Source organism: Bubalus bubalis, chromosome 13 (genome assembly GCF_019923935.1).
Source record: "Bubalus bubalis isolate 160015118507 breed Murrah chromosome 13, NDDB_SH_1, whole genome shotgun sequence".
In the NCBI taxonomy this organism is placed as follows: Eukaryota; Metazoa; Chordata; class Mammalia; order Artiodactyla; family Bovidae; genus Bubalus; species Bubalus bubalis.
The window spans coordinates 7,961,823-8,033,911 of NC_059169.1; the positions used below are offsets into that span (position 1 = coordinate 7,961,823).

At 42.8% G+C, this 72,089-nt stretch overlaps 1 long non-coding RNA gene across 1 annotated transcript; it reads right to left on the reverse strand.

The window, feature by feature from the left end:
• Window positions 1–12,145: 12,145 nt before the first annotated feature.
• On the reverse strand, window positions 12,146–56,543 carry LOC123328949. Its single transcript, XR_006543976.2, has 3 exons — window positions 55,833–56,543; window positions 45,671–45,760; window positions 12,146–13,075 (listed from the first exon to the last, which is right to left on the reverse strand). It is a non-coding gene; the product is annotated as an uncharacterized LOC123328949 (long non-coding RNA).
• Window positions 56,544–72,089: the final 15,546 nt, after the last annotated feature.

Here is a 72,089-nt window from a genome sequence, read left to right on the forward strand (position 1 = left end):
GGAGGGGACATATGGATACCTAGGACTTATTCATGTTGATGTACGGCAGAAACCAACACAATATTGTGAAGCAATTGTCCTCCAGTTAAAAAGAAATAATCTTTTTTAAAAAAGAAAAAAAAATGCAACAAGTAGTTTTAAAAAGTCAAATAACAAGAACACTCATCTTCTGAGCATGTAGAGTGATTTCAGTTTAGGTATGCTGTGTATAAAGAGTACTTGCTTAGTAAATGATGTAATAATTTTATTACATGACAATCTTATGTCACTGCCTTAAAATGGTAATACCACATAGCAGTAGATATATTTACTTCATGGACAAAGTCTAGTACATCCCCAGAATTCAATAAATATATTTTTTAAAAGTTAAAAAAAAAAATTTAAGTGACTCAAGAAACAGCCAACGCAAGAGGGACACTTTGACGCTCCTCTCTGTCTCTCTGAAACCAGGAAATAAGGCTCCCCTGGGAAAAGCCCTCTCCCTGAATCTGGAGAGAGAAGGACACCGACCATCCAGATGGTAATTTGGGGTAGAGAAGCTTGTATAAGCAAACTTCATTTTTTCTCTAACTGGCTCCCCCAAGCCCCCAAACTCTGTTTAGAGTCTTCACTAATAAAGCAACCAAAGCCTAAGTTTCTCGGTCTTGTCAATTTTTCACAAATTTTTTGATTCTTTGTCTAAAAACTATACAAGTTGCCTGCATTGGCCACTTCTTAGGCCCCATTTCTAAGACAGCTCCATGCCCCCAAGTTAAAATGTGTTTCTTTTTCTTGTTATACTATCTTGTGTTAATTTCATTAGTGGTCTAGCCACAGGAACTCAAGAACGGTGGAGGAGGGCATGTTTTCCCCTTTCCAAACAGTGTTGTTCATTAGGCACAAACCTGTACACTTTACCCATCAAGCTGAGGGTAAAGCTGGTAGCTCTTCTGAAATCTGTGGGGCTTAGTGAGGATTCATGTTTAACGAGAAATGATCACTGCTCTCTGAGCAGAGGAGCCGAGACAGAACCAAGAGTCTCCTTCAGGGTGACTGCATCAGCAAAGTATCCACCTGCAGAGCAGGAGGCTGCCTGCAGTACAGGAGACCGAGGTTTGACCCCTGGGTTGGGAAGTTCCCCTCAAGAAGGAAATGGCACCCACTCCAGTGTTCTTGCCTGGAAAATCCCATGGACAGAGGAGCCTGGCGGACCACAGTTCATAGAGGCACAAACTGTCAGACACAACTGAGTGACTAAACTGCATGAATCACAAGAATAAATGACTGTCCCCAAACCCTCTCTTGTGCTCGCATTTCAGCCTAGAAAACTTTGAGAGCAAATGTAAATATAAGGTACCACGCACAAAGAAAAATGTCAACAGCTCACCCCTGCACCACTTTGCCCAGAGCAATGGGAAGCGGCCTCCTTCCTACACAAGTTGTACAGTGAACCCGCCAGTGTATGAAACGCTTGTTGTATTCTCTTTTGTGGACCAACTAAATGTTGGAGAACAAGTCCTCAAAAACGGTAACTTTGGTTTCAGAATATTGATCTGTGGCCCTTCTATCCTGTGATAATTAGCTTTTTAGAGTCATTATGCATCTATTTAGGGCACTGTCGGTTCAAGATAAGAAAAGCCTAACACCATGCAAGGCGTTCTGCCTTCTTAAGGAGAAGGAAAGTTAGCTAATCCACTCCAAAGTAGTATATATGCTCTTTATGAAACTCCTTGAAAAGACAACAGAAAGCAATCTTTTTTTAAGACACATTTAAAAATTGTTCATTTCCATCTGGCAGGATTTCTTAGCCTGTTTGAATTAACTATGGGTTTATATTCATGCAGATTATGTAGTTTAGTCTAAAACCTACAAAAAATCAAAACCTCAGAAAAAGTCAATAAAAGACATATATGTTTTCCTTTTCATCACTTTAAATATATCCTGCTACTCTCTTCTGGCCTGCAGAGCTTCTGCTGAAAAATCAACTGATAACCTTATGGGAATTCCCTTGTGTGTTATTTGTTGCTTTTCCCTTGCTGCGTTTAATATTTTTTCTTTGAATTTAGTTTTTCTTAGTGTGATTATTCGGAGAAGGCAATGGCACCCCACTCCAGTACTCTTGCCTGGAAAATCCCATGGATGGAGGAGCCTGGTGGACTGCTGTCCATGGGGTCGCGAAGAGTCGGACACGACTGAGCGACTTCACTTTGACTTTTCACTTTCATGCATTGGAGAAGGAAATGGCAACCCACTCCAGTGTTCTTGCCTAGAGAATCCCAGGGACGGGGGAGGCCTGGTGGGCTGCCGTCTGTGGGGTCGCACAGAGTCGGACACGACTGAAGCGACTTAGCAGCAGCAGCTGTGTGATAATTATGTCTCAGTGTGTTTCTCCTTGGGTTTATCCTGTATGGGACTCTCTGTGCTTCCTCAACTTGAGTGGCTATTTCCTTCCCCAAGTTAGGGAAATTTTCAACTATAAACTCTTCTAATATTCTCCCAGACCCTTTCTCTCCCTCATGTTCTGCTGTTGCTGCTGCTGCTGCTGCTGCCAAGTCGCTTCAGTCGTGTCCGACTCCGTGCGACCCCATAGACGGCAGCCCACCAGGCTCCCCCGTCCCTAGGATTCTCCAGGCAAGAGCGCTGGAGTGGGTTGCCATTTCCTCCTCCAATGCATGAAAGTGAAAAGTGAAAGTCAAGTCGCTCAGTCGTGTTCGACTCTTCGTGACCCCATGGACTGCAGCCTACCAGGCTCCTCCGCCCATGGGATTTTCCAGGCAAGAATACTGGAGTGGAGTGCCATTGCCTTCTCCTATGTTCTTCTGGGACCCCTATAATTCAAACACTGGTGTGATTAATGTTGTCCCAGAGGTCTCTGAGATGGTCCTCATTGCTATTCATTCTTTTTTCTTTATTCTGCTCCTCAGCAGTTATTTCCACCATTCTGTGTTCCAACTCACTTATCTGTTCTTCTGCCCTTGAAGACTTGAAGCAAAGGAACAGATATAGGAATCCAGGCCTTGCCAACGCCTCTGTCATTTCTGCATGGCAACAAAACACTCTAAGTGTTGTGGTTATCATTTAGCATGTATCAGATATATGCTGTCTCATTAATGAACAAAAACTTGTTGATCGGCATCATTTAACAGATACAGATGTTCGAGTGGAGAAATCTGTTTATCCGCACTCCATCCACAGTAAATGAGATCACTGTGGCAGAAGCATCGCCCATTACGCAGTCGCGTCATAGACTGCTGTTGTCGTCTTACCGGCATATAGTTGCTTTACAATGTTGGGTGCGTTTCTGCTGCACAGCGAAGTGTGTCAGCCACATGTATACATATATCCCCTCTTCCGTGTATTTCCTTCCCACTCAGGTCATCACAGAGCATTAAGAAGAGTTCCCTGAGCTATTCAGTGTGTTGGCATCAGTTACCTATTTTATACATAGTATCAATCCCAACCTCCCTCCTTCCTACCCACCATTTCCCCTTGGTGTCCATATATTTGTTCTCTACATCTATGTCTCTATTTCTGCTTGGCAAATGAGTTCATCTATATTATTTTTCTAGATCCCACATATATGTGTTCATAGATGATATGTGTTTTTCTCTTTCTGATTCACTTCACTCTTTTGACTCTCTGTCTGTCCTTATGCTTACATGATAGCCCAATCCCAGTAAGACACCTGAGGACAAGCTCCTTTGCTGTCCTCATTCCTCTTGCAGAGCGTGCTTCATTCCTCTTGCAGCTGACTCATCAGTTCAATGGAGAAAGTGATGATGGAGTGTCCTAGACTGAATACCAGGGAAACCAACCCAGCTCAAGACTGGATGACCAAGTGACACAGGACATCCTGGAAATCGAGTCAGCTCTAGCAAGAATATGATTTCTGGATCAAAATAATCTATCAGTTCAGTTCAGTTCAATCGCTCAGTTGTGTCTGACTCTTTGCAACCCCATGAACCACAGCACGCCAGGCCTCCCTGTCCATAGACCCCTATAAAAGAGTAAAAGTAGAGACTAGTCCTAAAAACTTTCATGTCCTAAAGAAGGTAAGAGGATCTTTTCTAACGTCTTTCTTTGGGGGGCTTCCCTGGTAGTTCAGTCAGTAAAGAATCTGCCTGCAGTGCAGGAGACCCAGGTTCAATCCCTGGGTCAGGAAGATTCTCTTGAGAAGGAAATGGTGACCCGCTTCAGTATCCTTGCCTCGAAAATCCCATGGACAGAGTATCTGGAGACAAAACAGTCTGACATGGAGAATTTGACACATGCATTTCAGCGCTTCTGCATAGTTGCATAGAAATGGACATGACAAAACATTAAAAGCACTTTTTTTGAATCAGTAATGTGGACAATAGAAATTGAACTCCACCATCACTTCATGGGAAATAGATGGGGAAACAGTGTCAGACTTTATTTTGGGGGGCTCCAAAATCACTGCAGATGGTGACTGTAGCCATGAAATTAAAAGACGCTTACTCCTTGGAAGCAAAGTTATGACCAACCTAGATAGCATATTCAAAAGCAGAGACATTACTTTGCCAACAAAGGCCCGTCTAGTCAAGGCTATGGTTTTTCCTGTGGTCATATATGGATGCGAGAGTTGGACTGTGAAGAAGACTGAGTGCCAAAGAATTAATGCTTTTGAACTGTGGTGTTGGAGAAGACTCTTGAGAGTCCCTTGGACTGCAAGGAGATCCAACCAGTCCATTCTGAAGGAGATCAGCCCTGGGATTTCTTTGGAAGGACTGATGCTTAAACTGAAACTCCAGTACTTTGGCCACCTCATGCGAAGAGTTGACTCATTGGAAAAGACTCTGATGCTGGGAGGGATTAGGGGGCAGGAGGAGAAGGGGACGACAGAGGATGAGATGGCTGGATGGCATCACTGACTCGATGGACTTGAGTCTGAGTGAACTCTGGGAGTTGGTGATGGACAGGGAGGCCTGGCATGCTGCAATTCATGGGGTCACAAAGAGTCGGACACGACTGAGCGACTGAACTGAACTGAACTGAACTGATATCCCTGAACCTGTCCCCCATCCCCACACCCAAGGACAGATGTAGTCACAGGATAAGGCTCAGCGATAGAACAATGGTATTGGCTTGCACATGACATAGAAAAAAAAAAAATTTTAAGTAGAATGCTTTTTGAGCTTTTTTTAAGGAGGCTGAAAATATCTGCAAACAGCCATGCCACAGCATTGTATAGCCAACCACAGGACACAACCAACCCACAGCCATTCTCTCAGAGACTGAATCTCAGAATCTCAGGAGGAGATAGCACATCAGCATTCACCTTGGAATCTTCTCCCAACTCCCTCCCTGGGCAACGGACAGGGCGCTTGAATTTGGTGAAAGATCCTGAATCAGCACCTAGGACAACATCATCAGAGATGGATGCTTTGTGATTGGATTAAACAGGATCGGCTGTCATAGGCTAAAAAGGCTTATCTGCACAGGCGCCTGATATTGAAAGATGATTGAGGAAATCAGCAGCACGTTAAATATTAAGCATTTCTTGGAATGTGATCGTTGTGCTGGAGGTTACCGCATCACAGGAAATGAACTTTCGAAAGACCTCAAGGTCTTTGGCTCTGAGACTCTGCTCAAGCGTAAAAATGTCAGAGTAGCTAAATGGGTTTCAGAACTGACTTGAGAAGGAAACAGGACTGTTAGGGCGTGTCACTTCTCAGATCCCCAGGTATTTTCTATTCCACCTCCAGGCTGTTGCCCTTAAACACCTACAGATCTGTGGTAAATATGGTTAAACCCATCACCTCAGGATTCCCTGGCGGCTCAGACAGTAAAGCGGTAAAGCGTCTGCCCACAATGCGGGAAACCAGGGTTCCATCCCCAGGTCAGGAAGATCCCCTGGAGAAGGAAAGGGCAACCCACTCCATTACTCTTGTGTAGAAAATTCCATGGATGGAGGAGCCTAGTGGGCTACAGTCCATGGGGTCACAAAGAGTCAGACACGACTGAGTGACTTCAATTTCATCATCTCAGCAACCTTCAAATTAAGACTCTCTTGACTCTGTGAGGCTTCCCTTGTGGCTCTGTGGTAAAGAATCCACCTGCAATGCAGGAGCCACAGGAGACTTGGGTTCAATCCCTGGGTCGAGAAGATCCCCTGGAGAAAAGCATGGCAATCCAGTCTAGTATTCTTGCCTGGAGAATCCCATGGACAGAGGAGCCTGGTGGGCTACAGTCCATGGGGTCTCAAAGAGTCAGACACAACTGAAGGAACTTAGCATGTACACACGCCCTCATTTTCATTTGAACAGTTGTATATAACTCCTATTTGAGAAGTCTTCTCTCCTTTCTCCAATATCATCAGATCTCTCTGGCTTTCCATGACACTACAACAAATTCTATGTATTCTTTATGTGTTTATGGAGTGCTTGCTATGGGCCAGGCACTGTTTTAGGTATGAGAGAGGTGAATTAGCGACTACTTGGCCATGTCGCTTCTGGTCAAACCCTAGGAACTGTGACTTTAGCCACAGTCTATTTTGCACAGCCATGCTGTGTGCCCCCCATTAACACTGGGGAACCTGTCCTTGGTCTGCTGCTGACACCGTGTGCCCTGCTGGCGGGCAGGGGCTTCCGCACCAGCCACACCTGATTGCCTCCTCAGATAATAACTGTCTAACTTCCTAGCTTCCATTTCGGGAATCTATTCTCAGCTACCAACCGGCATAGCCATCCCCAGTCCTCTGTGTGGCAATCTTCCGCTCACCTTCTCAAATGTGTTCACTCCAACTTTCCACCGCTGTGATTGCCACACAATCCATGATGAAACAATAATGTCTTTGCTTAAGACACGATTGGGGCTCATAATTATCTTATTTATAATGCACCCTGAAGACACTAATGATATGCTCATCCACCTGTGGCTCCGTATATAGAAAAGTGGTTCCTGCCCACCCTGCCTCATTCAAGCAGCTCCCCTTCCCCTCCTGCCCTGTCCCTCCCCTCCCTCTCTCTCCTTCCTTCCTCCTCCTCTTCCTCATCCTTCTCCTTCTGCTCCTTCTCCTCCTTCTCTGCTTCTTCCTCCTTCTGCTTCTCTTACAGTCCTTCCACCTCCTCTTCATTGTCCTCTTCCTTCTAAGAGAACACTCAGAAAGTCCAAATTATCTATAAAAGTTTTTATACCACCTCTAGTATTAAATACTTTAAAGGGCTTTGATATGACATCAACACACTCCCAAATACTCACATTTTGAAAATATATTTCTTGTGTTTATACCTGGGGCTTCCACGGGAGCTCAGCCGGTAAAGAATCCGCCTGCAATGCAGAAGACCCCAGTTTGATTTCTGGGTCGGGAAGATCCACTAAAGAAGGGTTAGGCTACCCATTCCAGTGTTCTTGGGCTTCTCTGGTGGCTCAGCTGGTAAAGAAGCCACCTGCAATGCAGGAGACCTAGGTTTGATCCCTGGGTTGGCAAGATCCCCTGGAGAAGGGAACAGCTAAAGAAATGTCCATGTTTATGATACTAATTTAGGTCCTTTTGTTCATTACTCCACTCTGTATTCATGTAGACAGTTTCTGATGAGTAGGGTTACTTAGTAAATGGTAATTGATATTCATGACTTGAAGTGTGGAGGCTAAGAAACAGGACATGAAGGTGAAAAGAGGACAGCTGTCTACCACATCAATGGAAGCTGATGGCTTGAAGGATAAAAGAAACTCTCCAAAAGAAAAAGAGAAGAAATTAGCAAGTGAGGGTTTCTCCTCTTGGTTTCAATTGGTATTGGATTCATAGAAAATGGCATTGGAGGGATTTTTTGAGACGTGAGGAGTTCTTTCACAAGTTTGTTTTTATTAGAAAGAACATAGGACCCAGAAAACTAGGTTTAAGTCACGGATAATCTACTAAGACTTGGAATCCTTGAGAAACCACTTGACATCTCTGCAGCTCAATTCTTTTCACGTGTAAGTGAGAGGGTTGTGCTAAGAGACTCGACTTTCCTCATAATATAACTGTTATTCATGGTTTCCTACAAACTTACAACCTGCCTATACAATGACCTAGAGGAAAAGGTGTGCCTAGTTCTTAATCTTCTCACCTCCATTTGGTATTTCCTGATATTCCAGGAGCTGAAAGATATCCTGAGGGCTTGAGAATACTCCATTGGTGATAAGCAATTACAAAAAGCAGTATGAAAAGGGGGGTTTATTCCATTGCTAAACCATGGTACACACCCTAAAAGCCACTTATTATTGGAAACTCTACTTAATGGACAATGAGTTACATTACATGCAGGTGGCTCAGTGGTAAAGAATCTGCCTGCCAATGCAGAAGCTGTAAGAAACACGGGTTTGATCCCTGGGTCAGAAAGATCCCTGGAGGAGGAAATGACAACCCACTCCAGTATTCTTGCCTGGAAAATCCCACTGAAAGAGGAGCCTGACAGGCTACAGTCCATAGGGTAGCAAAAAGTCAGGCGCAACTGAGCACAAACACACACCTCCTGGGTAACATTTACAATTAACAATACAGAGGACCAACCAACTATTCAGAATCACAGATATTTACAAAATAGCACGTTAACACCATTGAGATGAATCCACATATAAGTGGACATTGGGGAAGTCTGAGATCACTTCAAGTCTTCATCTAGTCATTATACAGGGTCAAAAAGGCAGCCAGAAAAGGAGGGGGTAGGCAGATGCTATAAATCACAACCCTTGCTTTAAACTGCACCTGGGATTTAGAGGAACAAAGGAAGAGGATCAAGTACTTGTGTGGAGGATGTATGTGTTGAGAAGATCAAATAAATGGGACCAGTTCATCAAAGTAGTAGTTTTCAATTAAGAGTTTAGCAAACACCCACAGTGTATTGGGCTCAACCTCACCCGCCCCCCCCAAGCCCAATTTAAAAATACACAAAATCCTAGTTCGTACATTCTGTGAGTTGGCTGTCAAGTTGATGAGAAAATGAATGAATGATCAATTAAGAATTAGGAAAATGATTAAATGGCAAACTCTGAGAGACGCATAAATTCAGACGGACCCAAAAACAGAGAAAATAAAAGATTCCTACAGTCTGGAATTATTGGATTTCCTAAAGAGCAGTGGGGAAAGTCAAAGCATCAGTATTGGAATTCTGACTCTGGCTGTGAGCCTGCCTTTTGAGTGCTCTGGGCTGTCTATTCAATGAGGATGGACATCATCAAGAAACCCAGAACGTTTCTATATTGCAAATGAAGTTCATGAATATACAAGTTGATCAAATGAACACTCTAAGTGCTTGGGGAAGAATAATAGAAGTCTTGGTAATGGAGATGTTGATAACTAAGGGAGAAGAGGGTAGCAATTTTGCCATGAAATCCTGGTTCGTACATTCTGTGAGCTGAATTTCGGATGGCTTTAGTCTAGCAATAACATCAGGCTCTCGCCACAGTTAAGAGACAACTCAATTAGGAATACACCCTGTGGTATTCCATGCAAGTGCCATCCTAGGGACAAACCGCACTCAATCAACACAGAAGGAACGACGGCCATGCATCAGGCTTACAGCTCAATTCACTAACCCACTAAAAGCTCCGTGAGGAGCAGCATCTAAAACACAGGCAGATTCCGTGAACGATTGGATCGGATGCATAAAATGTATTTATTTCATAGATGCTTGTACTTTGCAGAGTCTAAAAGAAGGAGAGCTGCATTGTTTTGGAACCATGCTCCAGCTATCCCCTTCCAGACCAAACCCCTGCAAGACCAGAATGGTCTTGGCCTCTGAACTGGCCCCCTCTTTCATTGTGTCCACACTCCCAACCTTCACACTTACTGTTGCCAGACTAATCCCCCTAAAAATGCAGCTGTAATTATACCTCTGCCTTGCTCAAAAGCTCTCCATGATTCCCAGCCCTGTCCAATAGTATCTAAATTCCTTCTGTTGCTAGTGAATTTGAGGTTCTTACTTTGTCGCAAAAAGAAGTTGGAGACAAAGTGATAGATAAGAAATGGGTTTATATAGTGAGAAAGACACTTCACAGGCAGAATATGGGCCATCTCAGAAGGTGAAATGGAGAAGGGGGGCAGGCCTAAAAATATGGTGTGGTTAGTTATGGATTGGGTAACTTCATAGGCCAATAAGTGGAAAGATTATTCCAACTATTTTGAGGAAGGGGCAGAGATTTCCAGAAATTAGGCCACTACCCACTTTTTGGCCTTTTATGGTTATCCTTAGAACTGTGTCCCTGGTGGGTGTATCAGTTAGATGTTAGTGTGTTACAATAGGCGTGCGATGAAACTCAAGGTCCACCGGAAGCTAATCTTCTGCCATGTGGGACCCAGTTGGTTCTCGCCCGTCTTCATCATATCTTACGGCTATATCATTCTTTTAGAGGTTGTGCCCTGCCGCCTTCCCTCCTGCTTCACTTCCCTCTATATTTCCTAATTTCACTGTATCCTCTTAGTTGAAAGCTCTCCAAAGGGGGTTATCTCCACTTTCCTGCACATAGGTCCAAGTACCAAGTATTGATCTCTGCCGTGACCTGCCCCTTCCCACGTTGGATGTATCCTCTCATCTTCCCAACTCCATGGGAAAGGTTTTAGAAATATTCCACAAGCTCTTCAGTGGTTCTCCCTCTGTGAGGTAGAACCTGATTTTCCTCCTTTTGAATGTGACGTGGACATAGTTGCTCATTTCTAACAAACAGAATGAAGCAGAAATGATCATAAGGACTCAAAAATGGGTCATAAAAACACTGCCACCACCTCTGCATTGTTCTCATTTCCACCACCCCCCTCCCTCTCTCAGATTACTGCCTCTGGGGAAGCCAAGCGCCGTGTCATGAGGACCCTCAGGCTGTCCTGTTGGACAGGCCCACTGAGAGGAACTGAGGCCTCCTGCCATGACCATCCTGCTTCTGTCAGGCCTTCAGATTGGCTACAGCCTCAGGAAGATTTGTATTTATGTATTATGTATTCATGACACTGAGCAGAACCTCCAAACTCGATCCCAATTCCTGACCCACAGGAGCTTTGGGAAATAAACAATGTTTGCTCTTTTAAGCCACTTTATTTTTAGAGTAATTTGCTATACAGATACTAGATAACTAATAACAGATAACCATTAGATAACTGACCCATTTCCAAGTGTCTCAATTCTAAATGCATTTTAAGATCCAGATTAAATGACTCTTCTACCACAAATCTCTCCTAGACTACTTGGATAGAAATAGTAACTAAAATCATACCTGGCTGGGTCTTATGAAATTTTGAAATTTCATATGAAATTTCATACCTCTATTATGACGGTTTCCCCGATGGCTCAGCAGGTAAGGAATCTGCCTGTAATGCAAGAGACACAGGAGACATGGGTTTATCCCTGATGCTATTTGGGTAGGACCGTGATCATCTCTGAGTTGATTTCCATGCCTGCAATTGCATCCTGTATGTTTTGGACAAGGACTGATGACCTGCAAAATACAGGGTTAGGAAGATCCTATGGAGGAGTAAATGGCAACCCACTCCAGTACTCTTGCCTGAAAAATCCCATGGATAGAGGAGCCTGGCAGGCTACAGTCCATGGGATCACAGAGTCAGATACAACTGAGTGACTAAGTACAGCACATTATAATGACATGTATGATTTACACAGTTTTCTCCCTTATTAGAGGTTAAGCTCCTTGAGAAAATTTCCAAACTTCCCCTCGTATCTCATCACAGGAGTCAGGGGCATAAAAGAGGATGTGGGAAATATTTGTGAATAAGTAGCCAGATTCTAAACTCAAGTCTCTTTCCTTGCTTGAAATCTATTTGTGTTTATTGTGATGTTTCATGAGGTGTTACATACAGCTGAAGAAGCAAAACACAAAAAAGAAGTACTTAATTCCCTCATAATTCTTGGAAAAGAAGAAAAGAACTCAGAGAAAAATAATCAGCATAATCAGGTTTACCTAGAAGATCAGGTAAGTGGAATGAAAACCACCATGCTGATGTTGCTGCTGCTGCTGCTAAGTCGCTTCAGTCGTGTCCGACTCTGTGTAACCTCACAAACGGCAGCCCACCAGGCTCCTCCGTCCCTGGGATTCTCCAGGCAAGAACACTGGAGTGGGTTGCCATTTCCTCCTCCAATGCATGAAAGTGAAAAGTCAAAGTGAAGTCACTCAGTGGTGTCTGACTCCTAGCAACCCCATAGACTGCAGCCCACCAGGCTCCTCCGTCCATGGGATTTTCCAGGCAAGAGTACTGGAGTGGGGTGCCATTGCCTTCTGATGTTAGTCCTTGTGCAAAACATACAGGATGCAATTGCAGGTATGGAAATCAACTGAGAGATGATCATGGTCCTACCCAAATAGCATAGTTGTCCAACTGAAGACAGAAGCTTTTCTCTTCCACATTGTTTAGGCACTGATGTCACGCCTCCCCCCCAGGCCACTTCCACCCTCCTCACTGTGGCCTTCCACTGACTTCACCCAAGATTAACTAAGCATCAACAGTAACGTATGAAACGTGAATAACCACTTCTGATTTATTTTTTGTATCTAAAACCCAGGCTTTCCATTTCCTCTGAGCAATGAGAAATGTGAAAATGGATTATGAACTGAGCATGAAGCATCCAGAGCATTTGGCTTTTAAAAACCAAAGCACAAAAATCACCCTGCTTTGGTGGAGCTCAGTGGACATAATTACATAAAGGGAAGGAGTCTTCCTGCCAGTCCTTGTCTTGCTGCTGGTAAGAGGGCGTGCTATCAGAGGCCATCTCTCTCTTTCTTCAACCTGTTTCTATAGTGTCTAGAGCTTCCCTGATGACTCAGATAGTAAAGAATCCGCCTGTAATGCAGAAGACCTGGGTTTGATCCCTGGGTCAGGAAGATCCCCTGGAGAAGGGCATGGCAACCCACTCCAGTATTCTTGCCTGGAGAATCCCATGGACAGAGGAGCCTGGCGGGCTACAGTTCATGGGGTCGCAAGGAGTCGGACACAACTGAGTGACTAACACACACACATAGTGTCTAGTATCAACCAGCATTCACCAGCCAGGGAAGCTCAGATTCAGGTGACAGTAGTCTAAGCAGGCGAACCATACCTGCCTCTTATGCAACCAGATTTGATCCTTGATCCGAAGCAGCCACAATAAACCTATGGAGACATTTTGTACAGGGATAATTGTTTTTATAGCAAACCAGCATCCATTTACAGTTTATTATATACTGTAAAACAACTGCTATCCTATTACATGCGGACTTAATTATGCATTCCTGACGTGTAAGACACCAATTCCAGCTGCTTCCCCTTTCCTAAGCAACAGTGACAACAAAAAGCAGGGCGTTCTTGAGTTTCAGTTGTTCTCGGCTTGCTCGCACATGTTAAGAGAACGGTTTTCCAGTTCAAAATTCATATGAGGTTTTTTTGTCATATTCTTTTTTAAATATTGATTTTTAATTGGAGGATAATTGCTTTACAACATTGTGTTGGTCTCTGCCTTACATCAGCATGAATCAGCCACAGGTATATCTAGGTCCCCTCCCTCCGGAGCCTCCCCCACCGCCTCCCACCCCATCCCAGCCCTCTAGGTGGTCACGGGGCACTGGATGCGCTCCCTGGGTCACACAGCTAATCTGCACCAGCTCTCTGTCTCACGTGTGGTGATGAATATTGTCTCCACGCTGCTGTCTCCATTCGTTCCACCCTCTCCTCCCCACACTGTGTCCACAAGTCTGTTCGCTAGGTCTGTGCCTCCACTGCCATCCTGCAAATAGGTTCATCAGTTCAGTTCAGCTCAGTCACTCAGTTGTGTCCGACTCTTTGCGACTCCATGGACCGCAGCACACCAGGCCTCCCTGTCCATCACCAACTTCCAGAGTTAACCCAAATTCATGTCCATTGAGTCAGTGATGCCATCCAACCATCTCATCCTCTGTCATCCCCTTCTCCTCCTGCCCCCAATCCCTCCCAGCATTGGGGTCTTTTCAAATGAGTCAGGTCTCCACATCAGGTGGCCAAAGTATTGGAGTTTCAGCTTCAACATCAGTCCTTCCAATGAATGTTCAGGACTGATTTCCTTTAGGATGGACTGGTTGGATCTCCTTGAAGTCCAAGGGACTCTCAAGAGTCTTCTCCAATAGCACAGTTCAAAAGCATCAATTCTTCGGTATTCAGCTTTCTTTATAGTCCAACTCTCACATCACATGACCACTGGAAAAACCATAGCCTTGACTAGACGGACCATCTCACTAGATTCCATATACATGAGTTAATATACAATGTTTGTTTTTCTTTTTCTGACTTACTTCACCAGGAATAATAAGCTCCAGGTTATCTACCTCTTTAGAACTAGGGAAAAAAAAGCCATACTCTGAGTTTCTAAACTGCATCCTTAGATTTTTGACTTTTACTATTCCCAGTCTCTGCTTCCAAAATGGGGGTAAAGTTTTAAGAGACTGGAAGCCCTTTGAGAAGCATTATTCACGCTACCAAGCATTAGAGAGCCCTTCTGCATTATTTTTTACATGAGATAAATGAAATAAAGATTTAGGCAATAATTCAAGGAATTTAATCAATGTTAGTCATCAATATGGGTGATTCAAGACAATATAATTTTAGTCCTTGGTAGTAAAAGTTTTCAGCCTGGATTTTCCAGATAAATAACTCCATATTTCTCTTTGTCACTCTGAACAAAGCTTTTGGAGGAAACTTTGCTTCCTTTTCATTGGCCATCCCTGCCATTCGAGTTGTTACTCTTACAGAAACAAATTCTAAGCGAACCAAACGAATGGACTCTCATGCACGATTGTTATTAATTTTCCTTAAGGTAGTGACAATAAGCTCTTCCCAAATCTGGCCTCTTGGTGGGTTTAATCAATTTCACCTCAAGCCCTCCTGAATTTTAACTAACTGAGGCAAGTCATCAACAGCACAGCCATAGATGAAAGCAATGCTCATCAACAACTTCCCGGAAACAGAAATGCAAGGAACTAGGACAACAGAAAAACAATTGTACAACTATTACTTAGAGCGGAGTCAAGATGGATAGGGAATATCCATCAAGTCACACAGGAAATATGTTAGAACTCAGTAAGGTGATTCAACATACCTGTGGGCTTAGGAAGACACTATAGGAAAGCAAGCACGTGTACCTAATGTGTAGAATAAAAGAAATCGGCCGGATGTGGTTCTAGGAGGCTATGGGGTTTTTTTCAATCAGACTTTTCCAAAAAGATAAACCTAGAATGCTTCCAGTATAAGAGAAAATTCAGGATTACAACAGCCTGTTGATTGTTGCCCATACAGATCAGTCCCTATCAGAAGGTCTCTGGATGTCCTGGCTGTGGCCCCAGACAATAGCAAGGGCACCTTTCACTCGCAAAAATGTACTAGTTTAGGGGCTTCCCTGGTGGTCTAGTGGCTAAGAAACCACCTTGCAACTTAGAGAACTAAGATCCTTCATGTCATGTTGGAACTGAGCCCTCGAGCCGCAGCTAGAGGGTCCACACAGCACGACATAATGAAGATCCCGTGTGCTGCAACTAAGGCCCGACACAGTCAAACAGATAAATATTTTTAATAAATAACACTTTAATAATGTACCAGTTTAGAAATTCAGTGACCCCTAAATTTTAGTGGATTAGTATTTCAGTTCAGTCGCTCAGTCGTGTCCGACTCCTTGTGACCCCATGGACCGCAGCACGCCAGGCTTCCCTGTCCATCACCAACTTCTGGAGCTTACTCAAACTCATGTCCATCGAGTCAGTGATGCCATCCAACCATCTCATCCTCTGACGTCCCCTTCTCCTCCCACCTTCAATCTTTCCCAGCATCAGGGTCTTTTCCAATGAGTCAGTTCTTCACATCAAGTAGCCAGAGTATTGGAGTTTCAGCTTCAGCATCAGTCCTTCCAATGAATATTCAGGACTGATTTCCTTTAGGGTGGACTGGATTAGTATTTAGAGGGAAAGAAAAATGACATAATAAATACATGGATACTCTTAAAATTATCTCATCTACCTTCTTCATTCAGATACTCCTCAGTCTCAGTGAGAGTAACCAGAAGAAACCAGCCTTCAGTCTGAACTTTCCAATCCAACTGAAACACATCACACACACACACTCAACATTTTGGTGCTGCCTTTAAGTATTCACCCAAATCTTCCCCAACAAGAATCAGCTCTTATTTGCCAACCAATGCATCACTCATCCTTGACACCAAGGTCAAGACTCACTCGCTTACTTGATCTTGCTGATCCCCGCTTCATTCTACCTGGCTGGAGGCAGATCCTGGAGGTAAAATTACATTATTTAATGCTTATTACATTGATTTGCTCAGAAACAGCTGTAACTTGGATGGAATAGAGATGAACAGTGGCAACACACACCACCCAAACCCTGGTCTGCTGGCTGCTGGCCTGTGGCTTCATTGAGCTTGGTCACGGAGGCTTATAGACAGCACCTTCATCTGGGGGACTCCAAACACCCCCACCCCTCTGCTCGAAGGACTCTATGCTAGATACTGCCAGGTTACAGAGAAGATCCCTTGGCCTCACTTTTCTCATCCATTTCTAATTTCTATTCTTTTCCTGTAAACTCCTGAAAGCCTTCTTAAATCCTTCTCCCACCACGTGGGAAACACACGAATAACCGAAGATGGTTCTTGCCTGCACAGATCTTAAAACGTAGCTCTACCATAGAAGTGCAGCACAGAATAGGATGCAGCAAGCGCCCTGAAAAAGAACAAAGTGCTACTAAGGTTCAAAAGAAGGAAGGAGGCATTTCCATGGTGAGGAGAAGGACGGATAATAAGACAAAAGAACAGGCACCGGAGAGTGGATCCTGTTAAACTGGTTATCTACTGAGATTGGATAATGGCAGAGACACAGTGGTGGAGTGGTGGGCCATCCAGGTGAGAACAGCACAGATACAGGCCGGGGGTGGCAAGTAGAGAGGAAGACTTGGGTAAAGCAGTCATCCAAATCAACAGGATGACTATTTAGGGGTTAAGACTAGTTCTCTCTAAAAATAGTGAAATTTTCACTTGTTTGTTTGGGGTTTTTTGAGGGGGTGGGGGGTGTGGCGTGGGTTGAAGACACTCACATTTATTTTTTTTCTTATACACTGAAGTTTTATCTAGGGCCAGCTCTGCATATAAATCTAGCTATTATTTTAAGAATTTGTTTCTTTTTTCTTTCATTTATTTATTTTTAACCTTTTCTTTTGCGTTGGGGTATAGCCGATTAACAAACAATGTTGTGGTAATTTCAGGTGAGGAGCAAAGGGACTCAGCCGTACATATACATGGATTCATTATCCTCCAAACTCCTCCCCATCCAGGCTGCCACATAACAGTGAGCAGAGTTCCCCGTGCTCTACAGTAGGTCTTTGTTGATTATCCATTCCAAATATGGCAGAGTGTACATGTCCATCCCAAACTCCCTAAGAGGATAGAGTTTTGATATGCCTGTTATATCTGGTGGGTTCAAATTAAGAATGGAAAATATGTGTGTTCCTAGTATGTATGTGTGTTCCTAGTATGTAACCTATATTGTTATTTAAAAGGTACTAGATGCTCAGGTCCATAGAGTCAAAGCTATGGTTTTTCCATTAGTCAGGTACAGATACGAGAGTTGGACCATAAAGAAGGCTGAGAGACAAAGAACTGATGCTTTTAAACTGCGGTGCTGGATAGGACTCTTTAGAGATCCAACCAGTCAATCCTAAAGGAAATCAACTCTGAATATTCATAGGAAGGACTGAAGCTGAAGCTGAAGCTCCAATACTTTGGCCATGTGATGCAAAGAGCCAGCTCATTAGAAAAGACCCTGATGCTGGAAAGATTGAAGGCAAGAGGAGAAGGGGACGACAGAGGATGAGATGGTTGGATGGCATCACCAACTCAATGGACATGAGTTTGAGCAAACTCTGGGAGATGGTGATGGTCAGGGAAGCCTGGCAGTCCATGGGGTCGCAGAGTCGGACACGGCTGAGTGAGTGAACAAAACACATTGACAGGAGGCAGGGATTGAAGCATCTGCTACGGTGTGTGTGCACACAATGGCTGCTGTCTGCTCAAAGCAAAAATCAGGCAGGAGCTCCACAGAGACCTAGTCTCTATCAAAGAGTCAAATTCCACGTCAGAGTCTGGGGATGGAATAGATCCTGGAGAATTTCATGTTCAAGTTTGGTAGCTCTGATCTGGGATTACACCTCCTCACTCAAATCAGGCTACATGCACAGACCAAACGCTGGTGGGAAGGGGAGAACCAGAGAAGCAATTACTGCGGCAAAGTTGGTGAAGCTGACGTACCGTGGCGTCTTCTGGATTTGGTGACGGGGTCTTGGTGACAGGTTCCCCCACTCTAAAGTCTCAATCAGTTTGATTGACACCCCAGAACTGTTCATCTCGCTCCTCTCCAGGGAGGGAGATGAGGATCACGTGCAATACTGTAGAGCACAGAGTGGTTTCAGACACGTCATCTTCATTTTCAGTGATGGAGAGAGAAGAAAAAGAGCGAGAATTCTAAGTAGCAGAGAAAGGTTCAAGGTTAATTTGATTGGCAAGGTATGAAATGCCACTTACCTCGGGCCATTTCAAATTGCCCCTCATTCTCTCCACAGTAAATGAAAAGATTCTTTCCAAAGACGGGACATCAACTGATAATGACTGCTATTACATATTCATACACCACTTGACATTCGCTGGCTTACTTGGCAGGAATTCTTACAAAAGCGCTCTACACAGATGCTGTGTCAGAAAGGTAAGATCGGGATGGAGCATCTCACAGGCACTTTATAGTGGACAGAGGAACAGAGACAAGACAGGACTTGGGGACAGAGACCACACCTGTGCTGGGCAGGTAACACTGCCCACACTGCCTGTCCCTTCAGCACATTCTTGGACTTTCCAAAGACCGTAGGGTATATGTTATCTAAGGGCCATTTGCCTAATCCACAGTTTTAACAAGGAACACAATGCTGGGAGGAAGATGGAAAGAAAAATCACTGGCATCTTAAAAAAATAACATGAGACAATTCTCTTTCTACATAGGGATGATTTCCTCATCCTAGAGAAACTGAAAAAGCAATTGGTTTTTAAAGAATTAAAGAAAAAAAGATCAGGGAAAATCATGAGTTTTCACATACAGTCGGGTTCCTGAGAGGTGATGCAATCAGCCTCTGGGGCATAGCCTCAGAGACATTAGCCTTGGGCCAATCCAACACCCATTTGCTGTCTGCTATGTTTCAGGCACAGTGCTGGCAAGTTTCACCCCCACTTAAGCCAGTTTACATCACACAACAAAGATACGGCCGCAGAGTTCCTATTAATACATGCAGCCCAGGGAGAGCTGAAAAGAATATAGATGGTTCAGTGCACACCATCCCACCTTAGAAAGAAATGGGAAGCACAGAGATGACTTATGCAGGATGATTCATTTCACATTTTTAAACCATGGTCTCTCTGTCCCTCTGTGCATCTCTCTCTGTCTCTCCCTCCCTCTCTCTCTCCTCCCTCTCCTCAGTTATTTAGTGACATGGCCAATTGCTGAATTGCTTTTCATGATTAACTCTCTTCTTTCAAGGTCAGTGACTGCCCTTCACAGAATGACAGCACTCAAGGTAACGCACGATTCAGATAAACCCTGAAATGTTGACCTTCGCTAAGTTCAGTGTAATTAAAAGGTGTGCCTATGCCTGAGCCAACTGTTTGAAACATGTTTGCTACAAACCTCATAATGTCTCCGCGCTTACCCTGAACATCTGTTCGTGAATTGCCTTCACAGGCCCGTAGTTCAGGACAATTTTCATAAAGCTCTAAAAATCTGCATGAAATTAATGACAGCAAATAAGCTTGAGCTGATTTTTTAAAATTAACTCCAAATAACAATTTCTGATTTAAAATTAGCAGGGAGAAGATGGTCTATTTATATACTGCTGGAGAATGTAAGGTGGATTCAAATACTTTAGGAGTAAACTGGCTGAACTAACCATCCTGTTGGCAGAGTCTGTGTTTTGACAAGCACTGGCATTTCTTGAGATATTGTTCCTGAGAGTTATTCTGACCATGACTGTTTACAAGGCGATTGATTTTTTTCTTTATTACTAATGGCATTGGTGCTCCCAAAGAAATAATACAGACAGAGAGAAAAGAGAGAGAGCAAGTGACATTCCCACTGAAACTATTCTAGAATAGTCTTGCCTTCCCACCTCTAAATATCATTGCAGGACACCAGAAGGCATTTTGAATGCTTTTATGTCCAGCGGGGCACCCAAGGGCGTTGCTTAAAGAACAAGAGGCAAAATTCTTACTCGATGAGAACAGTTGACTCACTCAAGTTCAACGATAAATCAGCTAAAAATGGTTAATCTTAAAGAAGGAAATATGCTAAGACATGAGAGTGTATCTCAGTAAACTAAATTCATCTTGCAAAAATAAACTAACTAGGGGTTTCTGATTTAAAATATAGAAATGTCTAAAATAATTCAGGTCACCCAGAGTGGGAAGACAATGGACAAATGTTCTGAGACAAAAACTTGCCCAGGTAGTGACCACGGTGGTCCGTTCTCCAGCCAATAGACCCCAGGGCAAGGAGGAAGCTGAATAACACTGAACAAATCACTGTAATCTCTCCATCACTCAGGATCAGCTGCAACAATAATGTTATCTTTCTGGATATTCTCCAGACTTTAAAACACTATTATTCATCTTAAAATGAAGACTAGAATGCCTACCTGCTAGGGTTGTGGGGATTACATGAATATAAAGCTTAGCACCATCCTTGCCCTGCAGTCAACTCTCTACAAATTAATGCTGTTATAATTACGGCCATGTGTAATATCTTCAGTCTTTAGTATTTAGACATGTGCTCAGTCATGTCTGATGCTTTGCAACTCCATGGACTGCAGCTCGCCAGGCTCTTCTGTCCATGGGATTTCCCAGGCAAGAATACTGGAGTGGGTTGCCATTCTCTTCTCCAATTTAGCCATGAATTGATTGTGGGGGGGGGGGGAGGAATGTCTATTTGACATTCATCCTGGGTTTGTTTGTTTGTTTTTCCATTCATCCAAAGAGTATATACAGAGTTCCTTCTGTGTTCTAGGCAGCGGGCAAGACAGAGGGGCTGAAATCCTAGGAGATCAGAGTCAGGCAGGTATATAACTAGCTATAGCTCATGGAGTTGAGATTATAGACCAGACTTGTTGTTGTTCAGTTGCTAAGTCGTGTCTGACTCTTTGTGGTCCCATGGATTGCAGCACGCCAGGCTTTCCTGCCCTTCACTATCCTAGGCAGTGCCAATTTACGCCTTCTGAGATTTTGACTGCCCAACTTCTAGACAAACATGGGTTACTGTGGCTGAAAGTAAAGAAATAAAACTTTGATTTTAGCAAACCTAAGTAAGCTCTCTTTCATTAAGTATCCAGGTATACTCCAAGTAAAGATGAGCCAAACAGGAATGTAAAAGGCCCATTTGAGAGTACCCATAAGCATCTGAAAGTCAGGAAAATAAAAATATAAATTCACTTAATGGAAAGAGAGCCTTAGGCAACACTAAGCCATTAGGACCGATGGTTATTCTCTTGCCAAGGATCTCAAAAGGTGAAAACATCATCTCTGAGCCCTGTCCTGTGTTTAATCACATCGACCCTCACCCACACACCCCGTTTCACACTCCTTCAATTTCGGGCTGTCCTGCAAAGCACATTTGGCTCCAATACACACATATCAGCAGCCTTGCCAAGGTATTCAAGCACATGCGGATGCTCTCAATGATAAGCAAGGGCTTGTATTAGCTCTAGATAACACACTAAGCTTTACAGGAAACAGACAGAGGACTCGTGTCTAGCTCTGGGGACTTCGGTGCTGACAGCGTGGTCTTCTAATTTCAAAGCGTGCTGTTTACTATCACTCCCTGAAACAGCCCAATCTTATTCACACTAACAATTTGCTGCACGCAATGCCACTGTCTCCTTATAATTATTCATAACATTTGGGGATAACTTTTGCTGCTTTAAAACAACACTAGCCTTCCCAAACTCTAATTTTTACATTTGGAACATTGGTACACATTTTAAATCTATTGACCACCCACAGCTAAGCACAGAATTGCATTAAAAATCTTGCACTTTCCTTTTACATCAATTTACAACAATTCCTCATTTTAATTATCATTTGAGCATATCCCATCCCTTTTTACATTTCATCCTTCATCTACATTTTTTGCTAATTTTCCATTTAGATTCTGCTTTTTAGGCACTCAAAAAAGAAAATCCATCTTTACACCAAAGTAGGAGCTACTTATGAAATGGAAATGGTACCAATAATGTAGATGAAGAATGAAATTTAATAGTAAATCATAGGACTTTGTAAGGGCTTCCCAGATGGTTCAGTGGTAAAGAATCCACCTGCCAAGCAGGAGATACAAATTCAATCCTTGAGTAAGAAAGATCTGCTAGAGAAAGAAATAGCAACCTGCTCCAGTATTCTTGCCTGGAGAATCCCATGGACATAGGAGCCTAGCGGGCTACAGTCCCCAGGGTCTCAAAGAGGCGGACATGGTTTATGACTAAGCAGCAGCAGCAGCAGGACTCTGTGCCAGGCAGAAAGCAAAGCACTCTATATGTACTATCTCATTTAATCTTCTTCAGGACAATCTTATAAGGTGCTGGTGTTTCATCACACCCATATTACAGATGAAAACCTGAGGCTGGACGACATTAAGCCATTTGACAGAACGTCACACAGCTAAAAGACAAAATTCCGAACCCCCATCTGCCTAACTCCAGGAACGAGATTCAAGCATTACACCATGTGCAGAACATTGTATATGCTTTTTTATGCATGTGCTTTTTGTGCAAAATACTTTTCAACATTGAAGCGGCCAAAGGAAATCCACACACAATAGAATAAAGGCTTTGGCCCTTTTAAGCCTCTTTAAACCTTTATTTATTTCCTTTTCTAATATACCCCCTTGCTACTGCATTCAGTCACAGGGAGAATGACATAAAAGAGGTAATAACACAAATGATACTGAAATAACCCGGGCAGCCGTAGCAAGAATGCACGGGCAAAACAGAACAACAGGAAAACAAAGTCTAAAGGCCCTTGCTTTGTGGCGGCGGCTGCCAGCCCAGCTTCCTGGCTTCACCGCAATCAGCCGCACGCCGCAGGACAGAAATCTCCATCTCTGAGATGTGATTAGAGGCCTCGTAGAACAATCCAAGTAAGGTCGTATTTGCATAAGTCAAGTATTCCACGGTCTGTACGGAGTCTTTACCTAATGCTGGATTCAATCACTGGTGTGGACCACAATCAACCCATCAGATGGCCCAAAATGCCAGCCAGCTTCCACTTAGACAAGAGTGGCGGGAATATGGAAGGAGTGAGGCAGGGGACTGAATTTCCAGAAGCTCTGGCTTCCTGCCCCAAAGCTGCTGTAGGAGGGAGAGGGGAAGGCCAGTTAGAGAGGCGACAGATCTTCAGTCCTTCTCTTTACCAGCGTGACTTCTCTTCTGTCTGGCAAGTATGCTCGAGTTTCATGCATGATTTGATTCAAAAGAGTATCTGATGTTTAGGTTGGAATATCATGAATATCAAGGCAACTCCTACCTTATGCTTCTATGTGGATGAGACTGGCCCAAGATTTAGTATCTTGTGGCTCAGTGGTAAAGAACTTACCTGCCAATGCAGGAGGTGTGGGTTTGATCCCTGGGTTGGGAAGATGGAAAAGCAAATAGCAACTCACTCCAGTATTCTTGGCTGGGAAATCCCATGGACAGAAGAGCCTGGTGGGCTACAGTTCACAGGGTCATAAAGAGTTGGACACCACTTAGCAAATAAACAATAACAAGCAACCAATAAGTCAAGGCTGGAAAGTGTCAAAACCTAGACTGGAACCCCAGTGATTCAATTCCTGGTCCAGTGCTTAACTCAACACAGCATGAACCTTATCCATTACTTCTGCTTCTTTCTACTCCTACTCTGGAACATCCATTGTTATTTTTTTCAAATTTTGGTAAATGCATGTGAGAGATCATTCCTTGATGGTATCTCATCATCTCTCCATCACAGGACATTCCTTCATCCTACCTTTAAAAGGTGGGTAGATCTAGGAGTCATGTAAGGCCTGTGGGCTGTGGAGCAGAGGTATGTTTGATGAACTGTGCAAGCATGAGTGCATGCGTGCTGTTGTTCAGTCACTCAGTCGTGTCTGACTCTTTGCAGACCCATGGACTTCAGCACGCCAGGCTTCCCTGTCCATCACTATCTCCTGGAGCTTGCTCAAACTCATGTCCATTGAGTCAGTGATGCCATCCAATCATCTCATCCTCTGTCATCCCCTTCTCCTCCTGCCCTCAGTCTTCTCTAGAATCAGAGTCTTTTCCAATGAGTCAGCTCTTCCCATCAGATGACCAAAGTATTGGAGTTTCAGCTTCAACATCAGTCCTTCCAGTGAGTGTTCAGAGTTGATTTCCTTTAGGCTTGACTGGTTTGATCTCCTTGCTGTCCAAGGGACTCTCAAGAGTCTTCTCCAACACCACAGTTCAAAAGCATCAATTCTTCTTCAGCGCTCAGACTTCTTCATGGTCCAACTCTCACATCTATACATGACTACTGGAAAAACCATAGTTTTGACTATACGGACCTTTATCAGCAAAGTAACATCTCTGCTTTTTAATATGGTGTCTAGATTTGTCATAGCTCTCCTTCCAAAGAGCAAGCATCTTTTAATTTCATGGCTGCAGTCACTGTCTGTGGTGATTTTGGAGCCCAAGAAAATAAAATCTGTCACTATCATTTCTGACACTTTGTGACTCCATGGACTATAGCCTGCCAGGCTCCTCTGTCCATGGGATTCTCCAGGCAAGAATACTGGAGTGGGTTGCCATTCTCTGCTCCAGGGGACCTTCCTGACCCAGGAATTGAACCTGGGTCTCCTGCACTGCAGACAGATTCTATACTGTCTGAGCCACCAGGTAAACCCAGACCAGCCATATGTATACATATAGCCCCTCTTTTTTGGATTTCGTTCCCATTCAGGTCAGCGCAGAGCAGTGAGTAGAGTTCCCTGAGCTAGACAAATATATGCTATCGATATATATGTTAGTTATGTCATGTTATCTATATCTATATATATGTATGGTTTTAAGTTAGATGTTCTGGGTATAAAATAGACAACTAATGGGAACCCACTGTAGAGTTTAAGATTATTGACTTTAAGTTTCATTACCAGCATTCTCCTGGTAACCAACAGCTTAAGAAGTGAAACTGACGGCAAAGCAGATGAGATGGAGACACTGTGACAATTCCACGTCCTCAGCTGAGGTGATGGGCCGAGGCACCGCCCCAACCCCAAAGGCACAAACACATCGAAATGAGTCAGCGCGATGTCCATGCTCATCTAACATCTGAGTCATCACAAGGAGGTAACTTGTGCTCTGTCTCCTCTGGCAACCGAGGTGACACCTAGATACACCACAGTGAGATTCCTGTCAATTCCTTCAAAATGTGTCCAACTAACCTCTTAAAGGCTAAAACCTGGGAATATCCCTCACAAATGAGAGTGACACGTGGAGATGAAGACCTGGAACATCTGACCTGAGTTAAACCACAAGTTGGAGACAAAACCAAAGCCAGAATCCAGGCTCTGTTATCTGAGTGGGATGTGAGAGGGAATGACAGAGCCTGAGCACTCTGAAACCGGAACCAGATTTTTATCACCAGCCTTGGGTCTTGCAGGTGAAACCGTTGAGCTCTAGAGAGAGAAACGACTTGCTCCAGGTCACAATTCGGGGATGCATAGCATGGCATCAAGAGCACAGGTCTCACGGATTCTAGTATTATATAGTCTTTCCATCAAGATCCCCTCTTAGCTTGATAGAACTTACATCCCACTGGCTAAACACCATCTCTCAGTCTCTATTTCATGATAGGTGTACTATCTGAAGTAGCTACTGCTCTTCTGGCCTTCATCAAAGTCACTAGAATAAGGAAATTGGCTGGACGGACTCACTTTCAACCCCTGTAGTGGATTTTTTAAGCCACTCATGCTGTATGTGTTTCAACTTGAGAGATTTAGCGAGGAGAAATGACGTCCTGCCCCAACTGGAGACAACAAGAGGAAGAAAGAAAAGGGAGAGAACACACAGACATCCTCTTTGTCAAGTTTCCAAACCTGGATTAAAAACCTACCATGTGTGCAAACTCTGCCTGCATGCCAAGCCTGCTCCGTTCTTACACATAAGTGGCTCAGAGTCTCCAAAAGGGTGACCTCAAGTCTCCTAACAGTGCCTGTGAAATTTAATCATTGGGAGGTTCATACCAAACCTCTGTTATGACTCCTTTAAATGAAATAGATCACACTTAATAAAGAGCCTGCAAATTAAAGTAACCCAGCAGTCTTAACTAGCAATTAAAATGACTTTTTTTTTTTTCCTATCCAAGGTGAAACCATATGCTGGAGCATATTTTTGTCACGTCCAAGATAAATGAGAAGTTCGGCTCAGTGGGGAATAATTCCAGTTCACATTGAAGGATCAGCCTCAGTATCAAAATCTCATTCTCTCAATGTCAGGGTCCTGCCACAGAGTACCTGAAGATACCTGAGCTCAAGAGCCTTCCTGTGAGGACACAGGGTAGGGTGTGCATCCACCTCATTCCCACCCACATCCTCAGGAAGTTGTACGCAGAGCCTGAATGCCAACAGAAGCCTAAACTGACTCTCCTCTTCCTGAGATGTATTTATGGGATCATCAGATACTACTACAGAAGTAGCCAGGGAATGGGGAACAGACTGGGAGAGAAGTGTTGTTGCTGCTGCTGTTGTTATGGTTTATTCGCCAAGTCATGTCTGACTCTTTGCTACCCTATGGACAGTAGCCTGGCAGGCTTCTCTGTCCATGGGATTTCCCAGGCAAGAATACTGGAGTGAGTTGCCATTTCCTTCTCCAGGGAATCTTCCCAACCCAGGGATCAAACCTGAGTTTCCTCTACTGGCAGGCTAATTTTTTACCACTGAGCAAGCAGGAAAGCCCAAGAAAAATGTTCATGGCAATATTTAATCCAGAATGAAGCCCATCTCAGTTGGCCAGCAGATCCCTAAGAACACACTAAAAGGAATTCCAGGCTCTGGGAAATGCCTGTCATCATCTAAGGCAAAGGAAAGTAGTAGCCCGGGAAGCAGGAGGTAACTGACACACAGTGTTAATACAATAGCCATCAATAATGTTCAAGCTCAGTTGTTTGGAACACTTCTTCCCAAGGACCTGACTTGCCTCCATGTCTTCACTTGCCATGATGGGAAAGGGAGTGGAGATGGTGGAGGTGGCACGCCAGGTGGAAAGATAGGACGTGATTACTGGCATCAGAAGACAGAAGAAAAAGAGAAGTAGAAAGAAAGGAACAAGGATACATAAACAGATAGTAGACATATGGATGGTTGGATGGGTAGATGAACAGACAGATACATTTGTATTTTGGGATGGCGTCAGAGACTCAATGGACATGAGCTTGAGCAAACTGTGGGAGGTGGTGAAAGACAGAAACCTGATCTGCTGCAGCCCATGGGTTCACAAAAGTCAGACACAACTGAGCGAGTGATCAACAACAACAATGAATTAGTGAATGACCTGTAGAAAAGAATAAGCAGTGACATATGAGTTAGATACCTACCTGGTTCTGGTCACTAAACCTCCAACTTCCTAGGCATCAGCTCATGTAATCTATCAGTGAGCACGTTGCTATTCTGCCTACTTTACACAGAAAGAAACCATAGACACGATTAATAAAATCAGCATTGGAATTAAAACCTAGTTCTGTGTAGCCACAAAACCCTTAGATTTTCCACTGTCCACCCCCGCTTCTCATTCAAGGTCATGCTAAAGTTTGGAAGACATTACATCAGAAGATGGAATACAGGCCATACAGATTTGCTCCGTGAGCGCATACTTATAAACCACACCCTCACACTACTCAACCATTTAACACATGCATCCTGCTGAACACAAACATAAAGAAAGCACAACAGACTCTTCCCAAACCCTCCAGGACTTGCCAATGGAAAGACAAGATGCACGGTTCCGTTCAATACTATCCCCACCTCTGTCCTTCACAATCCACGGTCCCCACAGCCCCACCTCCCAGATAGTTTTTTATTCCAGCAGCTCCCACCTTCTAATGTACAAACAAACTGCCTAGGATTTTGTTCAAATGCAAATTCTGATTCAGAAGATCCGGAATCTGAGAGTCAGCCATTCTAACAAGTGATGTTAGAGCCCGAGTGATGTTAACACTTCCGGTGTGAGGATCACATTTTAGGTAACTAACCTTTGCTCTATACTCCATTGTTGCAGAAATCAACATGTTATTTAGCATCATTTCCTGGGCATTAAGAGCATTTAATACACGTAACAATAAGAAATGTGATGCGGACATGGGGATTTGGGTTCTACGTATTAATATACTTAAAGGCAGAGCATCTGTAAGTCAGGGAGTGCCCCAAGCCCTTCCCAAATTACACAGATGCAGTTTTCTATGACTAAAACCAAGAGCCACACAGTAAAGAATAATAGAATAATGCCATCTTGATGCTATTTAAATATATATTTACTTCTTATTCATGATCTTTCACCCATTTAATTTTCTCTGAGAAATTATTCAGGTCACTTTTTAAATGGGTTTCAATGTTTCCAGGGCTGCAGCTCATTATAAAATTGCTCACAGCAGATAGAATCTTGCTTCAGCACAGCACTGGAGCTGGCAGACACAGAAATCGGTATGCAGATATTGTACTGTAAACATTAATTTAGTATTATGTGCAAGGTTGATTGATTAATAAATACATAAGCCAGGAAGCCTAGTTTAACTCTTAATTCACTTTTTTTTTTATTTCACAGAGAGGGAAAAATTAATCTAGAAGTGTTGATTGATTGAGAGCTTTAGTCTCATCTAGACAGCAATGGAAAATGACAATGAACCTGGGACTCTGCAAACTGCATCATTTGCAGAATAAACCCAATCAACAAATTTCATCACACAGTGATGGATGGTCAGCAAGAAAAGGCTGTAGGGATCATGGAGGAGAAGAACGTGTAATTATCCAAGGAAGCAGCTCACCAGGCAGAGTGGAGAAACCAGGAAGAACTAGCAAATATTTCCAGCTCAAGGGTGGATACAAATGAAGGGGAAAAAAAAACACTTGAAACTTTAAAAATTAATGAGCATCAGAGCACTCTGGCAGACTAGCAAATTAGAATTAGTACATTGCATTCTTAAGAACGTACAGAACATAAACATATTGTGCAGTTGTGGTCCCACTACAAAGACTCAGTATGATGTAAAGTACTGACTTACCCTAGTGCCATGATTAAAAGGTCACATTTAGAACCAAATATTCTATATCCAGATTTAAATAGCGCTGAATTTTTTTCTAAAAACAAGGGAAGCATCGTCACTGTTCTCTGCTTTGAAGAGTAGCAATTAAGCTGAGCAGGGCAATTGCTTTTAAATTAAACCTACATCTCCTTCCTGTGATTCTGTTTTTCCTTTCCAGCTCATATTTACACAATGACAATCAAGGTCAAGTTCCAAGCCCTAAGCCTCAGAAAGCTGACATCAGAATCATCAATAATTGTTTGCATTCAGTGTGTCCAGGGAAGGAAATGAAAGGAAGGAAAGAAGGTAACATTTGAGGATCTACTATAATAAGAACTGTGAAATATTCCACCAGAGATTCCAACCAAAGTTCTCACATCAACACTTTGTTTTATTAACCCAATTTTACAAAGGGGAAAATGAAAGATTAGGGATGTTAGGGAGATTGCAACAGTGTTAAGTGGCAGAACCCCATTTATGTTGGGTTTTGTGCATGTTTTAGAGAATAATCTTTCCACAACCTGCAAGAATGACTGCAGAACTTATTAAAGCACATTGTCAGACTCCCCTACTCAGAGTCTCTGACTCAGTCCATGTGTTCATTTCCTACAGCTGCTGTAACAAATCACCACAAACTGGGGCAGCTTCAGAGCACAGTGTCGTTATCTCACAGTTCTGTGGGTCAGATGTTCATATACAGCACAACTGTAGTGGGTCCTGGGCTTAGAGTCTCACGGGGCTGAAATCAAAGGTCTTGACAGGGCTGCCTCCCTTTCTGGAGCCTCTGGGGAAGAATCTGCTTCTGCTCTCATTCAGCTTGTTGACCAAACTTAGTTCCTTGTGGTTGGAGGACTCATGTCCCCTTGTCCCTTTGACTCATCAAAGGCCAAGCTTGACCTGTAGGGGCTTCCTGCACTCCTCTCACGCTTTCCCAGTGGCCCCTTCCAGCAAGGCCAGAATCTCTGAATCTCTTTAAGTTTCTCTTCTGCTGCATCTCTCTGACTCCAACCAGAGAAAGTTCTCTGGTTTTAAGGACTCATCATAATTAGACTGGTCCCTTGGTAATCTGGAAAAATCTCCCGATCTTAAAAGTCCAGAAACCTTAATTACATCTGCAAACTTCCCTTTGTATGTAGTATAGTCACAGGATCCATGGATAAGAGAACACATATCTTTTTTCAGAAGTGAGTGCATTGTACCCACTGTAGTCAACCTGGGGCCCCAGAATTTCTGATCTAACAGGTTTCTAGGTGATGCTACTGGTCAAGCAACCACACTCGGTGAACTCCTGCTCTAGCTTTTACTCCAAGTGTGGCCCATGGTGTCAGCATCACCTAGAAGCTTGTTAAAAATGCAGAATCTCAGGCTTCATCCCAGACTTAGTAAACAAGAACCTGTGGTTTAACAACATCCTTATGGAATTTCTATGCTCATAAAAGTTTGAGAAGCATTGCTCCAGGGCAATAAAAAATGGGATAAAGGAATAAAGTGTGTGGGCTTGCTGTCACTTCAGTCATGCCCAGTTCTATGCAACCCCATGGACTGTAGCCTGACAGGCTTCTCTGTCCATGGGATTCTCTGGGTAAGAATACTGGAGTGAGTTGCCATGTCCTTCTCCAGGGGATCTTCCTGTCCCAGGGATCGAAGTCATGTCTCTTATGTTTCCAGCCTTGGCAGGTGGGTTCTTTACCACTAGCACCACCTGGGAAGCCCAAAGAAATGAAGTATATGCTTTATTTATTCTCAAAACCTTTTGGAAAGATACTGCTCCTCCTTTGTCTGGATATTGCTTCTCCTTTTTTTTCCTCTTGGCAGGAATAGAGGGAGGGATCTTACCTATAAATTTGTACCTGTAAAGGATTCCTGTTCTGGCTCTCTCTCTCCAGTTTTATTTGCCCACCCCTGCTTCCCATTTTCTTTCAAAAGGAGGGAAATCCCCCCATGACTCAACCAAAGAAATGTTTAACAACCTGAACAGAAGCAGGTTGGATCTGATGATTCACTGGGCAGCCTTGCCCAGGACACCCCTCCTTTGGTCAAATCCAAGGTCTGATGGGAACAGATTTCAGATGGTGCTCAGATGGCAGCAGATTTCAGATGGTGCTCAGATGGTTCCAGGAGGAAATACAGCACTCACCACCACCCATGACCAGAGACAGGGCGAGTGCCAGCCCGTGCAGCAAAATCACCATCACCCATGACCAGAGACAGGGCGAGTGCCAGCCCGTGCAGCAAAATCTGCTTTTATTTTGACATTAATAGGATTTCCTCAGTCCTGGAAAAAGATTCAGCAGAATCTAAGGGCCCCAGAGGAGAAGAAAATGTCATTAACCCTTTTATTGAGGATGTTATTGGTTTTCTGTGAGTTCCCATTAGAGGAAAGTGGCTGCAGTTAGAATCTATGGAAGAAGACTGAAAAGTGATGCAGACAGACAGCCTGCGACCAAACACACAGCTTGCTACTCTCTCCGGCTCAACAATGCCTGAATGCAATTACTGAAACCTAATCATTAGACAGCCAGAGAAAAGTGGAATACGTTTCAAGAGGTACACATTAGCTGAGCATTAATTATCCCAAATTCTCTTGCTTTCTCTTAATTTAAGGCAAGATAAAGAGAACATATCAAAAATGGAAAGACGTTTGGTAGTGAAAATAAGAATACATGAGTACAATGAAGTTCTATTAAGCATGCTGTATTGGTAAAAGACAAACCGATAAACTAATCCTCTCTCTCCCCCCGACCTCCTTCTCTCTCTCTCTCTCTCTCTCTCTCTCACACACACACACACACACACACTCACTATGCTGTTTCTTTTTTAGTGCACTGAGTTCCAAGCAATAAAGACCCATATTGTCTGCTAAAATCAACCGATTATTCCAGAATCTACACGAGGAATCAAATAAACCAACTCTCATTCCCAGCACATTCTCTTGATTCTTGGACTTCTCCCTTAATTGCATAAGAAGACCATGAGAGCATTTGCAATACTAAACCCAGTCCTCTAAAACATTACCAAATTATCTGTGGGTACTCAATAATACAAGTGTGCGTTGGCAAAGAATGTTAGCCACTCAGAAAGGTTTAATGAGGCACCTGACAATGTATGCAAATGACACCAGCGAAGAGTCAATAGGCAATGACCAGTGAAGGCAAGATATGAGACAAAAGCCAAAGAGATGGCAAGCATTCCAGAAGTCTTGAAGGGAAAAATGACTCCTACCTCTCTGATCAATGCCATTTGCCCACCTCCATTTCTGGACACTATTTACCTTGAGAAGCATTTACAAAGAGAAAAAAAAATTTCTTGAAATCTGCAGAGTGCTTACTTTTGAAAACCACCTAGCAAAATAGCTTGGCTTTCAACCCATCACCAATGAACCAGTGCTCTCTTAGATCCGTGTTTATTGGGAGTGGAAGGAGAAATAAGAGACAGCCTAGATCAAACTTGGGATCACTCTGGGGTCACTGGGGGACACAAGACGAGCCTTCATTGGATGTTTGACCTGATGGGCAATAGTCTGGTCAAATCGCCTCCAAACTATTCATCTTTTCATATATGTAAATTTACGATATATATATATACACATACAATTATTATCAATTGAAAGTATATATAATAACCTGGGTGCCCCCCCAATATACTGTGTTTCTGTCTCTGTTCTTTCTCACATGCTATTTCATCTCCTGTTCCCGTTTCTGTGACACGAACCCACCTAGACATCTTTTAAGATCCTGTTCAGCTGTTGCAAGCCCTGCGTATCTGCTGTTGGAGGCTGCAGCTCTCCCTGACACGTGGCTGACGGCCACCACTGTCCCAGCACGCTTGCTGCTTGGCCACCAGCACTCCACTTGCTCTGGTGCTTCCCTCTCCATCTTCACAGCCATCAGTTGCTGAGTCCTACCACCTCCACAAAGCTGCTGCAGCCCCAGTGTTCTTCCCTGGGAAATCCCATGGATAGAGAAGCCTGGTGGGCTGCAGTCCATGGGGTCACTTAATGACTGAACAACAACAAAATTAAAGGAAAACTTCCCCCCGAGTGACTAAAATCATTTGAGACCTTCTGTTCCTTCTTCTAGGGTAGTTGGGGCAATAAGCTTGAAAACCCATCCAGAAAACATTTAAAGGACACCTACCTGTATCTCACTGATTTGCCAAATGTCTCCTCTGTGCGTGGCACCCAGCTGGATGCGGTGAATATGGTGGGAAGGACACTGCTCCCCAGGCACGCGTGCTGCTCTCCAGACCAGCTCAAGAAGCGCTGCGCGTGACTTCCCTGGTGGTCCAGTGGTTCAGAATCTGCCTTCCAATGCAGGGGCTGCAGGTTTGAGCCCTGGTAGAGGAACTAAAATCCCACTTGCCACTGGGCACCTAACCCCTCAGGCTGCAACTAGAGAAAGCCCACATGCTGCAATGAAGACCCAGCACAGGCAAGATTTTTTTTTTAATTTAAAAAAAGAAAAAAGAAGTCCCATGGTGACAGAGCAGAAAGGTGGTTACAGGAATTAAAAGAACAGCACACAACGGGGGACACAGATTTTAGTGCCAGGAGACTACATTGCTGGAGTCTTTCTCATTTCTACACATCTTTTGCATAAAAGTGCTGACCTCCTTTTCTTCTTTCAAGAATGGTTTGTACAGCACACAGCCTTGGAAGATAGAAATGGTGTCTCCTCCCAGAGCACGGGGAAGAAACTTTTATTGTGCAGTACAAGAAAAATCTCATCTCCTTCCTGGGCAAAAATCAGGCAAGTTTCCTTGCAGCCCATTGTTAAAAAAAGATTGAGGTTTCCTAAGCTTGGGGCTCCTCAGCTGTGAAGAAAACCCAGTCCAGGTGCAGCATCCAGGACACTCTTTGCCGCCCACGTGACTTTGCGGACAAAAGAAGCTGACACACACATGAGACACGAGGCGCTTACTCTGCAGAGAATAGTAAAGTCTTTCGTCTCTCACCCAGCAGGGCTGTGTCTTCTCCCAGCACCCTTGACACAGTGCTGGGCTGCAATGTTAGCTTGAAAGGATAAAACCTAGGAATCGTCACAGTTCTTGACATTTAGATGGGGTCAGAGAATTATTTGGTGGGTCCTGACAACCACTTGAGCCAAGACAGGCTGGCTTTGTATAAGTTAGCCACGGGACATCCAAGAAGACAAGATGAAGAGCACACACAAAAAGCCAGAAAGCATGACCACGCAATGCATTTAGAAAACCTCGGTTTAGAACAGGTTGACCAGATTATCATCAAGAGTTTTACACACAGTCATGAAACTAAATCAATGGATTCAATTTCATCTTAGGGGTCATTTCGAGTTAAAATTTTTATTGATAATAATATTAACCATAGTCTTAGTTAACACAGTTCTTCCCAAACTGAGGTTGAAAGAAAAACTGTTCTGTATGGTGTTCACTGGTGTTCCAAGAAAAATCAACTTTCCTTGCACAATTAAGTTAGTTTGTTAACTGCAGATGAAGTTCAATAGGTTTCCCCACCCCCCACTGAAGTCTCCTCAATACTTTAACATGGTTATGCATATTTTTTAAAAACCAAAGGGAACACTTAGCACTCCGCCTAGCCCAAGCTAATCTGATCAGATATCCTTTGTTTAGGGAAACCTGACTAACATTTTCTGGAATCATTGATCTGTTCCTGCTGATGTGAGTAATGTCTGTCTAAATCCATTTAAAAATCACTATATGGTTGGGAAGATCCCCTGGAGGAGGCAATGGCACCCCACTCCAGTACTCTTGCCTGGAGAATCCCATGGGCTGAGGAGCCTGGTGGGCTGCAGTCCATGGGGTCGCTAAGAGTCGGACACAACTGAGCGACTTCACTTTCTCTTTTCACCTTCATGCATTGGAGAAGGAAAAGGCAACCCACTCCAGTGTTCTTGCCTGGAGAATCCCAGGGACGGGGGAACCTGGTGGGCTGCCGTCTATGGGGTCGCACAGAGTCGGACACGACTGAAGTGACTTAGCAGCAGCAGCAGCAGGGTATGACTTAGTGACTGAGCAAGCACCATAGCCTTATAAGTAAACACAAAAAAATTATAATTGATAAAATTAATCTTTGACTGGATTTGCTTTTTAAATGTATCCATAGGGTTAGGAGTCTGTAGTCCTAAACCTTCATGACCTAAAAAAAGTAAAATTTCATAAACACTCATCTGCCTCTCTTCTCTGCTCCAGTGATCTACAAATTAACAAATCATTCCATTCACCACACAGAAACATCTAAGCATTTGAGCCATGCAGCCTCATCTCTGGTTGAATAACCTGTTCCAGGGGCAATTCACATGGTATTAAATATATTTTATTGTTGTTGTTGTTTAGTCACTAAGTCATGTCTGACTCTTTGTGACCCTGTAGTCTGTAGCCCACAAGTCTCCCCTGTCCATGCGATTCTCCAGGAAAGAATACCAAGTGGGTTGTCATTTCCTTCTCCAGGAGATCAAATCTGGGTCTCCTGAATTGGCAGGCAGATGCTTTACCATCTGAACCACAGGGGAAGGCCAGTATATGTTACTATATCACAATCAAACACAGCCAAGTCTGTGATCTACCCTGTACAATTCAGGTGTTATATATTCTTTGTCAAAGAATGCACTTAGGTCATTGAAAATAGAGCATGGTATACTTAAATTATTTTAATGTGAAAAATATATAATGTATATAAACTACCGTATTATATGTGTGCATATGTATCATATACATACATTTTGAAAACACCTATGCAAGTTCTTTCAACTCTAAAACTAAAAGGATTAGAGAGTGAAGAAAGTCAGAAAGAGAAATATATATTCACACATGTATGTGGAATCTAGAAAAACGGTACAGATGAGTGCAGCTCCAGGACAGGAATAAAGATGCAGACATAGAGAACAGATGTACGGACACAGTGGGGGAAAGAGAGGGTGGGATGAGTTGAGAGAGAAGCATTGACATATATACTCTTCCACGTGTAAAACAGATAGCTAGTGGGAAAATGCTCTATAGCACAGGGAGTTCTGCTTGGGCTCTGTGATGACCTAGAGGGGTGAGATGGGGGGAGGGGAGGGAGGCCAGGAGGGGGGGATGTATGTATACATACCTTGATTCACTCCGTAGCGTAGCAGAAACGAACACAACATTGCAAAGCAATTATATTTCAATTTTTAAAAAAGATTACGGAAACCACATAAGACAAAGTTGATAGCCCTCTGATTGTTAGACATTTTATAGCTGAAATAATGGTTTAATCATTGCTTCAAGCACATGTTACAATACAAATGTAAACATAATTTCCTTAAAGTTGTAGGGAAAACTGGTATTTCCCACATTGAAAAGCTCTCTTGACCAAAAGTATTTTGTCCTAATCTGTTTCAATCTATTAAAGGGCAAAGATTTAATTAGATGGTTTTCTGCTGTCTGTAAATCTATCCTGAATCCCTCACCCCTAGCACAGAGCCATCATATACAAGACATCCAATCACTATTTATTGAATCAATAAGTAAACTTTTCACCTGGAAATTGATATAACTATACCATACAATTTTAAGTACATTTGCTATCTGTGAACTTCTCTACCACCAATCCATTTAATTCAAATGGGTATAAAAGGTGAAAGAAGAGAGTGAAAATGCTGACTTAAAACTCAACATTTAAAAAACTAACATCATGGCATCCAGTCCCATCACCTCATGGCAAATAAATGGGGGGCGGGGGTGGAGTGGCAGATTTTCTTTTCTTGGGCTCCAGAATCACTGCAGATGGTAACTGCAGCCATGAAATTAAAAGACACTTGCTCCTTGGAAGAAAAGCTATGACAAACCTAGACAGCATATTAAGAAGCAGAGACATCACTTTACCTACAAAGGTGTATAAAGTCAAAGCTGTGGTTTTTCCAGTAGTCAGGTATGGATGTGAAAGTTGGACTCTAAAGAAGGCTGAGCACCAAAGGATTAATGCTTTCAAACTATGGTGTTGGAGAAGACACTTGAGAGTCCTTTGGACTGTAAGGAAGTCAAACCAGTTAAACCTAAAGGAAATCAACTCTGAATATTCATTGGAAGGACTGAGATTGAAGAAAACTCCAGTATTTTGGCCACCTGATGCAAAGAGCTGACTCATTTGAAAAAATCCTGATGCTGGGGAAGATTGAGGGCAGGAGGAGAAGGGGGCGACAGAGGATGAGATGGTTGGATGGCATCACTGACTCAGTGGACATGAGTTTGAGCAAATTCCAAGAGATAGTGAAGGACAGGAAAGCCTGGCGTGCTGCGGTCTACGGGGGTCACAAAGAGTTGGACACAACTAAGCAACTGAACAACAAATGAAAGTTCACTAAAAAAAAAAAAAAAGAAAGAAAGAAAGAAAAGAAATGTAAAAGAAGTGTTTAAATGTTCAAATGGAGGAATGATTAAATTACTAAAATCCTAAGGATTATATAATATTTTTATATAAAAAAATTAGAGTTAAAACAATGTAGTAAATGTAGACAATATTTTGCTTATATAGATGTTTCACTTAAATTGAAAAGCAAACACATTTGTCACCACAGTTTTTCTTTATAAACTATTTGACAGAGTTTTACAATATTCATTTATTTGAGATCTTTAGCCTTCTTAAAACAAGTGGCATTTATTTTATAAATCCTCTGGATTTTAGCAGAGTAGTATTTTGTTTTTTTAAACAAAAGTCATGCAGAAGAGTCAGCAATTCATGTTGAAATCAATAAAAGATTTGAAACCACATAGGCAACTTATCTGTCCCTGTGCCTGAGTTAGATGGGGCTAAATGTAATGTCTCTTGGGCCCATGAGCTTTGTTTGTCTGTCTGTTTGTTAGACTTGGTGTAGCCAGGATAATCCTCAGCTTCAAAGCTGCTTCACCAATCTCGTGTGTGAAGACTCACTACCACACACATCTCTTGGTTATTTGTGCTTATTAGACCCACGTCAAGACCTTTCCTACAGAAAGCTGAAAACAAAGGATCCCCAACCCCTTGAATTTATCACTTATGTGAGAAAACAGTCATACACAGAACTAACTGTCCTATAGAATGGAGTTCACTTACTCATCCATTCATAGAGCCCTTACTGATTTCTGCAATGTTTACTGAACACATATTATAGTGCAGGTTCTGTGGAAGATGCTGCAGGGACAAGGACTAACAAAATATCACAGTCCACTGGCAGGCTTAGGGTACATTACATTCACTCACTCCCATGACCTCTACCCTGGCCCTCGTCCAGGCCCTATAGCTCCTCAACAACCAAGAAAGACTATTGTCTACCATTTTCCCAGAATCTCCAGCCAATAGACAGTGCTTCAGTCTTCCTAATGCACAAATTTAAGTAACTCCCCTCTTCAAAGTAGACCTTTGGCTCAGATAGTAAAGTGTGTGCCTGCAACGCAGGAGACCCGGGTTCAACCCCTGAGTCGGGAAGATCCCCTGGAGAAGGAAATGGCAATCTACTCCAGTACTTTTGCCTGGAAAATCCCATGGACAGAGGAACCTGGTAGGTTACGGTCCTTGAGGTCTCAAAGAGTCAGACACGACTGAGCAACTTCATTTTCCACTTTCCTCTTCAAAACCTTTTACTTCCACACTATAACCCAAGGAGTAAGCTATAAATTCCTTAACTGGCAATAATTTGGGGACCTCACCATCTTGACCCCAATCTACCTTTCCAGTCTTAAAAATTTAACATATCAAGGAGTGATTTACATGATCCCAGTCTTTTTGCAGATAGTATTCCATATACATCACCCTAGCATTTTCACAAACACTATCTCAACAACAATGGAGATTATCTGAGCAATGCTCTGTGTCCCCCTAAAACATTTCATTTCTCTCCTTGGCTCACCAGAGACTTGGTTTCTAAGCTCCAGACATCTAGGTGGAGCCATGTGACTAGTTCCAGTCAATAGAATGTGAACAGATTTGGACTTTTTAATAGGCCTGTTTTCCTAAGAGATCTCTCACACGCTCTTTCTCTCTCTTTCCTTTTGTGGCAAACTTGGGGGTCATATGTTAAGGATGATGGCATCTCAGGAAGGAATGCCTGAAACTCATGTTCTCCCCAACACCGCTTCACCACCTCCCCCCAAAACCAAATGGGCTGGGATGTTAGGAGACCTTTGATCTTCATTGCGTTAAGTGACTGAGATTTCCATCTATTCTGACAATGCAGGAAGAAATTAATTTGATATCCTTTTAGAAATGAGAAGACTAAGATTCTGAATGATAAGTGACATCCACATACATATGGTTAGGAACTTCCCTGGTAGTCCAGTGACTAAGACTCCATACCTCCACTCAGACGGCTGGGGTTCAGTCCCTGGTCAGGGAACTAAGATCTCACATGCCAAATAGTGCAGCCAAAAAAAAAAAAATCTAAAAAGATTTTTTTTGAGTTTGTATTGACTTAAGTTCATTTTTATAAGCTTTTATAAAAGTTAATATATTTTCTACTTCTATTAATTATTTTAAACTATCCCATTCCCCAAGACATAACATACAAAATATCATAATTCTTTTTTAAGTGCTACCTTAGTAGTTGTATTTTAAAGACAACAGAATCACTAGGGGGTGGGATGGGGTAGGAGGGAGGTTCAAGAGGCGGAGACATATGTATACCTATGGCTGATTTATGTGGATGTATGGCAGAAACCAACACGATATTGTAAAGCAACTATCCTCCAATTAAAAATAAGTGTGTGTATATATATGAATACATATACATATTTATAGATATGACAACAGAATCAAAAAAGACATTATAGGCAGCATTGGCTTTGCATTGCCTTGCACGTAAGTCACTCAATAATCATGTTGAATGAATGAAGGTGGTGGTTTGACCATTGAATCTGTCATGAGTAGATGCATGGATTTACAGTGAGTGTCAGCGAAAGTCACTCCTCATACTAACACAGATGGGTAAGGTCTGTAAAGGATCTTCTGGACATGGCGTCCACTTTGATCTCCTCTTTAACTACAGGACGTTAGTTCTGATTTTTAAAGTGCACTTTGAAGCCCTCTGATCCTCTCTAATGAGCCACTTGATTATATAAGCTCTGCTTCATGTTTCAGAAATGAATCTGCAGTGTCTATGTTTCTCAGAGATGAACTTAGGGTATCTGAAGAGTGGGGCAGACTATTAACAAGCTGTTATTCTTGTTTTACGTCTGTTACCACAAACCAATTCACTTCAGCAGCTTTTACCTACTAAAAAAAAATTATACAAATTGGAACATGTCTTAAAAAATGAATCACTTCTAAATAAACCTTAGATGCAATTAGAATGACGATACTTATTATGAAGAGCCAAGTCTCCTTTCGTTGGCACTAGTTACAAAGGTTAAAAATGTTCTCCTATAAAATACCACATAATTAAACAAAGCAATTTTGTAATTACCCACTACAGAACTGGATGAATTCCAAGTTTCATAATTATTTCAACCTATAGATGATCCACTTGTACAGAAAAAAAAAAGTCCAAAGGACTTTCTCTTCAGTGCAGTTTATTTCCTTCCCATTTCTCTCAATTTGTTCAGCTACTCTTCAAAAAAAATTTTCAAATAACAAAAAACAAATAGTTGTCCACTCCTTGAACATCCCTCCTCCAGTGATGATGCATAGTTATGGGTATAGACTGTCAGGCTTTCTGTTTTAGAATTGCTAAAACTCTGCACCAGAAATGAGACATACAAGTGGTACCTGGTCAACCCCACCATCATCAGGTGCAAGAGTAATGCCTAAGGAGAAGTTGAGGGAACTCACTCTAGTAATCTGGTGGAGACAAACTCTGTGAAAGTCAAATTCCTGTTTCCCAATGGGATCAAATTACACAACAGACAGGCAAATTCCCACCATGCCAGCTTCCTCATGCTGAACTTCTGGAAGTTTCCACTTAAACCACACACTATCCCCTCAACTTCTCACCATGCCCAGGAGACAGGCTCTTTCCCCAGACTTCAGGTAAATGTCCAGCTAGCTCAGGGTCCAGCCCCACTTCCCTGGGAGTCAATGGAGTCAATGTCAAGGGCGGACACTGCCTGTGGGTGATTCTGTAGAAGGAATCCATTATGCACAATCCAACATACTCTGAGATGATTAAAAAAAAAAAAAAAATTTTTTTTTTTTAGAAACCTTCAGAATTTCCAGGTCACTGGATGAATTTTAAAATCCCAGAGATGACCTAGTCCTTTCATCAAATATCCATGATACACCTTAGGCATTTTGCAAGTACCAATTCTAATACCTTGGCCAAATTTCACCTTTGAGAAGGTACCCTGGTTAATTATTCAGTCATTTTACTTTGAAAGTAGTATTCTTGCTTTAGGCTCAGACCACTTTCCCCTAGCACAATGAATAAATGTCCTCAGATGCCAGAAGGCTGGGTGGAGTTTCTATAAGTGAAAAAAATCTTAAAAAATGATGAAGTTGCACTCAGATCTCACTATTAGAGCATGATTAACTTTTCCAGAAGGCCATATTGGACTTCTGGAAAAGTGAAAAACAGAGTACGTTAACCAATGATTCACAGAGTCCAAGTTCAATGTCCTCTGGGGACTCACCTCCTTGTCTGAGCATTCAGAACCAGAGAGAACAAGGGTCATTACAAGAATCCAGTGGTCCAGGCGAAATGGCTTGGCTTTGTCTTTCAGGCTCTTCTCTGAGTTTTAATGTAAAAATAGAAGACTAAATTACCTGACCTCTAGGCAAATGAAACACCCTATATAAATTTCAACTGAAAACCACTTAGAGCAATTTTATATTTATATGCTGTCCTTATGAGAGAATACATTTATGTATCCCTTATTATACCAGATACCTTTCTAGGTGTTTTATAAAAATTATCATTTTTAATCCTTATGATAAGACTTTCTTTTTTTTTTTTTTGCATGAAACGACAGGTGCTAAGAATTTAAGTGACTTGGTCAAGGTCACCCAATACGGAAACTGAACATCTGTCTCCCCAGCCCGCGGTCTTTCTACAAAAGTTACTCTGCATGTACAGGTATCGATTCTCCACCAACTCGGCCAACTTCTGTGCCGCTTCCATTTTTCAACACTCATCTCTCCCTTAAACACCTTATCTGGAGCTTGGAAACCCTCTACCAAAACTTTTTTCTTCATCTTGTATTGCATTTCTCACTCTGTGTCAACTTCCTACTGTTCTTAGAATTCTCTCTGCCTTGGTTTCCTCCATTAACCCATGTGGCTTCTGACCTCCTGACCAAACAGACTAATCATCCTTCCTTCCTTCCTTCCTCAACCCTGCTGATATCAACTCCTTCCTTCATTCCACCCTGTTGGAACATCCACTCTGTGTATTCTGCCTGCCAGCAAGAACACAAAAATACATAATATAATCTCATTCCCCTAAGGCATCACAAAGTCTACTTGGGAGACAGGCAAGGAAAGAAACCATTCGAAGGCAATGGAACAGTTGCTATAAGACAGATCATACTTAGAAAACTGCAGGAACACATTTATTGAATACCTTCTGTTATCTCCTTGCATCTGATCTTATTATCATCAGATCATCTGAACTTTAAAGATGAGGAAGCTGAGGCTTGGGGAGTTAAGATAATTTGCCCGAAGTCCAACATCTTGGAAGTGAGAAAGTAGAATGACCAGTTCAAGCCTATCTGATAACGAACTCACCCTCTTTCCCGTCCACAAGCACTAATGCAGTTCTACTCTACACTCGAATGCAAGCTCTTTTCTTAAGATGGTTTCCGGTTCGGCCCCTTCTTCTTGTCCACAAGCACCCAGTTCCAACAGGGCCCTCATAGTGCCCTTGATGCTTTACTGCAATGTCCCACAGTGCTCTTTGCCTCAGGAGGAGCCCTGTCACTCTGGAGGGTCTACAGCACAAAGAAGGAAAGCCTGTGTTTGCTGGGGTGCCAGTTAGGCTTGCTGCAAACTACCCCACAACTCTGTGGGTTAAAACAATAATGTTCTATTGTCTCTCATGCTTCTGAGGGTCGACTGTGCTCAGCTGGATGTTTCTTGCTCAGGGTCACTCATGCAATTGCAGTCAGATGCTGGCTGGGACGGGAATCAGTAGAAGGCCTCCCCTCATTCACACTTCTGGTTTCTTGACTAAGATGGCTGGAAAAAGTGGGAATTGGTCAGGCCCGTCCATGGGTTCCCTCTGGCCACCTCTCAGCATGACAGACTTGGAGGAGTGCTGGGCTTCTCACGTGGCAAATGGCTGCCCCCAAAACATGTATCCTAAGAGGCTGGGGAGAAAGCTTTAGACTCCTTTTGATCTAGCCATGGGCTTCCCAGGCAGCAGTAGTGGTGAAGAACACACCTAGCAATGCAGGTAGACTTAAGAGACGCAGGTTTGATTCCTGGGTCAGAAAGATCCCCTGGAGGAGGGGGCATGGCAACCCACTCCAGTATTCTTGCCTGGGAAATCCCATGGACAGAGGAGCCTGGCAGGCTGTAGTCCATGGGGTTGCAAAAAATAGGACACAACTGAAGCAACTTAGTGCAAATTCTAGAATGTTATGTCTGCTCAACTGAGATAAGTCTAAGTCCACTTGATATGAAGAACCAATTCACTGGAAAAGACCCTGATGCTGGGGAAGAAGGAGAAGGGGGTGGCAGAGGATGAAATGGTTAGAGAGCATCACTGACTTAATGGACATGAATTTGAGCAAACTCTGGGAGATAGTGAAAGACAGGGAAGCCTGGTGTGCTTCAGTTCATGGGGTGGAAAAGAGTTAGACACAACTTAGTGAATGAACAATAGCAAAGAAGAAAAAAATAAAGCATATGAGTCTTTTCCTCTAGTTCTAGTTTTTTGTTTGTTTTTTATGTATATTATCTCTTCTAAATTTTTCTTATTCTTCAAAACTCATAAGGCCAGCGATGGTGGTGGAGGGGCAGAGTTTGGCACAAAATTTCTAGAGACCAGTGTTTACACATGGGGCCCAAATCTACTGCATGACAGTAAAATTCCTCCCTTGTTGACAAGCACAAAATTTTTTCCACTGGGACTTAAACCTGTTCCCCATGATCCTGATAACACCTGATGTGGTTCTATACCCAAAGCAGAAATTCAGTGAGTAGTAAACCCTAGCATTGTTTGGGGGCCTCCGCGGTGGCTCAGAGGGCTTCCCTGATAGCTCAGTTGGTAAAGAATCTGCCTGCAATGCAAGAGACCGTGGTTCGATTCCTCGGTTGGGAAGATCCACTGGAGAAGGGATAGGCTACCCACTCCAGTATTCTTGGGCTTCCCTTGTGGCTGGTAAAGAAACCACCTGCAATGTGGGAGACCTGGGTTCGATCCCTGGCTTGGGAAGATCCCCTGGAGAAGGGAAAGGCTACCCACTCCAGTATTCTGGCCTGGAGAATTCCATGGACTGTATAGACCATGGGGTCACAAAGAGTCAGAGACGACTGACCAACTTTCACTTTCATTGGTGGCTCAGAACATAAAGAATCTGCCTGCAATGCAGGAGATCCGGGTTCGATCCCTGGGTCTGGAAGATGCCCTTGAGAAGGGAATGGCTACCTGCTCCAGCATTCTTGCCTGGGAAATTCCATGAACAGAGGAGCCTGGCTGGCTTTTAGGCTACAATTTTCTTAAAGTTTTTTAAATCAAATTTTATAAGCATGCCAATGTCAAAAACAACTAATATTAAGAATCAAAATCACAAATACCAGTTTTTTTTATTTCACAGGTTCTACATTTGATCTTTAGAGAGCAGTAATGTAAAGTTTCCCTTTTTTTGTTGTCATTCTCCAACAACAACAAAAAAAAACTGATATTTGCATCCGAGTTAGCAGCTGATAACAGAGAGATTATGAAAATTCTGGCTAAAATTAAAATGCCAAAACTGGATCTTCTGGATAATGAGAAACTGATTGCCTCTATTACCGAAGAGGAAAGGAAAACAGCAATAGAGAAATTTGCAAGTAGCAAGCCTCCCGTGGTGATGAGTACCAATTGGAAGAGGATAAAGCGTTTGAGGGAGAATCAAAAAATCTGTTATGCAGGATTTATCAGCACTGTCTACTTATGAGACTCATGAAAGCCCCAATGCAAGAGCCTTTGTTCTTGTAATCTGTCAAAAGTACCAACATTGCTCCTGTTTGCTTAATTAATTGCGCTGGAAAAAAAAAAGCCCTCCAGGTAGAAACTGGATGAAATGATTCAGCTTGAGACGAGTGGTGGTTTCTTGCATGGCTGCACATACTGTACATGCAAAATTTCTAATTTGCAAGTGCCAGCAAAGAGATCAGACCTCACTTCTATAGCAGCTTATGAATTTGCACAGAAGCCTTTATCATGTAGAAGAGAGGTATTTACAAAGGCTTTTAAACAAATTTCATTTTCAAGAACTTTAGTAAATGAAATATAAAACCTGAATACCTTTGTGACTCCATCAGTTACCAGTAAGAGTGCTTCTTTCTCTCTGGGAAGAAACATGTGGTTCCTAGAGGTCTTTTCACTTCATTTCATCTGTTGACAAAAGAAGTTTATGTTCAACTCAATAGTGAAGTGATTCAAGGTAAAAGTTAAAAGTCAACCATCCTTGGTAGCTGTGTACTTCATTTCACAGTAATGTGTTCATTCCACTTTTCAAATTACCTTTAAAACCTGGTCTCATCAAAACCACCAGAATCTGCAAGTAAACACTTTTAAAAAAAGAAAGAAAAAGTCAAAGACAAAAAGTAACTTTGCTTAACAGCACTTAACAAGCAGTAAAGACTAAAATCCAAATCTCTTCATCTAAAGGCAACTTTTTTTGACAGACAGCATTTAAGTAACCCTTAAAACTTTCGAGACTGATCATTTATTTATTCCCTTTGTGTTTCCTCAGATGACAGCCCCACATCCTCTGTTGAGTGAAGGAAGGAGGAAATTTCGTGCTATTTCAGGTGCTTCTGAAATCATCCTACAAGACAGCCCAAGCACACTGCATCTTGCCACCCCCTTTTGTTTCTGCTTGGCCTGAAAGGCCCTCAATGCAAGTCAATGACTCAGAGTGCAGATTGTACTTAAGGCAAGATTTGCCATACTGGGAGTTTATTTGACTCAAGATGTTTATTTCCTTTCTTTTTTGTACAATTATAAGGAAATTGTACTTCCCAATGAAGTAGGGTAACTATAGTATATTAGAGAGTGAGGAACTGTACCCCAGTGTTCATTGCAGCATTATTTACATAGCCAAGACATCGAATCTCAGCGTCCACTGATGGATGAATGGATAAAGAAAATGTAGCACATACTGTATATTGTTGTTCAGATGCTAAGTCATGTCCAGCTCTTTGAGATCCCATGGACTGTAGCATGCCAGACTTCCCTGTCTTTCACTATCTCGCAGTTTGTTCAAACTCATGTCCATTGAGTCAGTGATGCCACCCAACCATCTCATTCTCTGTCGTCCCCTTCTCCTCTTGCCCTCAATCTTTCCCAACATCAGGGTCTTTTCCAATGAGTCAGCTCTTCGTATCAGGTGGCCAAAGCATTAGAGCTTCAGCATCAGTCTTTCCAATGACTATTCAGGGTTGATTTCCTTTAGGATTGACTGGTTTGATCTCCTTGGAGTACAAGGTACTCTCAAGAGTCTTCTCCAGCACCACAGTTCAAAAGCATCAGTTCTTTGGTTTAAGCTTTCTCTGTGGTCCAACTCTCACGTCTGTATATGACTACTGGAAAAACCATAGCTCTGACTATATAGACCTTTGTCAACAAAGTGATGTCTCTGCTTTTTTAATACTCTGTCTAGATTTGTCACATATATATTTAAAAAGATGATTGTGCAATTTGTGACAGCTTGGATGTACCTGGATGTACCTTAAGGCCATTATGCTAAATTAAGTAAGTCAGATAGAGAAAGACAAATGATTTCACTAATATGTGGAATCTAAAAACAAACAAACAAATCAAAGTTCATAGATATAGAGAACAGATTGGCAGTTGCCAAAGGCAGGGAGTAGGGGTGGATGAAAAGGAAATCAAAAAGTACAAACTTCTAGTTATAAAGTAAATAAACGTGGTGACTACGGTTAGTAATATTGTGCTGTATGTTTGAAAGTTGCTAAGAGAATAAATCTTAAAAGTTCTCATCACAAGAAAAAAAATGTGTAACTCTGTGTGGGGATGGATGTTAACTAGCCTCAATTGTGGTCATTTTGCAAAACATACATACATCGAATCATTATGTTATACACCTGAAACTAATATAATGTTACACATCAATTATATCTCAATAAAAGAAAAGTCAGGAATTAGTAAACCTAGGTATACTTCAGGGTACTTATTGAAAGGATCTTTTAAAATCTTAACAACTTTGTTACAATCCATATTAGACTCATAAACTGATTTCTTTGACATTTTCTTACCCTCTGTTTGCATGTGAAATTAATATCTCTATTTTTCAAATATCAAAACCAGGCTAACTAAAGAATATTGTAGATTTTTACGATTATAAGAATATATTGTTATTGCACTTTGCCAAAACTATTGCACATTACTGGAGAAGTCATAACAAGAAACAAGTTGCTGAAAGCTATTAACAATTTAGCATTTCCAGCCCATATGGAAATACCAGTATTATGTATTCATGAGGATATGATAGGTATATTTAGTAAGAAATTAATATACTCTCAGTTGAATGGTTGGAGTTGTTGTTTTTTTTTTTTTTTTTTTGCTTTTGTTTTTAGCATTTTGACCGAATTCGCATGAGTACCAGTGTCTCTCAAATTTAACACAGGTAGGTCTTTCTCATGATCCATCTGTATTGAGGAGACTGCACTTCAGAACAACTTATTATGCTCATGATAGAGATTTCTGACAGCTTGTCTGACCCATCTAATAAGGAGTATGCCAGACTCTGAATGGTAAGGAGGCGTTGTCAAGGGGTGGGTGGCTCAGTTCAGTTCAGTTCAGTTCAGTCACTCAGTCATGTCTAACACTTTGTGACCCCATGGACTACAGCACGCCAGGCCTCCCTGTCCATCACCAACTCCCAGAGTTTACTCAAATTCATGTCCATTGTGTTGGTAATGCCATCCAACCATCTCATTCTGTGTCATCCCCTTCTCCTCCTGCCTTCAGTCTTTCTCAGCATCAGGGTCTTTTCAAATGAATCAGTTCTTCACATCAGGTGGCCAAAGTATTAGAGTTTCAGCTTCAGCATCAGTCCTGCTAATGAATATTCAGGACTGATATCTGTTAGGATGGAATGGTTGGATCTCCTTGCAGTCCAAGGGACTCTCAAGAGTCTTCTCCAACACCACAGTTCAAAAGCATCAATTCTCCAGCACTCAGCCTTCTTTATAATCCAGCTCTCACCTCCATACATGACCACTGGAAAAACATAGCTTTCACCACATGGACCTTTGTTGGCAAAGTAATGTCTCTGCTTTTGAATATGCTATCTAGGTTGGTCATAACTTTCCTTCCAAGGAGTAAGCGTCTTTTAATTTCATGGCTGCAGTCACCATCTGCAGTGGGTTTGGAGCCCAAAAAAATAAAGTCTGACACTGTTTCCACTGTTTCCCCATCTATTTCCTATGAAGTGGTGGGACCGGATGCCATGATCTTCGTTTTCTGAATGTTGAGCTTTAAGCCAACTTTTTCACTCTCCTCTTTCACTTTCATCAAGAGGCTTTTGAGTTCCTCTTCACTTTCTGCCATAAGGGTGGTGTCATCTGCATATCTGAGGTGATTGATATTTCTCCTGGCAATCTTGATTCCAGCTTGTGCTTCATCCAGCCCAGCGTTTCTCATGATGTACTCTGCATATAAGTTAAATAAGCAGGGTGACAATATACAGCCTTGACATACTCCTTTTCCTATTTGGAACCAGTCTGTTGTTCCATGTCCAGTTCTAACTGTTGTTTCCTGACCTGCATGCAGATTTCTCAAGAGGCAGATCAGGTGATCTGGTATTCCCATCTCTTTCAGAATTTTCCATAGTTTATTGTGATCCACACAGTCAAAGGTTTTGGCTTAGTCAATAAAGCAGAAGTAGATGTTTTTCTGGAACTCTCTTGCTTTTTCTATGCTCCAGTGGATGTTGGCAATTTGATCTCTGGTTTCTGCCTTTTCTAAATCCAGCTTGAACATGTGGAAGTTCATGGTTCACGCATTGTTGAAGCCTGGCTTGGAGAATTTTAAGCATTACTTTACTAGCATGTGAGATGAGTGCAATTGTGCAGTAGTTTGAGCATTCTTTGGCATTGCCTTTCTTTGGGATTGGAATGAAAACTGACCTTTTCCAGTCCTATGGCCACTACTGAGTTTTCCAAATTTGCTGGCATATTGAGTGCAGCACTTTCACAGCATCATCTTTTAGGATTTGAGATAGCTCAATTGGAATTCCATCACCTCCACTAGCTTTGTTCATAGTGATGGTTCCTAAGGCCCACTTGACTTCACATTCCAGGATGTCTGGCTCTAGGTGAGTGATCACACTATCGTGATGATCTGGGTTGTGAAGATCTTTTTTGTACAGTTCTTCTGTGTATTCTTGCCACCTCTTCTTAGTATTTTCTACTTCTGTTAGGTCCATACCATTTCTGTCCCTTATTATGCCCTTCTTTGCATGAAAAGTTTCCTTGGTATACCTAATTTTCTTGAAGACATCTTTCCCATTCTATTGTTTTCCTCTATTTCTTTGCACTAATCACTGAGGAAGGCTTTCTTATCTCTCCTTGCTATTCTTTGGAATTCTGCATTCAAATGGGTATATCTTTCCTTTTCTCATTTGCTTTTCTCTTCTCTTCTTTTCACAGGTATTTGTAAGGTGGATGGCTTGCTTTCTAAAAATTCTCTAGGGTTTCGTTAGGGGCTCCACACCTACCACCGAGAATTATCAGACTCCAGGGCCTATTGGGCCAGTTCCCAAACCTAGATTCAGTCTACAATAACTCAAAGCAAGCTGAAAGCAGACCCAAGGGGGCCAAGATGGAATGGGAAGTGCTGGTGTTGGGGGGCTGGTGCTTCCCATTCCACCCACAATGGAATGGGAAGTTGGCACAGCACCTGTGGCAACATCCACCAGAAGGTGGAAAAGGTCAGAGGAGGAGCCAAGTGAGCTCTATCTTGAAAAGTGATTCAGAGATGTCTTATGAATAAGCCATGCCATAAGAGAGGGAAAAGTCATCCCATAAAAGAGGTATGGGGCTTCTCTGGTGGTTCAGATGGTAAAGACTCTGCCTTTACCATCCCTGAGTTGGGAAGATCCCCTGGAGAGGGAAATGGCAACCATTCAATATTCTTGCCTGGGAAATCCCATGGACAGGAGCCTGGCGGGCTACAGTCTATGGTGTTGCAAACAGTTGAATATGACTGAACAACTAACACACACACACACACACACACACAAGAGAGGAGTGAGCAGCACTAAAGGCACTGGGGTCTGAGGAAGCCCCCTAAGTTCAGGAACAGTGAGATGTTAACTGTGGCCGGAGTGTACGGTGAAAGGGAAAATCCTCCGTGATGTCACCTTCCCCCGGGGAAGCCGGTGATTCTCGATAACCATCCTCTGGGACTGGCTTAGAGACACCAGCCAGGGCACGTGACCATTTAGGGTCCAGAAGGATGGCCTTGGAGGAGCAGAATGCCGTCAGGTCAGCAGACAGTGTGGTCCAGTTTCCAGAGCAGATTGCCTGACTCTGCCCCTTTCCAGCTTTGTGACTGTAGGCGTATTACTTACTCATCTGTAAAATGGGCATAGTCATGGTATTTATCTCCATATCTTAGCGTTATTATGAGGGATTATGAGTTCATTATTTGTAAGGCATCTTGCAGGCATCAGGCAAAGAGTAAGCATTACTTAAGTGCTTGGTAAATAAAATGGTGCTTGCAGCAATTAAAACATCAGGGGTTTTTTTGTTGTTGTTGTTTGTTTTTAACCAAGAGTACTTGCTCTGGATTTCAGGCTTGAATAGAGCCATTTTTTTATTAATACAAAAAGATACTTAAACCATCACAGAGATCTCTTGAGTCTAGAACCTTAACCCAATAACTTGCTCAAGGAAGAATCCCAGTCTTGCCCCATGCTTTAGTTGAACTGTTGTTGCTCAGTCATGAAGTCATATCAGACTCTTTGGGACCCCATGAACTGCCGCACCCCAGGTTTCCCTGTCCTTCACAATCTCCCTGAGTTTGCTCAAACTCATGTCCATTGATTCAGTGATGCCATGCAACTGCTGAACTGAGCCTTATGAAAGAAATTATGAAGTCTGTCTTAAAAGTGGTAAATACTAAACTCCCGAACAGAAATTGAATTTGAGTCTCTTGGTTTGTGTTAGGAGACAGGTGAGAAAAAATGCAGCAGATGGAAGAGTCCCAAGCAGAGCCCAGAGACAAGCTTTTTCCCTCAGGGCTCTCTGATTATTCTTTTCTTCTCTGAAAAGCCATCATTCCTTTTTATAGGTTCTTCAGGAAGAAATACAAGGTTATTAAGAACATTTTTTAATTCACGTAGCCCAGATATTTGAGGGTAGCTGTGTCATGTTACTGAGTTATGTGGCCAGATTATATATAAAATGAATTGCTGTGTATATATACGAGCAAATGAAAAATGAACCACAGTGTACCTTGTAATTGCAGCTACGATCTCCTAAATGGAGCATTAAAAATTTTACAGAAACCTCTGGGTGGCACTTTGTCTTCAACTTACTTCCCTGGTGGCTCAGACGGTAAAGAATCCGCCTGCAGTGCAGGAGGCCTGGGTTCGATCCCTGGGTTGGGAAGAGGCCCTGGAGGAGGGCATGGTAACCCACTCCAGTATTCTCGCCCGGAGAATCCCATGGACAGAGGAGCCTGGTGGGCTATAGTCCATGGGGTCACAAAGGGTCGGACACGGCTGAGCGACTAAGCACCGCACAGCACACACCTGTGTGGCATGAGAGTCAACAAGCCTCATCCAGACAAACAGAAATGAGGGGCAGTTAGTTCACTAAATTCTTATAGATTGATACTGCAAACTACTGTCCTCCCCTCAAAACAATGAAAAAGACAATCAGCTAATTTCATCATAATAAAAGGAAGGCATATATACACATACTGCTGCTGCTAAGCAGCTTCAGTCGTGTCCGACTCTGTGCGACCCCATAGACGGCAGCCCACCAGGCTCCCCTGTCCCCGGGATTCTCCAGGCAAGAACACTGGAGTGGGCTGCCAGTTCCTTCTCCAGTGCATGAAAGGGAAAAGTGAAAGTGAAGTCGCTCAGTCGTGTCTGACCCTCAGCGACCCCATGGACTGCAGCCTTCCAGGCTCCTCCGTCCATGGGATTTTCCAGGCAAGAGTACTGGAGTGGGGTGCCATCGCCTTCTCCGTATATACACGTATGTGACCCCAAAAAATGCCAACTTTGAAATTCAGTCATCCTCATGAACGGTGTGTCAGGATCCGCATCTATTAAAGATTAATTATTGCAGTTAACCATTTTAGAATAAAAATCTCTTTCCAATGTTTACAACTTAGAGATTTAAAACGTTTCTTTAAAATGCAAATTAATTTAAATGTCTCAGCCAAAGGGTCGCCTACCATACGATCATGCTCAGTCTGATTGTGACCCCATGGACTGTGGCCCGCCAGGCTCCTCTGTCCACGGGATTCCCCAGGAAAGAATACTGGAGTCAGTTGCCATGCCCTCCTCCAGGGATCTACCAGACCCACGGATCGAACTCACATCTCCTGTGTCTCCTGCATTGGCAGGTAGATTCTTTACCACTGAGCCATCTGGGAAGCCCCACGACACCGTCATACGTCCCTAAATAAAACTTTAGCTGTAAAAATAATGAGTGAGAAAATCTGGAAAAAAGATCATTTATATGTAACTGGGCCTGGATGGAAACCATGACGGAGCTTTTTATATGATTTCTGGAAAAAAACAAATGCAACCAAAGATGCTCCACTTAATAAAATAATAAAGTCTCTTTTGGAAAAAAAAAAAAAAAAAAGAGTAAGAAAGTGAAGTCAGGAAAATAAAAAGAAGAATGCCTTCTAAAAGAGACTAACAAAAGACTTCTGATGTCACAAATTATATTACCTTTCAATATAACTGTGCTCCCTAGTGGGGACTTCTAAAAGGTTTCGTTTAAATTTTTTAGAAGTTTGTTTCATGTAAGCATCCACCACATATGCCAAATGATCCATTAAGGACACTCCATTATAGCTTAAAGAGTTTTGAGTTAAACACACAAGGTATCGTGGCCTAAGAGGCGAAGAAAATACACAGCTCTATTTCCATTTGATGTAGCTCTGTGGGAAGATATTAGCCACAGAACATTAGCTGCATTTAGGCAAGCATTTAGACAAGGCCCTGGGACCGATTTTGAAGCTCTGACCTCACTAGACCAAAGTCCGTCTGTCTTAAAGATTTCGGAAAGTTAGTTGAGTCTCATTATTTACACATGAGGTGTGCATATACAGAGGGTGTATTGCAAACATGCCAGGAGATCTAAATTATATCCTGTGTTATCTCGAGGACTTTCTGCCACCAAGCCAACCCACTCTCATGGCCCACACCTCCCAAGACCCTCTGTTTTCTTGGGCCTTCCTCAAGCTGGCAATGTCAGGTTAGAGCACAGACTGTTTGGACTTCTCTATGAGTTATCCTGTGCTCATATGTGTCATCTCACTGACAGTTAAGTGTCCTGAAAACACCTTTTGAGCCCAGATTACATAAGGAGTGAATGCGTGTTTAGAGTGAAAACTGATATCTGCAAATCACTGAGAACATCCTAGACTCTGGACACCAAGCCTGTCCTGAGAATGTCCCGCCACATGAGCCCCTGGAGTCTGTTCAGAGTCAGTGATGCAAAAATATCCCCACTGGGTCTTCAACAAGCGCCATGTTGAGATCCAAGAGGGCAAGACAGAAGGCACAAAGGGAAGTTAGCTTATTTCCAGAAAGTATAGCTCTCGCCACTTCATCCTTGCCGTTTTGCTTTCTTTCTGCTCATTCTCTCTTGCCATAAATCACCAAACTCAGTTAGGCAGGGTGGAAAGAAAGCCAAGAGCCCACCTGATCTGAGAGAGCTCAGGAGTGCGGTGTGAAGGCTGAAAGGAAAAGGTAGGACGTGAACCCTCGTCTTTAGGATTTTGTGTAGGAGTGGGGGGAGGGTTAGGGCTAGTGGGAAGTTGCTGAAGAACACAGGGAGCTCAGCCCGGTGATCTGTGACAACCTGTGGGATGAGAGGGTAGATATTCTAGAGCAAGGGGATTTATGTACACTTATGAGTTTGGGTGAACTCTAGGAGTTGGTAATGGACAGGGAGGCCTGGTGTGCTGCAATTCATGGGGTGGCAAAGAGTCGGACACGACTGAGCGACTGAACTGAAATGAACTGAACTGAACTGAACTGAACTGATTCATGTTGATGTATGGTAGAAACCAACACAACACTGTAAAGCAATGACCCTCCAATGAAAAACAAGTTTAAAAAGTCGTGATGAGACTAAAAATGCTTGTAATATAACAACATGAGATTTACTTGTAGAATGAGATAGGCTGTAAGATGTAATAATCTTATTCTCCATCCTTAGCATATTCTGCAAAGGTGAGAGATACGTATAATGACAAATTAAAAATCTATTTATAAATTTCAAAAAGGAAGAATGGAAGTGAGAAAAAGAAGTGGAAGGAGGGAAGGAAGGTGTTCTAAGTGGATGACAGCAGAATAAACGAAGCCCAAAGACAGGACTCGCCACGGAGAACTGCAGGGGCTGAGCACACCCGCTCCTCAGGTGGAAGGTCCGTGTTGAGGATCATTAAGGCCATGGGGGCCCAGGCAGCAAAGGCTCTCGAATGTCAGCCTGGGGGAGTAGAAGTTTAACACACAGAAAGGAGAAGTCATTAGCGGCTTTTGAGATGATAAAACCGCCTTCCAGGAAGGCTTATCTCACAAGTGCAGAAGAGATTTGGAGGGACAGGGTGGGTTGAGGAAAACTGGAAAATATGAATTACTTACATGCCTTCAGCCAAACCTCTGCCTTTAGCTCCACGTGGTGACTCAGTCTCAGAGGGAGAAAGCCAAGCAAAGGAGAAATGAAGAGCTTTCCTCCTCCGTCTCCCCTTCTCTCCATTCCCCAGGGCTAATCCCATCCCACCCCCTAGAACAAGCACCCCTGGGAGCCTCCCAGGTCCAGCTCTGAGCTCCTCCTCTCATATTCACTTGCTGAACAGCTTCCCAGGTGGCACTAGTGGTAAAAAGAACCCACCTACCAATGCTCGAGCCTAAAGAGATTCAGATTCAATCCCTGGGTTGGGCAGAGCCCCTGGAGGAGGGCATGGCAACCCACTCCAGTATCCTTGCCTGGAGAATCCCCATGGGCAGAGCTTGGCGGGCTACAGTCCATGGGGTCGAAAAGAGTCGGACATGACTGAGCGACTTAGCACACAGCACTCACAGAGAGAAGCCTCTCCTTTTAAGGGAACTGGATTCTGCTTAGCTGTAAGGACCCTTTAAGACTAGTAAGACTCCACCTGGGGTAGGACCAACTAAAATAGATCTGAATTGCCCCGGATAAAAGGCCTCAGTCTACAGAGGCTCCCTATCAAAGCCACTCACCTTTCTGAGTATTCTTCAGGCTGTACTCAGTCCTACTGAGGTTTTCTCCCACCTGTTTGTCAAGTCTTCGGTACAGAATGTTGCCTAATGCCAGGTCAGGTTGCCAGTCTCATTCCAAGGAGAGCTCACATAACTCTCTTCCCAGCAAGACCTGTTGTGACCTCAGCTTGCTTGACCTTAACTAATCTCCCTGCGGGTGTCCAGTGACCATGACCAACCTGACCCCATTTCCCGTAGGGACGCGGTCACCTCAGGAAGCTGCAGCCGTCCGGTTACAGGTGGGACGATCTGACACACATTGAGAGCGGTGGAAGGGAAAAGGAAGCGTCAGTCACAGCATCTCAGATTCCTCCTGTGACATCACAGTGAAAGGGCTACAGTCAAATCATTCGAGAAGGTATCGGATGGGCCAAAAGTTCATTTAGGTTTGCTGTACGATGCCACAAAAAATCCGAATGACCTTTTTGGCCAACCCAATACAATGTACAGATCATTTCCATGGGGACTTGTGAAAGTCAGAATCATGTCAATGGAATTCAATCAGAAATGGCCTTTGTGGCGCTGGTATTGTGTATAAGGCCTAGAAATGCATAGTGATTGTGTACACATGCAAAAAAACAGACTTTTTGTCTTTCTTCTTTCCAAGAGATATAAATTGGATCACTGTAGAAAAACTCAGAATGCTGGCTCTCAGGAATTCTTCATCATTAAATTCAGGTTAACTCAGCCTGGTGCTCTATGACAACCTGGAGGGCTGGGATAGGGTGGGAGGTGGGAGGGAGGTTCAAGAAGGAGGGGGCATATGTATACCTGTGGCTGACACATGCTGGTGTGTGGCAGAAAGCAACACAATATTGTAAAGCAAAATTATCCTTCAATTAACAATAAATAATATTTTTTAAAAATTCAGGTTGACTCAAGTTTTCCCACAATACAAATTTGGAATTCTTTTATAAACTATTTACATCTTTAATGAAGATGAGAGAAGGCAAAGAACAGAAAAAATGAAATTGTCCATGGAAGGTAAAGGAAGATAACATAGGTTCTGAGGGACTTTGTTCTGTTAAGCCACTTACATAAAATACTACAACATAAAAATAAGATTTCTGTAAGTAAACCCGACCCTAAAAATGAAGATGGGTCTGACAGCGATACCCAGGATGTATGATGGAAGGTCTGAGTTTGTTCTTTCATTAAAGTTACACCTTTAATAATAGGAACTTATTAAAGTTTAAGGAGAGATCATTGAGATCAGTCCTGAGGATGGGAATGCATTTGGCAAGTGGAGTAAGAGAAGAGAATGTTTCAAATAGAGAGAAGAGAAAATATTAAGGCCTACAAGCATAAAGGGGCAGAAAGCCACTTGCAAGAGCTCTTAGCCTCCCGCCTGTGTTCATTTCAATGGAGGCAAATGACTTTTTTGTTTGTTTTTTTAATGGTGGTAAAAGTCATATAATATAAAGCATGCTATTTTAACCATATTTAACTGTGCAGTTTAGTGGCACTAAGTACATTCACACTGATGTGCAGTTCTCACCGTTGTCCATCTCTCAAAGTTTTCACCTTTCTAAACTCAAACTCTGCCTCCAATAAACACTGATTCCCTGTTCTCCCTAACCACCCCCGCCCCCTGCCTCTGGCATCTACCACTGTACTTTCTGACTCTCTGAATTTGACTATTCTAGGGAACTCATATAAGTAGAATCAAACAGTATTTGTCTGCACCTAATGTATACTGGACTTAGCAGCAGCAGCAGCAACGTATACTGGAATGCATTTTTTAAGGTTAACTTAATATGTGACCTGGGCTTCCCTGGTGGCGCTAGTGGTAAAGAACCCTTTTTCAAATGTAGGAGACATAAGAGATTCGGGTTCAATCCCTGAGTCAGGAAGATCCCTGGAGAAGGAAATGGCAACCCACTCCAGTATTCTTGCCTGGAGATTCCCATGGACAGAGGAGCCCAGCGAGTTACAATCATGGCACAGAGTCGTACGTGACTAGAGCCACTCAGCACACAATATATGTCCCACAGTTTCACCTGTGCTACACAGTAGATGCTCATTAGTTATCTACTGAAAATATAGACTCGTGAAAATATAAAGAAATGAAGAAATGTAAGGAACTTTGTCATTGCTTTTATCCTTTGGAGAGCTGAATTTGTACAATCTGTATTTCACTCTAGAGATTTCAAAAACAGTATAGGATATATGTGAAATAAGCCAAACAGAGAAAGACACACACCGTATGATATCACTTATATGTGAAATCTAAGAAGGTAATACAAATGATCCTCCATGCAAAACAGAGACAAACTCACAGACATAGAAAACAAACTACGACTACTACTACTTAGTCGCTTCAGTCGTGTCCGACTCTGTGCGACCCCACAGACGGCAGCCCACCAGGCTCCCCCGTCCCTGGGATTCTCCAGGCAAGAACACTGGAGTGGGTTGCCATTTCCTTCTCCAATGCATGAAAGTGAAAAGTGAAAGGGACTTCGCTCAGTCGTGTCCGACTCTTCGCGACCCCATGGACTGCAGCCCACCAGGCTGCCCCATCCATGGGATTCTCCAGGCAGGAGGACTAGTGGTGACCAAAGGGAGGGGGCGGGGAGGCGCTAACTAGGGCTATGAGACCAACAGGTACAAGCTTATGTATAAAATAGATCGCCAACAAGGATACATCGCACAGCACAGGGAATTATAGCCATTATGTGGTAATACCTGTTAATGGAGTACAATCTGTAAAATACCAAATCACTATGCTGTACACCTGAAACTAACATAATATTCAAAGTCAGTTATACTTTAATAAAAAAAAATATAAGGCATATTGAAGGCATTTTCCCTTTGGTAGACCATAGAAAAACTTGGTAGCAATGTATTTGCTCCTGAATGAGAAGAAAAAAACATAGAAAAATTTTCCCTTCTTCTGCTATTTCACCAAGTCATAAATTACTTAACTGACCTCATGGTCTCTACAGAGAAAAATGGAGAAATACAGAGGAAGAGTGGAAATGTGAAAGAGAAATCTAATAATTTCTTGGAACATTTTTTCTGTTACTATCCTCTTCCCTTGAACAGTGGTTCTTGATATTGCTAGGTTCTGGACCCTGAATTGTAAAACTAACAGGAGGATATGATCATGTTACTTGATTTTCAGTTTCTGCATCTGCAAAATGGGTACAGTAATAAATCCTACCCTATCTACCTGCTGGTGTGTCTGTGAAAGTCACCATAGAGAACATATGTGGAAGAATTTATAAGCCCTCCATGGCTATTATTATGTCTGATCCAAGATATAGATCACCTTTAAGGAAGCGATAGGAACTTCTATAGCCCGCTTGAAAGGAAAGACTATTATCTACTGAAGTGCTCTAACGAATTGATAGTAAATAGTGCATACTAAAATTAGCTGCTTCAACATCAGTCCCCTAAATATTACCTGATTGATCAAGTAGCATTTGCACGAACAAATATTTATAAAACACTGGATCAATAGCAATGTTATTATTGAACCCGTACATATGGGGAAGAAGATGCTCCAGAATATTTACTCAAAGGAAACACGAACAGAAAGCTGAAGGTCACTTTCCTACTGGAAATGCACTTTAAACTCAGGAGATCCCATGGAACTCACCACCCTCCCCTCTGCTCAGACTGCCACCTCTTTCCTTTCCATCTCACCATTCATAGCATCACTTTCCACCTGAGCTTTCATCACTTCCCACCCCCTTTCCCCCTTTTCCAACCCCTATCTTCAGTTAAGTAGCAAATCCTATCACTTCAACCACCAGTTCAGCCTTTTTCAATCCATCGAAACTGTTTTTGTCTAGACCGACTTCGTCTCTTAAAGAAATGACAGCCAAGATCTTTGTAAATGTGAGTTCTTTATACTGGGAGAAGGTAAATTTGATCAAGCGTTTTAGCTGTGGTGCTCAAATCCACTCTAACCTTACCGGTTTTCATTTCGAACAATCTGACAGGAGTGCGTTACAAATTCCCCACAATGGTGGTGGATGTGTCCACTTTGCCTTGTAATTTTGTTAGTTTTTGCTTCTTAAATAGCAAGTGCATTATGGGGTGACTTGCAACTTTAGAGCAGTTATATTCTTATATTTCCTCCTGAATTTTTCCTTTAATAAACCTTAATGTAGCCATTATGATTATACAGTGGAAGTGAGAAATAGATTTAAGGGCCTAGATCTGATAGACAGAGTGCCTGATGAACTATGGATGGAGGTTCATGACATTGTACAGGAGACAGGAATCAAGACCATCCCCAAGAAAAAGAAATGAAAAAAAGCAAAATGGCTGTCTGAGGAGGCCTTACAAATAGCTGTGAAAAGCAGGGAAGTGAAAAGCAAAGGAAAAAAGGAAAGATATACCCATTTGAATGCAGAGTTCCAAAGAATAACAAGAAGAGATAAGAAAGCCTTCCTCAACGATCAATGCAAAGAAGTAGAAGAAAACAACAGAATGGGAAAAATTAGAGATCTCTTCAAGAAAATCAGAGATACCAAGGGAACATTTCATGCAAAGATGGGCTCGATAAAGGACAGAAATGGTAGGGACCTAACAGAAGCAGAAGATATTAAGAAGAGGTGGCAAGAATACACAGAAGAACTGTACAAAAAAGATCTTCATGACCCAGATAATTACGATGGTGTCATCACTCACCTAGAGCCAGATATCCTGGAATGTGAAGTCAAGTGGGCCTTAGAAAGCATCACGACGAACAAAGCTAGTGGAGGTGATGGACTTCCAGTTGAGCTATTTCAAATCCTGAAAGATGATGCTGTGAAAGTGCTGCACTCAATATGCCAGCAAATTTGGAAAACTCAGCAGTGGCCACAGGACTGGAAAAGGTCAGTTTTCATTCCAATCCCAAAGAAAGGCAATGCCAGAGAATGCTCAAACTACCACACAACTGCACTCATCTCACACGCTAGTAAAGTAATGCTTAAAATTCTCCAAGCCAGGCTTCAGCAATACGTGAACCGTGAACTTCCAGATGTTCAAGCTGGTTTTAGAAAAGGCAGAGGAATGAGAAATCAAATTGCCAACATCCACTGGATCATTGAAAAAGCAAGAGAGTTCCAGAAAATCATCTATTTCTGCTTTATTGACTAAGCCAAAGCCTTTGACTGTATGGATCACAGTAAACAGTGGAAAATTCTTCAAGACATGGGCATACCAGACCACCTGACCTGCCTCTTGGGAAACCTGTATGCAGGTCAGGAAGCAACAGCTAGAACTGGACATGGAACAATAGACTGGTTCCAAATAGGAAAAGGAGTACGTCAAGGCTGTATATTGTCACCCTGCTTATTTAACTTATATGCAGAGTACATCATGAGAAATGCTGGGCTGGAAGAAGCACAAGCTGGAATCAAGATTGCCAGGAGAAATATCAATCACCTCAGATATGCAGATGACACCACCCTTATGGCAGAAAGTGAAGAAGAACTAAAGAGCCTCTTGATGAAAGTGAAAGAGGAGAGTGAAAAAGTTGGCTTAAAGCTTAACATTCAGAAAACGAAGATCATGGCATCTGGTCCCATCACCTCATGGCAAATAGATGGGGGAACAGTGGAAACAGTGTCAGACTTTATTTTCCTGGGCTCCAAAATTACTGCAGGTGGTGATTGCAGCCATGAAATTCAAAGACGCTTACTCCTTGGAAGGAAAGTTATGACCAACCTAGACAGCATATTAAAAAGCAGAGACATTACTTTGTCAACAAAGGTCCATCTAGTCAAGGCTATGGTTTTTCCAGTGGTCATGTATGGATGTGAGAGTTGGACTATAAAGAAAGCTGAGCACCAAAGAACTGATGCTTTTGAACTGTGGTGTTGGAGAAGACTCTTGAGAGTCCCCTGGACTGCAAGAAAATCCAACCAGTCCATCCTAAAGGAGATCAGTCCTGGCTGTTCATTGGAAGGACTGATGTGGAAGCTGAAACTCCAATACTTTGGCCACCTGATAGGAAGTACTGACTCATTTGAAAAGACCCTGATGCTGGGAAAGATTGAGGGCAGGAGGAGAAAGGGACAACAGAAGATGAGATGGTTGGATGGCGTCACCGACTTGATGGACATGGGTTTGGGTGGACTCCAGGAGTTGGTGATGGACAGGGAGGCCTGGCATACTGTGGTTTACGGAGTCGCAAAGAGTCGGACACAACTGAGGGACTGAACTGAACTGAACGTAGCCATCCATCCCTCAGTATCCAGGATCCTCAGGGGATTTGTGCATAGGCCCCCTGGTGGATACCAAAGCCTATGGATGCACAAGTCTCATATAAAATAACATTATATTTGCATATAACCTATGCACTTACTCCTGTATACTTTAAATCATCTCTAGATTACTTACAATACCTCATACAAGACAAATGCTATGTAAATGGTTGTCAGCATGCAGCAAATTCAAGTTTTACTTTTTGAAATTTTTTGGAATTTTTTTCTGGGTAGTTTCAACCAGAGGTTGGTTGAACCTGCAGATGAAGAACCCACATATACAACTGCAATCTTCTTTAGCCTTAATGATGTTTTTTGACTTAAGGCCCCTGTTGCTGGTGATTAATACAGTTTAACTTTCTTTTGGTTAATATTTAGCTGGTACATCTCTCTCTACCATTTAATCTCCAACCGTTATATCCTTATATTTTAGATATGTCCCTGGCAAATACAGAGACATACAGACAGCTGGCTTGGTGTTTTTATATCTGCTCCTTTGTTGTAAAGAATTTTTAATCTATTTCAATAATCTCTGCATAACAAATGAGAAGTGTAATGTAACTACAGTTATTGTGCTTATTTCTGCCATCTTACTGTATGCCTTCTTTTCATCTTTTTTCTATGGTTTTTCCTCCTTGCCTGCTTTCTATTGGTTTCATCAAGTTTTATTTATCCCTCTGCTCTCTTCTGTTCATTTGGAAGTTACAAGTTCTATTTCTATTCTCTTAGTGTTTAGTGTTTTGGTATTTTGACAAGATTGTCCCCGTTTCTTAGTACACAAAAAATAGGGCAGCTCAGTGGGGATGATGGGGATGGTACCAAAATAATGCGGCAGAAGTGAGGTCCTCCCCATACAAGCCTGGCCATACTTGTCCTGTCTGATGCTCCACTGTCCTCCCCTCTGTGTGTTCAGAAGCCACATGCTAAAGGCAGGGGGTCCCCAAGTAAATGAGATCTGGATTGCTGAGCCATCACTTCAAAGACAGTCACCCTGAAATTTCAGGGCTTATTCATCACCTTAGCATAGTCAAAAGCGTAATTAAGCTTCAAAGATAATAGTTAATCTAACCTGAGATCTTCTTAGATACCCCTTTCCCATCTTATACGATGATGCAGCAATTGTGCTCATCCTGTTTTTATCACACTTCAAAGTCATTCCATCATTGTCACTTTATTTAGTTCATGCTTACTTGTATTTACCCACATGCTTGTCATTCTTTCTTACATCTCATTCCTTTCTTCTGGGTTCAATTTTCTTTTGTTAGAAGTAAGTCTGTATCAGTTCAGTTCAGTTCAGTCGCTCAGTTGTGTCCAACTCTTTGCGACCCCATGAACCACAGCATGCCAGGCCTCCCTGTCCATCACCAACTCCCGGAGCCCACCCAAACTCATGTCCATTGAATCGGTGATGCCATCCAACCATCTCATCCTCTGTTGTCCCTTTCTCCTCCTGCCCTCAATCTTTCCCAGCATCAGGGTCTTTTCAAATGAGTCAGCTCTTAGCATCAGGTGGCCAAAGAAATCTATATCAATGTTTTTAATCAGTTTTGTTGGTAATCAGTCTTTCTTTATGTCTAACTGTCTTGATTTTGCCCTGCCTCTTGAGATATAGTTTAACTGAATATAGAATTTTACTAACTATTGCTGTCCCTTGGCACTTTGAAAATATCATGCCATTACATTCTCGCATCTATTCTTGCCAATGACAAGTCTTCTGTCTGTTTAACAGTTATTCTTTTGTAGGTGAGCTATATCTTTTTCTCTGGTTGCTTTTAAGATCTGTTTGCCTTTGGTGTTTTGAAATTTAATCAGGATATGTCTAGGTGTGGATTTATTCAGATCAGGATACATTGAATTGCCTAATGTGAAGACATATGTCTTTAATCAATTTTTTCAAAGTTTCAGTCACTAACTCTTCCAATATTTTTCTTTCCATTCTTTCTTTTCTCTCACTCTGGAATTTCTACTAGAAATACGTTGGGCCTTTGAACTCTGTTCTCCATTTCTCTAAATTTCTCCTGCTATATTTCTATTTCCTAATCTTTCTGTGCTACTTTCTTGATAATTTTCTTAGATTGATCTTCTAGTTCATTAATTCTCTCTTCATCTGTCCACTAACTCTCTTTAGCTCAATTTGGACCTAATGTGCCTAACCCACTGGGATTTTTATTTCAATGAGCATGCTTTTTTATGTTTAGAAATTGCACTTGGTTCTTTGTCAAATGCATCTGGATCATCTGGGTGGCCTTGTTCTCATTTTAATAACTTATTTTGTGCATTTACTTGTGTTATAGTCACTGTCGGATACTTCTATCACCTGATTTGCTTGGAACCTAAGCCCATTGTTTGTCTTCTCTGCTGACTCCTTCAGGAGAAACTATTTTCTTCTAGGCTTGCTTCCCAGTTCCATAGATGAATAGGCATATTATCTTGGGTAAACTACCCAACTAAATTCAGCTTCTTAGCCTGTAAAATGGAATTAGGGATTAAAGCATCTAATTGTGTTGTTGCAAGTGTTAAATGAGATTATATGTACACAGCCCTTAGCATAGAGACTCAGCTCCAAACACACAGCTTCTGTTAGTAGCGACTGGCTATTGATTCTCTCTAATACTTACCACAGCACCTGCCACTTTTTGTTACTCAGTGAATATTTGATGAAAAAAAAAAGTGTATATTAAAACACTGAAAGTTAAATCAGTTATGTAAATATAGTAAATTTTACTCTAAGGAATTATCCAAATACTAGTATTCCTTGGGCTATAAATGCCTAACTTATAAATACCTCAAACATTCATTCATTCATTCTCTGTAAAAGAACAGCCTGTTCTAGTGATGTCCTAAATGACAATGAATGATACAAAGTAACTGTTTTAATGGGGGCTGCACTCCGGTGGGGAGGATCTGACTATAGATAGAGCGTTTATTAGATATATGACAGATAGACAGACTAATGACATTTAGGAAGGACAGGAGGTAGGGAGAAGGGGAAGAAGAAAGGAAATAGATCCTGATTAAGGCTTATTCAGAAAATTAAACTAAAGCAATGCGTGGGGAAGTGGTTGGGTGAACACTTTAGATTCGAATGGACTTATTCCATAGTGACACTGAACTGAAATCTGAAGGACAAAAGAGAACCAGCCATTTGAAGACATGAATAAAAGCACCCAGGCAAACGGGACAAAGAACACAATGGCTCTCAGGGAGCAGGTTGTGCTCTTTCAAAAATCGCAGAGGCCCATGTGTCTAGAATGCAGCCTGATAAGATGACGATGGTCTGAGACAAGGTCAGAGAAGTAGTTGCTGTGTTGTTCTTCCATTGCTACGTCGTGTCCCCACCAGGCTCCTCTGTCCATGGGATTTCCCAGGCAAGAATACTGGAATGGGTAGCCATTTCCATCTCCAGGGGATCTTCCTGGACCAGGGGTCAAAGCTGCACCTCCTGCATTGGCAGGCGGGTTCTTCACCACTGAGTCGCCTGGGAAGCCCTGGGGGGTAGACACGGGCCATATCGTGCAGGGCCTTGTAAACCAGGGGAAAGAGTCTTGAGCTTATTCCACCAGTTCTGGGAAGCCATTGGCGAGTTTTGAGCAACAAAATGTCATCATCAGAGTTCCATTTCCAAAATACCACCCTGACTGATCAGTGTTTGTGATGGAGAACCGTTTGAGGAGATGCAGTCGAAAAGAGAGCCAGGCTTCTGGCATTCTTTCTGCCTGATCCCCAATCCACCCTGAAACTGCTGTTGCCGCCACCACCAGGGTCCACGCACAAAGCTCTGGTCTCAGACAGCCATCTGGCGGCCAGCATGGGAACTGCTTGATCCTGGAGCCTCTGCAAAGACCCACCTCTTCCCGGAAAATTCCCCAAGATCTTCTAACTTCTCCAATCAAACTCTTTCCAGTCTTACACTGAAAGGCATCTGTTATTTAATTTAGCTATTTTCTTTCTCTTTCCTAACAAATATAAGAGCAATAAGATCTTTTATTATTTTTCACTGTAAGTAAAGCAAAATCTGGACTAGACTCTAATGTTATAATCTTATGAGGCTATAATTTTATTAGTGAAATTTAGTACTAATCACAATAGGCTTCATGGGGGGAAATGAGCATGAAGTTATTCCTGTCTTTACACATCATTTACAAACACTTCTAGAACATAACTAAGGGGTAAATAACATAATTTATGATGTTGCTTTACTGAAAAGGTTGGCAGTCAATCTCCTGTATGTATTTTTAGTTCAGAATGTGATCCTAATTGTGTAATCGTAACATCTGGAACAGCTGGTGGGCCCTGAAAGAAGCTCATGCTTTTTTTTTTCTTTGCTTAAGATAGTAGCAATTTGAAAGATGAAGCTTTATTTCAAAGAGGAAAGCTATTTATAACTGGCAGTTGGCAATTGTTAGAGCTGGTTTGGGCTGGAATATACATATATGAAACGAACTGCCTTTTTCAGTGGTGTAATGGTCAAATCAGAAAACTCTCAACTTTCTCTTGGCTAATACAAAGCAGCTCTACACTAATTTACACTAATTTTTACACTAATTTTAAAACATGACAGCAAGGCCACCGATCTTCTACAAGGGGCCTTCTACAAGGGGCCTACAACCTGCAATAATGCGGCTAATTGCAATGATATAAGGAGACCTGATTCTACGCTACACTGATATTTTCTTGTCCATCAAATGGGAAGATCTCAAAAGCCATGCTTACTCACTCAACTTCATGCAGGAAACTCTGACAGGTTAGAGCAAGTCTGTTAAAAATGTATTTCCCTGGGCATAAAGACCTCCTGCTGTTTTGCTAGGCGGAGCTGAAGCAGTGAATTTCTCACCCCAGACATTATTAGATTGACTCTTACTTTGGGGATTCTTTTGGGTCCTCTCACATCAAAGCAAGATCTGGAAAGAAGTAGTAAAATTCCTCTTTCTGGGAAAGTTAATTAAAAGTGTGATTTTCAGTATCTGTTAGCGGAGGATAATGAGACAGGCCTGTTGAAAAGCACAGGGCTCTTGGTAATGATCTTCTTTTGCACGGCCCAGCCTCCCTGCTATCTTATCCCAAAGCACCTCCTCTGGTGGGCATCCTCTCCATGAAATGAGTTAGGGGTCTCAGCCCCCTTCTGAGCCGAGACTTGTCACAGAATCTTTCACCAGTATCAGCAGCAATTAGCACTAATTGGTACCCTGGGCAGCACTGGAACAGAAAGGTCAGTGATGGAGTGAGGAGGCAGGACAAATTACCCTCTCGCCTCTGGAAGTGAACTTATCGGATCTGCCGCGCAGCTGCTCTGTTCCAGCTGCCTCTGCGGGGCCTGCGAGGTGGATGAAGGAGGAATTTATTCTCTGGGGCTGTCAAACAAGAGTATTGGGGAAGGTCAGGTCACAGAGCAGGCCAAACAAAGCTGCTGAGTTATGACCACTAAAGAGCCATCAATAGGTCTCCCCGCCTTCACCCCAAATTACCTCAGCCCTTCCCATCTCTCTCTCCTCCTTGAAGTTTCTTCCTATAATATTATAAATCCAGTCAAAGTGAGTGCTCCGTCAGCAGTTTTCTCTTCTCGCCCCAGAGCCCTCACTGTTTATACTCGCTGCCGTACAACCAGATCGCTTGGCGGCTGCGAAGAGAGGTGCTCATTTGTCTTAGCTTTGCTGCCCTATATATTCATCCTCCTGCTTCAGCAGACGTGATGGGGGGATGGTGCAAAGTCAGGACAAGAAGACCTGTGTGATATACACTGCTGCTGCTGCTGCTGCTGCTAAGTCGCTTCAGTCGTGTCCGACTCTGTGCGACCCCACAGACGGCAGCCCACCAGGCTCCCCCGTCCCTGGGATTCTCCAGGCAAGAACACTGGAGTGGGTTGCCATTTCCTTCTCCACTGCATGAAAGTGAAAAGTGAAAGTGAAGTCGCTCAGTCGTGTCTGACTCTAGTGACCCCATGGACTGCAGCCTACCAGGCTCCTCTGTCCATGGGATTTTCTAGGCAAAAGTACTGGGGTGGGGTGCCATTGCCTTCTCCGAATATACACTAAGCAATATACACTAAGGTACGTAAATGGATAGCCAATGGAAATTTGCTGTATGTCTCAGGGAACTCAGACTGGGGCTCTGTAATAACCTAGAGGGGCAGGAAAGGGTGGGAGGGAGACTCAGGAGGGAGGGGACATATGTACCCCTGTGGTTAATTCATGTTGTCATATGACAAATCAAACCAATATTATAAAACGATCATCAGTCAATTAAAAATAAATAAATATAATTATTTTTTTTTAAAAAAGACCTGTGCAAAACTTTCCCTTTGTGTAATGTTCATGCTACTAAGTGCCCTTCTGCTTAATCATCCTGATATCTCCTCCATAGCTACTTGAAATCAGCGGTTTGAGAAATCCTTGAGAGAATTGTCAGGGAATAATTAATAACGCTTTGCTCGGCTACAAGTAGCCACCAGATGACTTGGCATCACTCACAAGACGGCAGAAGGCGAAGGAATGTTGGCATCCTGCCACCTCACAAAACTCGCCCCTCCCTCTCACTTAACTCAGATGCCAGCGCTTTGCTGAAGGCTGGGCAGACAGGAAGAGAAAAGGGAGTGGGCACTTGATTAGCAAAATCACAACAAATAAACCAGAGGACCAGTGTGTAAGTCACTGCTCTTCCATCTTCCCAAAAAGAACAATAAGACTGCAACTCAACCACAACAATTCACTTTCCACCTTTGGGTACATAGAAAATACTTCTTATCTGAGGTTTTAAGCATTTGCTTGGAGAGAAGAACCAAGAAGAAATGGTTGACCTAGAAATAATTCAGCCTTGCAGGGACTGGCTGAGCCCAGACGTTAGCCAAAGCCAAGAGGGACCTTTCAGGACCATTTATAACTGGATCAATATGTCAACTGGCCTTGCCCTCAACTCACTCCAGCTTTTGTTGGAATTGAAAGATTAGCCCAGAAAAGAAACTGCCAGAAGAAACACGCAGGAGACAAATTTGTTCTGCTTGGTCTTCATTTGCCTTCCTCGAAGGAATCCAAAATGAATTTAATGATGTATCTGGCCTAGACAACTTTTGTTCTCATTGACTGACGACAGAAAATGTTCTACTGTATTCGTGATATGAAAGAATGGGTAAATATCAGGATGGTCATTTTAAAGGCTAGTAAAGGAACACACTTTATAGCAAAAAAAAAAAAAAAAAAAAATGAGCTCATTCCGTTCAGCCAAACTGATGTTCTTGGCCAAAGTCCAGAATTAAAGTGCCTGGAGCAAAATGAAAAATCAGCAACACTAGCCAGAGGGTGACATTATTTCATTTATTCAATTGACAAATACTTATCAACACTTAGGGTGTATCAGCCCCTCCACTAGGCACTTGGGGACAAAGATATAAAAAGCATAGACTCTGCCTTGGTTAGCGTTCAGTTTAGTTGAGAGGGTACAAAGAAAATGAAAGTGAAAGTTGCTCAGTCGTGTCAGACTCTTTGCAACCTCATGGACTATACAGTCCATGGAATTCTCCAGGTCAGAATACTGGAGTGGGTAGCCTTTCCCTTCTCCAGGGGGTCTTCCCAACCCAGGGATCAAACCCAAGTTTCCCACATTGCAGGTAGGTTCTATATGAGCTGAGCCACAAGGGAAGCCCAAGAATACTGGAGTGGGTAGCCTATCCCTTCTTCAGGGGATCTTCCCGACCCAGGAATCGAACCAGGGCCTCCTGCATTGCAGGCGGATTCTTTACCAACTGAGCTATCAGGGCAGCTCTGAGAGGATATAACCAATAATGAAAAACTGATGAGGCAAGGGTGGGACGAATTGGGAGAGTAGGGCTGACATATATACACTGCTGCTGCTAAGTCACTTCAGTCGTGTCCAACTCTGCGCAACCCCATAGACGGCAGCCCACCAGGCTCCCCTGTCCCTGGATATACACACTACCGTGTGCAGAACAGATAGCCAGAGGGAAGCTGTTGTATAACGGAGGGAGCACAGCCCAGTGCTCTGTGGTGACCTAGAGGGCTGGGATGCGGGGACTGGGGTGGGAGGGAGGCTCAAGAGGAAGGAGACATGCATATTTATGGCTGATTCACATTTGTGTGCAGCAGAAACCAACACAACATTGTAAAGCAACTAGTCTGCAATTAAAAATAAATTTTTTAAAACAGTGGCGTGGAATCCCTCTCCGAGGCTACATCATCGGGAGGGTCCCGGGGAAGGCGGCTACCAGCCCTGGGGAGGTGACAGAGCAAGGACATTGGAGCTGAGCGTTTGGAGAGTGAGCAGGAAAAGAGATGGAAAGGGGATGTTTTCCAGGCTGAGCGGACAGGCCAAAGAGAAGGAAGGGGCCCCTGGGGAAGAGGACACAGTAATGTCAGATTCATAAGGAAATGAACAGAGAGAGAAGAGGCAGAAAATGTGGCAAGAGAGAAAGAAAAGTGGTAGAGACTAAGAAAGCATGTGGAGTGGGGTGTAGGGTAACCAGGGCCTGCGTGCTACCAAGTAACAAGCTTGGACTTTAGTCTGCGGGCCACAAGGTACCACGAAAGAGTGAAGTAGGGGAGTTTCCTGCTCAGATGGGTTGGAGGACAGTTTCCCTAATTCCATCAGCTGAGTCAGTGTTCCCTTGTTCTTGTTCCCTTCCTGGGTGTCCTTCTAAAGCTTTGAAGAGTCAGTGTTTGCAGAGAGATTCTGTTTTTTAAAAATAACACGGTATGGGAAATAGATCGGAGTAGAAGAAAAAGTCAGAAAGACTGTTTATGGCTATTTTAAGGGCAATATTTAGGAGATAAAATTGACAAGGGCTTCCCAGGTGGCTCAGCGGTAAAGAACCTGCCTGCCAAAGCAGGAGACATGGTCGGGAAGATCCCCAGGAGGAGGGAATGGCAAATTATTCCCTTCATTCTTGCATCCTTGCCTGGAGAATTCCATGGACAGAGGAGCCTGGCAGGCTACAAAAGCCTGGGTCACAAAAGAATCAGACAGGACTGAGCGACAACCACAAAATCAATAGGTCTTGATGACTAAATGATCCAAGAATTCAGAGAGAAAATGGACTTGAAGATGACTCTGAGGCTTCTTGCGCGGCACCGGAATGGTTGAAGAAATGCTTATCCGAAGAAGACCAGAACCTCTATTTTTCACTTCAAAAAGGAGGCACTGCACTCTCAACCCAGACTCGGAATTTTCATCACTGTGTTGAACTATTACATGCTTAAAGGCATAGGCCAATGGCAGGTTTCTTACCTCTGCCAGAAAATAGCAAGAAATACTTTAATCCTGACGAGCCTTCCAGAGATCAAGGAAAGTATTATCTTAAACTATTGCAGTTCAGCAAAGGTAGAGTTTTTGTTTTCTGTTGCCTATGGTGCATGAGAAAGCAAAGGCGACGTTTGGAATTAAGGATGAACATGCATTTCAATGATAAAGCAGCACGTTCATTCATTCCTAACTTTCGGAGTTTAAAAGCAATCTCAATTTTACCTCCCCTGAGAAGAGCCCTGGCATTGGTTTTCCTTATTAACACTGGAGTTCAAAAACCTGCTCGAGGTTCAGAAACAAGAGCAGTACTAGAAAAGTGAGCCACATTTTGTATGAATATGAGACAGACAGAGGCGGTGGCTTGTCTGAGCCGGGGTGGCCCCCCCCCCCCGCAGCCTCACAGACTTTTGTCTCCCCCGCCCAGGCCTTCAGGGACCCAGATCTGTGCATTATTCATTTTGCCTTTGGCGCCCAGAGCACACGCTCTCAAATATGTGGACAGATGGATGGACACAGCTATGCAAATAGTCTCGTCCTGGTTGCAAAATGTACGTGGAAATCACATTTTCCCCAGCTTCCCCTCAGGCATTTTAAATACTCAAAACCAGGTGAATTTTTCCATTTCCACTGAAGTTAGCAACCACTCCACTCTACAAGTTTCACTCAACTCCAAAAGGAGAAGGTATTAGCACTTGTTTTTAAGTTATAAGCCACTTAATGGAGTTTTGCACAATAAGTTATTTCATTTGGCTTTTAATCTGTATCA